Source organism: Neofelis nebulosa, chromosome 14 (genome assembly GCF_028018385.1).
Source record: "Neofelis nebulosa isolate mNeoNeb1 chromosome 14, mNeoNeb1.pri, whole genome shotgun sequence".
NCBI classification, from domain to species: domain Eukaryota; kingdom Metazoa; phylum Chordata; class Mammalia; order Carnivora; family Felidae; genus Neofelis; species Neofelis nebulosa.
In genome coordinates, this window is record NC_080795.1 from 28376938 (window position 1) to 28449026 (window position 72089).

The 72089-nt window shown below is 39.7% G+C and overlaps 2 protein-coding genes across 2 annotated transcripts; both read left to right on the plus strand.

Moving 5' to 3' along the window:
- The first annotated feature begins 212 nt into the window (after positions 1 to 212).
- Positions 213 to 1916, plus strand: PGD (phosphogluconate dehydrogenase). Its single transcript, XM_058699587.1, is given in 10 exon segments — positions 213 to 458; positions 461 to 728; positions 730 to 813; positions 815 to 838; positions 840 to 921; positions 923 to 1016; positions 1019 to 1183; positions 1186 to 1248; positions 1251 to 1412; positions 1415 to 1916. Coding segments are annotated over 10 exon segments (1584 nt in total). The 5' UTR covers positions 213 to 265; the 3' UTR covers positions 1864 to 1916.
- A 10015-nt stretch (positions 1917 to 11931) lies between these two features.
- Positions 11932 to 58846, plus strand: STMN2 (stathmin 2). The gene is made up of 5 exons (XM_058699914.1): positions 11932 to 12157; positions 37827 to 37922; positions 40051 to 40223; positions 50344 to 50535; positions 57482 to 58846. Exons 1-5 carry the CDS (start codon positions 12139 to 12141, stop codon positions 57539 to 57541), a joined length of 540 nt encoding a protein of 179 aa, XP_058555897.1. The 5' UTR covers positions 11932 to 12138; the 3' UTR covers positions 57542 to 58846.
- The last annotated feature ends 13243 nt before the right edge of the window (positions 58847 to 72089 follow it).

Genomic DNA, 72089 nt, shown 5'->3' on the forward strand with positions numbered 1-72089 from the left:
GGTGAAATTGAAGCTTTCTTTGCTAAAAGTCTAACATTCTAATTTTTGAGGGGGAAAACTTACCCCCGCCTTAACAGGTGAAATGCTTAGGAAGTTATACAAGATTCTTCTTTTACTTTTTTAAAATGTTTCTTTATTTATTTTGAGAGAGAGCGCACATGCATGTAAGTGGGGCAGGGCAGAGGGTGAGGGAGAGAGAATCCCAAGCAGGCTCCACGCTTAGCATGAAGTCTGACATGGGGCTCGATCTCACAACTGAGAGATCATGACCTGGGCCAAAATCAAGAGTTGGGTCCTTAACCAACTGAGCCACGAAGGCACTCCCAATACTCTTCCTTCAAAACAAAACTCATTGGCGGCAGCGGGACTCAGCTTTGGCCTCTTGCCACTTCCTCTCAGCTCCATTGATACCTTCACCATGGTCCCAGCTGGTAGTGCACTGATTGGAACGGCTGTCATGAGCAGAACTTAGTTTTGAACATGAATAACCATGGCTTTGTGGTGTGTACTTTTAACAGAAAAGTCTCCAAAGTTGGTAATGTCTTGACCAATGGGGCAAAGGCAACCAAAGTGGTTGATGCTCACTCCAGGCTGAAGAAGTACAGGCCGGTCATACTGTTTGTGATGGCTGGTTAAGCTGTTGATGATTTCATTGAAAAATTAGTACCATTGTTAGACGCTGGTGACATCATCATTGATGGAGGAACTTCTGGATACAGGGATACCACAGTGTTGAGACCTCAAGGCCAAGAGTATCTTGTTTGTGGAGAGTAGAGTTAACGGTGGAGAGGAAGGGGCCCAGGATGGCCAAGAGGGACAAAAAAGGCTGGCCACACATCATTTTGTGACTGGGTGGGAGATGAGGGAGCAGGACACTTTGTGCAGATGGTGCAGACTGGAATAGAGAACGGGGAAATGCAAACTCATCCATAAGGCTTACCGCTTGATGAAAGATGTTCCAGGCATGGAGCACAATGAGATGGCAAAGGCATTTGAGGAATGGAATAAGACAGAGCTAGGATTGAAATCACAGCCAATATTCTTAAGTTCCAAGACAGCAATGGCAAACACCTGCTGCTGACGATCAAGGACAATGAGAGGCAGAAGGGCACAGGAAAGTGGACCACCATCTCAGCCTTGGAGTACCATGGTCCTGTCACCCTCCTTGCAGAAGCAATTTTTCTTGATGTTTATCATCTCTGAAGGATGAGAGGATTTAAGTTAGCAAAAAGCTGAAGGGTCCCCAAAGATCCAGTTTGAAGGTGGTAAGAAATCATTCCTGGAGGACATTCAGAAGGCCCTCCATGCTTCCACGATCATCTTATGTGCATAAGGCTTCATGCTGCTAAGACAAACAGCCACGGAATTTGGCTGCACCCTCAACTATGGTGGCGTCACCCTGACATGGAGGGGGTCTGCACCATTAGGACTGTGTTCCTAGGAAAGATAAAAGATGTATTTGATCAAAACCCATAACTTCAGAATCTACTACTAGATGACTTTTTTAACTCAGCTGTTAAAAACTACCAGGACTCCTGGCAGCAGGCAGTCAGCACTGGTGTCCAGGCAGGTATTCCCGTGCCCTGCTTCACCACTGCCTTTTCCTTCTATGATGGGTACAGACACAAGATGCCACCTGCCAACCTTATCCAGGCCCAGTGGGGTTACTTTGGGGCTCACACTTATGAACTCTTAGCCAAACCTGGGCAGTTTAATCACACTAATTGGACAAGCCATGGTGGCAGCATGGCATCATCTTCATACAGTCCCCAATCAGACTGGTTACCCGCCACAATGCCACAGACTGGGACATTCCACTTACCACACAGCACTGCTCACACAGCCCTCTGCCCTATTTTCTGATCAGACCTCTTAAAATAAAGTCTCATAAGAGACTCCTGAAGGAGCCAACCTGAGTTTACTTGTAACATAGATCTGTGAGAACCACCTTGCCCTTTGCCCTTGCTTCTTAAGACCAACCAGGAGCTGAGGCACTTGGGTGGCTCAGTCGGTTGAGTGTCTGACTTGGGCTCAGGTCATGATCTCATGGTTCATGAGTTCAAGCCCTGTGTTTGGCTGTGTGTTGACAGCTCAGAGCCTGGAGCCTGCTTCAGATTCTGTGTCTCCCTCTGTCTCTGCCCCTCCCCATTTGTGTTCTGTCTCTGTCTCTCAAGTATAAATAAATGTTAAATTTTTTGTATTTATATTGAAAAAAAAAAAAGACCAACCAGGAGTTGACCGTGTGCGAGGTAATGTGAATCAGCTCCGGGAAACAGTTTTCCAAGTATCCCCTGTGGTTAGGGAGTCAGTGGCAGTTTCACTTGATAGAAGCACACATAGATGGGTGCAGTTTCTGTGGAATTTGCTCAAATTGAAGCGGAATTCCTTTGTTTCCCTACTTAATAAAAGATCCATTGTAAAAAACAAAAACAAAAACAAAAACAGACACTCATTGGCCTATTAGCATAAATGCTCTGAGGAGGTAAGAAGAATTAATAATATTTTTAAGTTTTTTACATTTTTATTCTTAAAAAATCCATAGTTACAGGAAAGTCCCAAGAACAGTTAACTCCTATGTGCCCTTCATCTGTATTCACTAATTGTTAACATTCCCACATTTGCTTTATATGTCTCTCCTTTCTCTGTCTTTACATATATTATATATATTCATAAAAATAATAAAATGATTATTATTACTAATGCTGAACCATTTAAAAGTTGATTACAGATATTATGACCTTTCTTTTTATGTTTTTAATTGTTGACCCTATATTTTTAAATGCTCTTATGTTTCTCTTTTAGGAATAGGCATATTTTCTTACAAAACCTCATTCCAGTGATCAAATTCAGAAAAATCAATATTGGTACAGTGTCACAATATAATACACTACTCATCTCCTATACATCATTCTTGATCTAGAATCCATTCCGGAATCACCAGTTGCAATCACTGATTGTCATGTCTCTTTACTTTATCTGTCACAGTTTCTCATCTGTCTTTACCTTTATGAGATTGATATTTTTTAAGCATACAAGCAAGTTGTTTTATGGACTCTCCATCAGTATGGGCTTTTTGATGTTTTGTTATAATTAATTTTTAGATGTTTGGCAGGAGAACCAAGTAACTGATGCTGTTTGTAGTGTACCACATCTAGAGACACATGATGGTCATTTATCACTATTGCTAGTGATGTTAACTTCAATTGCTTGGCTCAGTTGGCTTCCACAAGATTTCAAGGTTCCATCATCAATATTTCCTTTGTAATTAATAAGTAATCTGTGAGGAAATACTCTAAGACAGTTTAATTATCTCTTCCTCATCAAACTTTCACCTAGTCATTTCAGCATTTAATGATTATTGCCTAAGTCAGTGATCATTATGGCACTTGCAGAATGATGATTTTTTTCCAACTCTATCTTTCCTCCTACATTTATTATATAATATTCCATGATAAAAGAAGAGCTTTTCCTTTTCTCCCATGTATTTACTTATCATAAATACATAATTAATTATTATTTGATTTAATGTGTTCTTTTTTTGAAAGAGAGAGAGCACACACAAATGGGGATGGGACAGAGGGAGAGGGAGAGAGAGAATCTTAAGTAGGTTCCATGGCAGCGCAGAGCCCAATGCAAGGCTCAGTCTTACGATTGTGATAGTTGAAATCAAGAGTTTCTTGGGGCTCCTGGGTGGCTCAGTCGGTTGAGCATCCGACCTCGGCTCAGGTCATGATCTCACAGTCTGTGAGTTCGAGCCCCGGTCAGGCTCCGTGCTGACAGCTCAGAGCCTGGATCCTGTTTCGGATTCTGTGTCTCCCTCTCTCTCTGACCCTCCCCCGTTCATGCTCTGTCTCTCTCTGTCTCAAAAATAAATAAACGTTTAAAAAAATTTAAAAAAAAGAGTTGCTTAACCAACTGAGCCACCCAGAAGCCCCTTTGCTGCTATATTTGTATTGATAGTTAGATTGTCCCAAATTTGCCATTGAGATCCCTTCAAGCTGGCTCCTGTGTCCTTTTTACAATGCCCATTAGTTTTTAGAGCTTCCTTTTTTTTTTTTTTTTTTTATTAAATAAGGTCCTTCAGACTTATATTGAATTTTCTGTGTCCCAGCCCTGGAATCAGGCAAGTCTCTAATCTACTGAGAAACCATCACATGGTTTGTTTAATGTTTATTTATTTTTTAGAGAGAGACAGAAAGAGTATGAGCAGGAGAGGGTCAGAGAGAAAAGGAGACACAGAATCTGAAGCAGGTTCCAGGCTCTGAGCTGTCAGCACAGAATCCAATGGGGCTTGAACCCATGATGTGAGATTATGACCTGAGCCAAAGTTGGACGCTTAACCAACTGAGCCACCCAGGCACCCCTTATGTGGTTTGTTTAAATCTACCTAGAGTGTTTGTTCTGTACAATAATATCAATAAGTTTATGTCTCCTCAACATATGCTCTCAAGGAATCTTTTTCCTACATTTATGTTTTCTCATGCTGACTACATGAAAATGTGGTATATACTTTGACAAGATCATCCTGCCCTAGCTGTTTTTAGTGGAGAATGGTATTTCAAAACCAAACTCTGGGTGTTAACTGCTCATTATACCAGTGTGTAATTGTTTCTTAGCTCAATCAGCAGATAAAACTAAGAAGCATAGACTTTTATTATAGATATGGTGTATTTTAAACCATGAATTAGGAAATGCGTATATATTTCTATACTATGAATTTTTAGACATCTAATTCCAATCTAATACCACAATATTCTTTATTTTTTTAATTTATTTTTATTTATTTTGAGAGAGATAGTGAGAGCAAGCAGGGAAGGGGCAGAGAGAGAAGAGGGAGACCGAATATCAAGCAGGCTCTGCATTGTCAGTACTGAGCCCAATTCAGGGCTCAAACTCAAGAACTGTGAGATCATGATCTGAGCTGAAATTAAGAGTCAGCCACCACCCAGGTGCCCCTAATACCACAATATTCTTTTCTACCTTTCCAAATTCTATATTTGTATCTCTCTTCTGCCACAGAGACAAACCTGACTCCCAATAATAAGATTATATTGACTCAGTTCTCAATCCTACTGTATATACAAAATGGTTCCAGAATTTCCACACCCAGTACTATACAAACGAGAACAATTTTGAAATGTTCAAGGAACAGGATTTGGTTTTTTGGATTCGCAGTTGTTTTGGGTTGTGGGGGTGGGGGAGTTTGTAGTTTTGTTGTCTTTAAATTAAGGGTATATAATCAAAGCACTGTGTTTAAAAGTTATGAACTAAGAGTATTTAAAATTAGAACAATTAATATTTACAGAAGAATTTGATCCTCCTTATCTTAAAGTTCTTCCCTAACCTTAATTATGATATAATGTACATCACAAAATCCCCATAAATTCTCACGTTTTTACTAAGTTATCCTTATTACATCTTGATCTTGACAGGTATTTTCAAAACCTAGTATCATCTACAATCATACCCAACAGGTGCAAACTGTACTTCCTAAAGAGATACCTGTGCACACACCCCTATGTAATACACAACTGGTAGATTGGTTATATGGGGAAAGACACCGATGAAAATCAGTTTTAGAACTGTATTGAAAACAGGGTCATTCAAGTGTTTCTAACCACTAATGCTGTTCTTAAATTCCAGAACACATAATCCATGGATTTATACTTTCCAATGCAAATGTACCAAGGATTTTTACAACCTAAATATCCATTCCCATTGGAGATCTAATTCAGAAGCAGGATATTTACAGAAATAAAAAAGACAACTGCCACAGACCATTGCCATGGCTGCCAACATTGCCAATTGTGGAATTTTATATCTGGTCCAGATCCTCCTACAAAGTATTAACCCAAACACATCTAATGCATACGTCTCAATCGAACTCTAGGCCTCCCACAATTACTGCTGTTACATATATACCCAGGGCCTCACAATCACCTATATGACGTCAAAAATGGGAAGGGACATGTCACTAACGATGCAAATTATAAGTCAACTGTTTTGTCACAAATCAGTTCAGAACCATCACGTGATTTGTTTAAAGCTACCAAAAATGTTTGTTCTTCACAATTAGACTAATTACTACTAGGCAGAAACTGGTACCGACTGATTATCTTTACAGTACACACCCAAGGGACTATTTTTCCTATATAATTAGATGGGCCTTCCATGCTAATGACATCAACATATGACGTATACTTTGAGAAAATCATACTGCTTTCCTAAGGATTCAAGACAAATCCCTCTGCATCTCATATTTGTGGTGAGAAACCTGGCAAGGTAACTTATCAAAAAAGATCCAAGATACCAGGTACCATGAAAATGTCGTCCTCAGACTGAAATGTGTGATCCACAATTTATAACTGACTATAACTGAATGACAAATAAAAGAGCTTAAGCACTCAACCCACAAAAAAATTGTTGGCTAGACTAGTTCCAGCTAATAAAATTGTCCCTGACTATTTACAGGCCAACCAAATCCTGAATCAATACAATAACTAATGCCCAGGGAAACACTTGAAGAAAAGTGGAATCGTTAATTTGGGGGAGAAGGAAGGGGTTGGAATGGTACATAGATTTTAGGGTTGGCCAAATTTATCCATGAGACTTATACTCCTGGTTGGTTCTAGGCCAATTAAAAATTAGATACAAAGTGGGATTGCAAATATTTCTTTTAATATTATGACTGTCCTCATACATCTTCCCTTTTCTACTGAATCATATTGCTTAAAAGCTATTCCATTGCCACTATGCCAGAGTGACAACTAGCTGATGCTACCACTGTCAAAACAACTGAAGTCACTACAACTCACTTAGCCCACTTTGACCAAAAGGAGGACAGTATTATGATAAGCAAGAAATAGTACAGTCATCGTTTCACTAAGGAGGGGTGTTCAGCGAAGTCCAGGCAACAGTTCAGCAATAGTCATGCCCAGAAATAAAACACATCATTTTCAGAGTTTTCAGAAAGAGTTTTCAGAAAACTCATAAATAACTACAGTTACCTTCCCTGAGAAATGCCAGTTTGCTTCAAAGAAAATGTTCCCCCTGATAAGTTTTAACTAATAGTTAAATACACATTTGAGCTCAAAGCTAATGTTACTGTCAAATTGAATTTTTGATGAAACAGCTTTTTAAAAATATTACTTAGATCTATTAATTCAATTTCATTTGATAATAAAGCAGAACAGGGGTGGGGTAAGTTCAGAGGGTCAGAGAACGAGTTAATAAATGATTAATGGAAAAATATCCCTGGAAGGCAGTATAATAAAATGCTTTTGCTTTTTTCTTCCCTAATTCCTCCTCTTCATCCTCCCCTGCCTCCTCCTCCTTCTCCTCCTCCTCCTCCCCCTCCTCCTCCTCCCCCTCCTCCTGGCTGTGATTTAAAATAAACAAAGTTCTTGGGCAACTAATGTTAATTGTATGTATAGTACTGTGCTCCTTGTGGGGCTTCTGTTTAAAAAATAAAATAAAATGGGGCCTATGGGATAAATACAGTGAGTCATACTTCTCCTAGATTTCTCCTCCAGGCATTTCGGTATTATCTCCATTGTGTTCCCACTTGAGTGTTGTAAGCTAAAATGCTGAGTGGAATCCCAAGGGGAATCAACTTCCCAGCTTCGGTGGTGTCCAACTAATGTTCTCCTTGAACTCAAGTTGTAAATCAACTCACAGAGAGAAGGAAAGAGTCATAGTAGTTGCTGCCAAGAGAGCAAACAGTTTTCGAACACTACCAATTTAATGTAAAGATTCAACTTATTAAATTTATATTGTCCCTTTTATGATTAGAGCAAGTTCGTTCCCAAAAAAGTTCAATTATAAAACCATCAATAGGACTTACTCATCTCAATAGGTCATTTTGTTTCCAGGTAAATTATACTAATTATTAATATGTACAAGTCCCATTTGTACATAAAGAAAACCTTAGGTACAAAAAAAAGGAGATAATAATTAACTAAACATCCTTCATATTTAAATAACTGATCTAAGAGGAAATAATAAGATATGTTCATTCATCATTTCAGAAAACAAATCTAAAACACTGGAAAATTCCTGAACTATATAGATTTCATTATTAATAAGGAATACTCCCCTTTCTCAGGATGACTTCCTTTTAATGAAACCATATTAGATAGTGCTATTGAAGGGCACCTGATTCTTTTGATTCTTTTTTAATCTATAAAAGTTTAAATATAGCAAAATAGTCAAAATGTTAGTCAATTAACTATTTTTTCATCTTACTATTTTAGATGCATTACTAAATATCTTCAGTTATAACTGCATTCCCAACTACCTAAAAAGAAATTTTATGGTTTCCCCTGCTGGTCCCCCAAACTTCCTTTGTAATCAACTAATGTCAGATCAAAACGATTAACTCAACTCTAACAATATTTTTTGTATCTCACTAGCTTTTAATAATTACTTTAGAATTCCTTCCCAGACACTTGATTATTAATAGCAGAAAGTCATATGACTACATTAGATTACATCAGCTAAACCTCCAAAGCAACTGTTCCTCTCCACTTTGGAAAGAAATCAACACCTCAGGCTTCCTCACAGAGATAAAACACAATACACTGTAACCCACAGTAATTAAAATCTCTGTTAGCACATCTTTCATTTCCACAGCTTCCTCTTACTACTGTTAAAGATTTTAAAAAATTGACAAAGGTTTTATCCACCTCTGTCCTTTAGGGAATGGGGAAGAATATAAATAAACAGTAGTAAACAGCTAAGTAACTGCTCCTGACAGGAGCTATGCAAAGAAATGTGGTTGAAAGCATCACTATGGCTTCACCATGGCTTCAATCATTTTGAATTATTTTCAACCGTATTTTATTATTGTCACTGTTAATTCACAAGTATTTGTGGACTTTCAACTGTGTGAATCATGAAGCCAAGCACTATAAAGGATATAAAGATATACACTATTCAGTCCATACCCTTAAAAAGTTTAAATGTATTGGAAATGGTAAACATAGTAGCTATAATTTATTAAGTATCCATAGTGATTTAGGCAGTTTATACATGATAACCCTACAGTCTACCCCAAATCCTGGAATACAGGCCTTACGTCACATTGTAGAAATTTAGTACTTATTCCTTAATTTGGGTATCCACCCATCCTTATCAAAATCATTTGTTTCAGGGAAAGCTGATTTTTATCTCCAGGCTTCTGGGGCCTATTCTATCTCTGTAGTTAGATGAGTCAAAAATCCTCTTTTTTTTTTTTTTTTTAATCAGAGCAACTTGATTGTTTTTTCTATACTTTGCAACCAAAAGCAGTCTAACTGATACCCAGGATATTTATCCTCCAAAATAAATATAATTTTCTTAAAGAGGTGAAGGTTACACTTTCTTTCATTGTGCATTAAAAAATTTAAACATTAAGGAGAAGGTTGGTGGTTTCATAATATAAAAGCCCGAAATTTCACTAAATAAATATTTGTTGGGTGAATAAATTGGCTGAACAAGTGAATGAATAATGAATAAACTATTGAATATAAAATAATTCTCTATTCCTATTTGCCCCTACCCTCCCAGGCCAATATCCATGATTCAAATTGTTATGTTAGAAGAAAAGAAAGAACAATAATTGATTATAAGTCAGCTTTTTTAATTTATTTAGGGTTGTTTTTTTTTAGCCAGTTGATGATAGCCTGCTATCTCTGTATACTATAGTAAATCATACTAACCTACCCTCTTCCCTGCTTGACATTACTTAAAAATCACACAAAGGCGAGGTTAGGTGGCTAGCACCCAAAGAGTCAGAAATAGAAAAGAGTCACACATCTGACACTTGCCCCTATGTATACTGACCTCCTTCTCACATTTCTATCCATCAGTAAGTCATGTTCCCCAAAGGATGAGAGATTAGACAATAGAATGTGTGCGAGTTTTGTTCTGTTTTGTTTTGTTTTGTTTTGTTTGATCAAAGTGCAGAAAAAGATCTCACTCAACTGCCAGTGGTAGTTGTTACAGACATTAATGTCGTGACTTAGGGATCCTGTTCTCCAAGGAAGCTAGAGAATATGTAAACATGATACATAACCTGAGGGGAAAAGGTGTGGTGGGGAGAAGAGGAGTACCATAAAGATTTGAGTCACACAGACCGGCTGAAGATCTCTCATCTCATTACTGGTAACTACTCCACTGAGAAGGAATTAGCTCTCACATTTAAAGTGGGAAATGACCATAGAAAGGGAGAAAATGGCTATATATTTCCAGACCCTGCCAACTTCCATACTGCTCTCTTGCTGTGTCATAGTCACAGACCTGTACAATGACAGGAAAAATAATTTCTAATCTTCCTGTTCAAGAAGTAATTTTATTGATCTCCACTTTATCTTTTATTTTTCCTATGATTCAGCAGGTCAGAATTGCTCTAGTTCCAATAGTTTTCTATCACTCAGCAGATGTCCATGGGGTTTAAATGTCTTACAAGTTAATAGGAGGTGAAGAAATTTATTTCAGCACCAAGGAGAGTGCCTGTTATTTTCAAATAGTTTTATGTTTAAAACTGCATATTATTCATGAGCCTAGAATTTTTGATATATGACTTAATAGAAAGCTGCTAAGAAATTATTTCATTCATTAGAATAATCCCAATCATTTCTATAAAATTAAAAATTTGCCAGGATTCTGTATGTATTCATGATCTCAACAATGTGCTATTCTTTTAGCTATCAACTGCAATGGAATTGGCGATTCTTTCCCTTTTTTCAAATGTCAAAAACCACAGTTTCCTGAATGGATCTAGACTAGAGGAAGGCTCAGAGAAATCACAGAGGTGTTAAATTAAAATCTCTATGAGAACAAGGTCTAAAATCTTTTTCACTGTTGTGTCCTCAAAGCTTGGCACGTGATAAACGCTCAATGAATATTTATGTGAGTCTTCCGAGAAAGAACGAATTAATGAATGACACTCATTAAGTCAATAAGAATGAATTGATGAATGCCTTCTCTCTAGTCAAAGGTCGCTATTTGCACCTGATCTCACAGATCCTCACATACCACATCGCTCAGCCTGAAACTTTAACACATCTTTCTTTGACCTGTATCAATTGGGTCTGCAGATCTCTGAAAAATCATCCCCCAGATCACACCTTTCATTGCCACTAAGCTTTCAGCATGAAGGTTTCTTCTTTGAAACCTGAAAGAGTCACTGGGGTTTCAATCCAGAGATGCAATTCTACATCTCCAAGGTAGAATGGCATTACCCATCTATGGTCCTCCAATACCCAAGCCAATCAGTCAACCTGGTTCTGCCATGTAACCAGATGGAGAGGTCACAGACACTGGAAGCTGACTCTCCCCTTCCTCCTTGAGGTACCCAGGTGGACCATAACTATTTGTCCCTATTCCTAAGTAGCCCAGACAGCCCCTTCCTTCTGTGCCAAGAGTAGAAAACACCAGGCCTCACTCTGCCCAGAGACCTTCAAGAGTCCGAGACATCTGAGTCCCACTGTGCTGAGAGACAAAAGTCAATAATGCAGTTCTGTTTCAAGTTGCTACCATAGCCAGACATGGGGTCACTCTGGGGGACTAGAAACTACCAAAACAGGGTCAAAGGTGAAAGAGAAAACATGAACAAGTAAAACCACAACGTTTAAACAGATGTTTTCACTAGTCGGCATGCTGCGAAGACTTTTCAGCTTTAAATCCCTTCACCTTTTTCATGTCTATTTGTGAGATAAAACAAGTGTGAGCAAAGTCAATCCTCTTGGCTCCCAGGTAGGCACAGCCCAGTTCTTAGCTCCTAGGAGGCTTCTGGGCTAAGGCTCCACTCTACTTGGACTGTACTATCAGGCCCCCAAAACGGGGGGGAGCTGCTAGGGAAGGACTGATTTCCATTTCAAACTGCATTCTGGTACTTTGTACTCCAGCACCATTGGTCGATCAATATTTAATGCTTGGAGATTCTGACTCTGCGGGAGTCATGTCAGGGGACCTTGGGAGCCAATCTGCTTGAGCTTCTGAGTGATAATTATTCATGGGCTCCTGCCTCTTGCTCTTTCTCTCGCACGGTCCCACTCTGCAGACTCAGTGCCTTATTCAGTCTTCTCTCTCGCTCTCTCCGCTGCTGTAGCTGGACCCTTCGCCTTCTCCACCGCTCAGCATCTGCACATCCCTACAATGGCTAAAACAGCAATGGGTAAGGCATCGCGCCTCGTTCTCCCTCGGCTCGACCTGGAGCCCACCTCTCACCTTCTCTCTTAGAGTTTTGAAGGCATTCAGAGATATTTTATAGAGAAAAAGACGTTAAGGGTAAAACAGGAACCGGGAAGGACGAAGGCAGTTCTGGGGGTTTGGGAAGGGCAAAGAGGGTGTCTATGGAAATCTAAAACTAAAATTTTCTTTTGAAAGGTAGAAGCAGGTAAGTTGCCCTCCCATGGGTAGAGAATTTATTCTGTTTCCATGTTTAAAATTAGGGCTCAATCGTGGGGGGTGGGGGGAGCTACCTTTACTGTTTGCCTTAAATGGGGTTAAGGGACATTTTGGAAAGTGCTTTGTAACATCCTTTATTTCTTCTCTAGTTAAAAAAAGAAAATGGGGAAGAGGAGGGCAAGGTGAGGGAAAGAAAAAACAGAATGCGAAGTCAAATCGGTCCCTTCTAGGCTGTTTGAAAGATGGGTGGAGACTGGGGGGGGGGGGGGGGAACGGGTGGAGAACGGGGCAAATTTTATGGTATTGTCTCGTCGGAGAAACCGCTAGTCCTGGGGCGCGGTGCGGGGAGGTTAGGGCGGGGGTGGGGGTGCTACGCTCCTTTGTTTTAGGGAAAGGGAGGGGAAGGAGAGAGGAAGTCGGGGAGGGCTTGGAGGGCGCGGGTGGGCAGCTGCAGGGGCGGGGAAGCGCGCGGTGGGGAGGGGTGGAGGGACAGCGGTTTCGAAGGCACTGGGGTGGGGTTTCTTTGTGTGAGGACGAGCGGTCCCAGGGGGAGGCACCTGCAGCGCTGGGCGCACAATGCGGACGGCCCCACCCTGTGCGAAGCCGCGCCGGCGCCCTCACTCCTCCCCGCTGCGGGGTGCAGCAGCATCAGCCGAAAGAGGGCCGGGTGGGGAACGCAGCGCGACGCCCAGGAGCCCAGCCCAGGAGGGACAGCAGGGCCACGCCCCGCGCTTCGCGCTCCTGACTCCCAGCCTCGATTTCCGAAACAGACCCGACCATTGCCCCAGCCTTCCCGACCCTGGCCTCATTGTTCCGTTTTACAGAGAGAGGAGGGAAAAAGTGGGTTAACATTTTTCTTTTCAAAACCACATAGGGTGGCTAGACATTGACGCCGATGAAGGCTTCTTTGAACTCATTGATCATTTTGGGTAAAAGCTTCGGGAACCTAGGTGTGTGTAGATATAATCATAATACAGATCCAAGAAAGGCCAACTTCTTAAATTGAGCCACGCGAAATACCCGTCTTGTAGGTCAAACAGGGCCGAAAAATGGCAATTTTCATAGGCTCAACCTGTATCAGGGAAACAGTCCAGACACAGAGATCCCCCACCGGTCGTGCGCCTCTAGTGTCCCACGGTTCTGGCGCTCGGTGGCCCCGGGGGTGGACAGGCAGGGAGGCACCCGAGGTCTGGTGGCTGCTGGAAGCACCCCTCCCCCGGGACTCGGTGCTGGTTGCGGAGAAGGGAAAAAGCGATGGACAGGGCTCTCTCTGCACAGCTCCGCCCTGCCCCACCCTTTCCGTGGTGCTGGGAAGACCTCGGGCTCCGAGGCTCGGCAAGGAAACGGAGCTGGGGAAAGGCTGTTGAACGGTCTGCAGTCCTAGAGCCCCTTTTTGCAGCCCCGCAGTCCAGAACAGCCCAGACACCCCTCGAGATGCGCAGACACCCGGCTTTGCTCTGGGTCCTGGCGCCGAGCCCCTCCCAGCCCAGAGCCTGCAGAAAAGCTGGCTCGAGCCCCGCCCGGCCACACAAAGGCGCGGCCCCACCCCAGCCGGCCGCAAGACCGCAGAGGTGACCCCTGCCCAGGGGTGCGGGAAGGGTTTTTCTCTTCTCGCTCTCCCCTAGCCCTCGGAGCTCAGGCACCTTCCCCTAGCTGAAACCCTCGGCCCACGCGCGGTTCTTTATTATTTCCCGGGACGAAGACCCTTTGGAGACTCTCTCTAAGGAGGACCCTCACTAATCCAGCGGGGCGCGGCTCGGCCCCACCCCTCCCAGCTGCGACCTAGACCAGTCAGCCGCTGGCCGGATGGGGGCGCACTGGGCGAGCCGGCGCGTGGAGCGGTGCCAGCCCTGCAGAGCCCAGCGCCGCGCCCTGTACTCCCCTCCCCCGAGCTGGGCGCTCGCCCCCGCGGGTGCAGCCCGGGAGACCGGTTTCTGCGCAGTGTCCTGAGCTACCCCCGCTTCGCACAGTTCGCGGTTCACCCGCAAGTCCAGAAAGGTTCTCAGAATGAGGGACAGGGGCGATCTCGCTCTGCGCTCTGCACCCCCACCAAGAGGTTTCTGCTGCAGGAGGGCGGCTACAAACTCATCATTATCAATATTACTTTAAATCATTATCATTATAATATTATTATTTCATGACTCAACGGCCTTATGTGTTCAAAAGGTTCAAGTGATTGAATTTGATTAAGGATTATTAACCTTTGTTGCACTCACTTTTCTTCCTTCTACTCCTCCCTGCCTTCTCCCCCACCCCTTAAAAAAAGAATTTTTTGTCCTGTTGTTCATTTTACATTATAAAGCGAATGTATTTTCAATCCCTGTCCGGATCACGTATGTTCATGTGGGTCGGATATTACATGCAGGTGCTTACTAAGAGTAGGATTTGTGTGCCAAAGATTGCTGGAAAATTCTCCGCACATAATTGTTACTGCAATGGGTAAAATTATACATTTATAATTAAGAGGTTATGATTTTCACTGTATATTCCATAAGGTTATATCTATCAATATATAAATACAGGTTATGCAAAAAATTTTAACTGTTTTTTTTCTTTTTTTTTTTTTTGAAACTGATCTTCCAATTGCTGATTCTTGATACAGTCTCAATTCTGCACAGAAACCTGGATCTTGAAATGGTAGCCACTATCCCATTAATAAAAATCCCACCCATAATATGACAATGCAAGGGTCCTTTCTGCCATGAATAAGCTCTATTTGCAAAACATGAAAAGAAGTACAACCTCCGCAATATTAAAATAACGGATTTTGACATCGTTTCAGTTGCAAAGCATAATCAATTAATCACCAGGGCGGGTGCTTTTTCCTGATTCATTAAACAATTATTCAGCATGATTGTACTAGGTGCATATAGAATTCCCCATTATCTTCACCGATGAAGTGGGCGCCTTCTAAATGGATATATAAATAACCAGAAGTGGAAAAATGAGGATTTGGTCAGGATTTCAAGATAAAACTAAAAAAGAAACAGCAGTAGCTTATCAATTAATGATATATGTGATTAATACCTGCTGAGTAAGCTGAGCCTGCAATAAGCATTATGTGACCCAGCATATTCCTAACACACATGGCTAGAATGATGGTACAAATTAATATAGCTGGTGCTATTTGTCTACACATGTTAAAATTCTCTGAAAGTGCATTTTGAAATAATGAATAATTAAGATTGAATGGGTTTTAACATTAAAATCTGGAACTTTGTTCAGTCACAATTCGCAATGGTTTTGTGAAGTAATTTGTAGTAAACGATTCCATCCTAAGGGGGAGGGGAGTATTTTTATTGTTAGAACAATTGCCTCTGCTCTTAATCATTAACATTTTTAGCAGGATTTTATCTGTTGCACTAAAAACACGTTTGCTTACTTTGGGGATTTTTTTAATTATTAATGGATAGATTCTGGAATAAGCATTCAATCGTGTGGCCCAGTATGTCTTCTATCAAATAACCGGTTCTCTGTGATGAAAAGGCTGCAAGAGGTTACATTTTACCCAGATTCAAGAGTGCCCTTCAGCCATTTCAGAGTGCCAGAAAGCTGATTCACACAATAAGATAGTTTTCCTCCCTGTAATTTAGGATCGAAATAGTTATTTAATTCTGTGAATATCTAGTAGTTGCTATCATCCGGAATTTTAAGTTAAATCTGTATAGTTAAAAATGAAATGGGAGATGAATCGATTACATATTTAACTGAGCATTTTTCTCATTAATGAATCCAGACCATCTTTAGGAAAATTCCTGATTTATCGATCACCACTGTTTTTTACTCCAACTGAACAGAACTGACTTATATGCCCTATTCCCCTGCAATAGCTCCTTGCTCACAAGCCTGGATGAAGCTGGCCCAAAGCTACTTGCTTTGGGTGTGGCTGCTCCCAAGCTGCTGATACCTAATTCCAGCTCACATCAATTTCCTATTGGTTCTTGGGAAAATACACACTATTCTGTTGTCTCAGGGTCTGTGACCTTATATGAAAATGCAAGACATCTGTCAAACAAGAAGAAAAGACCAAATCAGAGAACTGAGGCTAGTTCTCTTTCCTACTTCTCTCAATTGGAAAACCTTGGAGTCCACATTACCTTTCACCCCACTAGAGGGCAATCAAGTTCTCTTAAGAAATAGATGATTGATTTTTTTTTTTTTTTTTTTTTTTAGTGTTTATTTTTGAGAGAGACAGAGGCACCGGACAAGCAGGGGAGGGGCAGAGAGAGAGGGAGACACAATACCTAAGGAGACTCCTGGCTCTGAGCTGTCAGCACGGAGCCTGACACAGGATGTGAACTCACAAATGGTGAGATCATGACCTGAGCAGAAGTCGGATGCCTTACCAACTGAGCCACCCAGGCACCCCTGATTTTTTTTAACCCAGTTTCAAATGCTATTTAATAAAATCTTTTTTTTTTTAATCTGGAACATTCAGTTGCTTGTTCAATAAATTAATGGCATACTTTACCCTAGTGGATGAAAAGAGTTTGTTCACCTTTTCAAGGAGACTTACTTGGAAGTAGGTGTAGACCCTGGTTAGTTATTCTGTTACGATTTTACTTTCTAGTTTCATTACCTTGCTGTTACATCACTTATGTTACTTTTGGGAGTTTGTAGTGGATGAATGGTAGAAAATAGTCAGTGGTAATAGCAAAATTATTTAAGAAGAGAATGTTTTAATGTTTGAATAAAGGAATAAATTAAACAAAAACATTATTTACTTATTCATTTGTTTAAAATGCGCTCCAGATGTTGTGGACACACCTGAATGTCAATGTCCACCTTCAGGGAGCCTGCAGGCTAGCAGTTAAAAGGTAGACACAAAGTGATATCTGAGGAGAGGTACCAAAAACAAGCATAAACTAATTTTTAGGATCATCAAAAGTGGATTTTTTTTCATGTTTGCATTGGCAGGGATTTTTTTTTCTCTTATGTTTCATGAAACTATAATCCATCTGTAAAATATTTAATAGTTTCATATTACTGTGTTCTGCTAATTTTAATCTGCATATGAATTACCTGTGATTTGCATTAAAATGCAAATTCTGATCCAGAAGGTCTCACTGAGGCCAGACATTCTGCATTCCTAACAAACTACCAGATGATGCTGATTCTAACCACCAAACATATCAGATTTAGAAGTAGAGAACTGTGATATACATGTTCCTCCCACAATAAGCTTTGATATTAGGTCTTAATATTTTCAAATGCATGGCAATCCTTACAAAATATTTCGTTTCCAAACTCATTCTTTTAGGGATTGTATACCTCTGGGAGTTATGTGTTCTCTGTCATCACCTTCTCTTAATTGGATTTTTAAAAATATATTCATATTGTAGCACTCAGCAGAAGACCTTCAAGAGAAAGGTGGAAAATGAGAATTTGGCTCTGTGTGTGTATCTAACACAAAATGAATATGGCTTGTGGCACAGTTGGGAAGATGATAAATCAATATTGCTAGCTTACTATTATTGGCAAAACAATGTGCAGAACAAGAAGTTCAACACACAACCTTTTAGTTATGGGATAATCTAAAAGTCTGTAACCCGTTTGCCATATAGCTAATTTGCTACAAATACTCCACATATTGTAGAAATTAAAACAGAAGATGGAACAGTACTAAAATTGCTTTTCAACATATCCCATACTTATTACTTACCCAATTGAATTTCTTTCTGGATAGCACATGAGAAAATTATTAATAATTTAGTGAGTGTGGGTGCATAATTGGAAACAGATTACACATGTGTTTTCTCCTTACTTAAGCCAATAAAGGGCTTCCATTATTAGATACTATTCAAGAAAGTCAACCCAGAGGAAAAAAAATGGTCTTTGAAGAATACTATCAAAAATACCATATGTCAGTCCTCCCATGCAGTGGGTGGCTGACCATGCAAACATTACCACATTTCTGGAAATGCAACCTGAAAAATTATACTACATAAAATATCTCCAATTAGAAATACAACATTTCCCAAATAGGGCACTAAAAGCATAGTCCCAAATAGAACTGGCCACAAAGTTGGTAGGATATACTGTTAGTCAACACAAAGTCGGATTAAGCCTCAAGGTTATCCCTTCCTTTGTTGTTGTTGTTGTTGTTGTTGTTGTTGTTGCTGCTGTTCATTGACAGGTTTTTCTCTGCCATTGTTTTCTTTCAAGATTCATTTTTCTGGCGTAGACCTAAACCTTATAGAGTGTCTATGAGAAATGACTTTTATTTATTGATTTGACCCTTATGTAGCATATATAACAGGCTAGGAACTAAGCACTTTGCACATATTAGTGATGTTAATCATCCAATAATCCTAAAAAGTAGGTACTTTCACAGATGAGGAAACCGAGGCACAGACAGATAAAGTGATTTTCACCCAAGGTCACACAGTTAGATACAGAATTTGAGCCTGGGCCATCTGGTCCCAGAATCTGTCCTTTTAACCAGTACTAGCCACTCTTATATGCTCTGTGGCAGAAGTGTTCCCACCATGGAGGTCAAACCTGTGAAACCTCCATTTTGTCTAACAATCCTGAGATTATCCTTTGCTAGCACAGACACACTTTGAAGAGGAAATACACTCAACCTGATGATTACCTTTAAGACCTGACCCGGGATTCATTAAGAATAATTGCCATGACTTAGGCTTTGAGGGAAAAAAAGCTCTGAGGGGGTATAATGTATGGAACACATGGCTGTCTGAAGGCTCAGCTAAGAAATCAGCAGGGACTTTGGGTGTGGACACACCAGGATGACCAGGTCTGGGGGGGAAACAAACAAACAAAAATCTTGACTTAATGTAATCAATATCATCATGGCTATCGCATTTTAAAATGGGCCCTTACCTCCTTCCATAAACACCAGATATTTAACTTCAATATTTTGTTTTATGAAATAAATCTAGAACTAAAGGAGATATACAACCCAGGCATCCACAGTTACTATAATCATTAGATGTTCTTCAAGACTCTTCATCTTATTACGTCAAAAGCAAGCAAGCAGGAGGAAGACTCTGAACCCCTTGTGAAACATTGCTAATTATCTTTTAATAAAGGAATCAGGTCCTGTCATTTGTCAAGGAGACATTTGCAGTAGTAAAACCTGTGTTTATATAACCCATTTTTATTAACCATGATTAAAGATAACATTTTGTGTACATTTGTTCTCACAAAACACTTTTATGTGAATATAAAGGTTAATTAATGCATTTCAGCAATCATTTTGCTAGTCATCTGGAAATATAGCTTCTCTAGGAATTGTACTTAAGAGAAGCAGCCATACCTTAGACTATAAAACCATAACAAAAATTTTAAGAAATTTTCTCACTTGCTGGGCCCCTGGGTAGCTCAGTCAGTTGGGCATCTGACTTCAGCTCAGGTCATGATCTCACATCACAGCTCATGGGCTCTAGCCCCGCGTCAGGCTCTGCGCTGACAGCTCAGAGCCTGGAGCCTGCTTTGGATTCTGTGTCTCCCAATCGCTCTACCCCTCCCCCACTCATGCTCTGTCTCTCTCTGTCTCAAAAATAAACATTTTTTTTAAAAAAATTTTTTAAAGATTTTTCACACTTGCAATTTTGTTGGCCTCCAGATTAAAATATTTAATATTTGGAAAAATTACAAAATTCAAAAAGTTTGACCAGAAGTAGATAATTTCTGTGTAGTACCTTAAAATAATATTGTCTGGGACTGATTTTTTTCACCAAAATCATAAAGCAATGCCTGTAAAAGTGCTTATTTAACAGTTATTCTTTTAGAATAATTGTACTTTCGATGTCAGAGTTTGTACATCATCCACAGCACAAGTAATTATGTAATTACAAACAATAGATCATCAGAATAAAAAAAACAATAGATCATCAGAATATGAATCTGTTAGTCTTTCAGTTTTTCAGTGGTAAGTCTTTATATCAGGATAAAAAGACATGGATGAAATTTATCTAAACCTAGTTCCACAAATACTCACACAAGAGAGCATTTTAAACTTTAAATTTTTATTAGCACTCTACTCCCTCTTTAGGGATTTTTTTTTTCCTATAAACTGCAGCCACAGTTTGATTTCCATTCAGCAAAACCACTCACAGTAAACCTAATGATAATCTTCTAGTTCAGGCTTCCTAGTAGATAGAAGCCTAATGCACATGACAAAGCTCAACTTACAAGATATTGACTGTTGCAACACTGAGACCCGAAAATTTTATCAAAACGTTACTTGCTAGTGACTCTACTTGCTAGAGTCACTTCCAGACTCTCACAGGGAGGGGCGCTAAGCTAGTCAGGCAGTTGAGCTGACCCTAGAGTTTCTGAAGCCTTCTTGGGAACTCTGCTTCCAGACATGTTGTCTTTATGACTGCAAAGTTCTTTTTTATTCCCAATACCAATATCTACTGTGTTATTTAAACCTTGGCAGCTTTATCTGAGAAGTGCCAGTTAGCATCCTTCTCATTATCCTCATTCAAACACGTGAAAAATTATGAGTCAATTCTAGTCTTTTGATGCACAGATTACATGATCCAAGACTCCTGTCACTTGAAAATCCTCATTCTACTTCAGATTCACTTTTTCCTTTTATATTAAAACAACAACAACAACAAAAGAGCAGACAAACACAGAAGATTGAAAATGTAAAGTGTTCAAAAGAAAAGTTAGATAGCATGATCTATGTTGGACCTTGTAGTTCTTAGAAAATATTTACTTGCTGTATCCTTTTTAATCTTCATATAGTCCCTATGAAATGGGAATAGTATACATGTTGCTCTGTTTAAAATGAATAAATTTAAGCTCAAAAGAATTTACCAGGTCTAGTTCATATGTGTAAGCTTCAGGCCATATACATATACATTTTATATATAAAATATAAATGTATATATATATTATTATATATATGTAAAATGTGTATATATATGATTATAATGGTGTAATATGTAACATATATTATGTGTAATATATATCATATAATTTAATATGTGTGATATATATTACATATTATATATAATATATTATTATAATGATTTTTTGATAAAAAATAAAACTAATAAAGTTTAGCACTTAGTCCTGTAAGCCCTATAATCAAATATGTCCTGTAATCAAAGATGCATATGTGAGGGAAGTCACACACTAAACATATTTGTCTTTAGTCCAATGTCGTTAATAGTTAATGGCAAGATTTACGAAAGTAAAATAGATTCAAGCACCAATTCTCTGAAGCCTATGCCAAGTATTGTGAGAATAGAAATGAACATGATTCTCATGCTTGGGGAATTTAGTCTTTTGAAGAAGACAAGATTCTGTACTTACAAAAAAGTTGAATACCAATAGTAGTAACTTAAACCATCACTGGAAGCCTCCACCACTTTTAAGTTTATTTACTTTGAGAGAGAGAGAGAGAGTGCGAGTATAAGCAGAGGAGGCAACAGAGAGAGAGAGAGAAAGAATCCCAAGCAGGCTCCACTGTCAGCTCAGAGCCCAATGTGGGGCTCGAACTCTTGAGCCATGAGCTCAAGACCTGAGCTGAAATCAAGAGTCCCAACGCTCAACCTACTGAGCCACCCAGCTGCCCCTGGAAGTCTCCACCACTTTAATAATTTTGTTATACTGCCCTACAATTATTACAAGACAGTACATAATTATACACAAAGAACATCAGTTAGGAAGTACTGTGATCTACCCAAAGGACAAAATTAAAATATTTAACTAATCTCCTCTATCAACCAGACCAGCCAGGAAACCCCTTAGTTAAAACGCTCCTCAAATTTTACTGAGCATCAGCAGCACTTGGGAACTTTAGATCCCACCCCCAGAAGTTCTGATTCTGTGGGTCTGAGGTGGGTCTCCTTAATTTGCATTTCTTTTTTTTTTTAATTTTTTTTTCAACGTTTTTTATTTTTATTTTTGGGACAGAGAGAGACAGAGCATGAACGGGGGAGGGGCAGAGAGAGAGAGGGAGACACAGAATCGGAAGCAGGCTCCAGGCTCTGAGCCATCAGCCCAGAGCCTGACGCGGGGCTTGAACTCACGGACTGCGAGATCGTGACCTGGCTGAAGTCGGACGCTTAACCGACTGCACTGCGCCACCCAGGCGCCCCTTAATTTGCATTTCTAACAAGCTTCCGGGTGGTGCTGATGCTTCTGGTCCAGAACCACACTTGGATTAAACCTAATGTCAGTGACCAGTGAGGTACCTGGAGCAGTGGGGGAAGAAGCATGGCCCTCTGGTGTGAGCTCCCTCCTCTGACCAGCTCAGCACAGTGGACTCAAAAGAATAGAGGACTTAAGCCCCAACAGCTCCACCCGTCTCCACATGCTGCTGGTGCTGCATTGCAGGAAGAGGCCTGGAGCAGGATCCTGATGCCCTGAGCTCTAGTCTTTACTCTCTCAGCTAACCAACTTTGGTCAGGTCACTTTTTCTCTCTCTGCCTCTACTGCAGCATCTGTAAAGTGGCAACATACTGCCTTGTCTGTTTCAGAGGGTCCTTTTCAGAACCAAGGAAGCAAACGTGAAAGTGATTAATACCTGTCAAGTACACTGTAAATATAACCCATTGCATTTTTTTTTTGTCATTAAATAGAATGAGTGGATATTTTACTCGTCAAGATACCAATGCACATTTAGAATGAGTAACGAGGAAACGAGGATTGACGAAACTGAGCCTTTTGTTTTTTGAAAAATACTTTCTAAATAATAAATTGAAATAAAATGTTGAGTGATTTGCTTGGACAGCAGTATCGGATATTTTGAGGGGTTTGTGCTTAGGTTTCCATCCAAGATTCTTCTTTAGAATTCTTAAGTGAGCATTGGCTGAGAAGCAACAACTAAGTCACCTGAAGTTTAATTTATTACAGTCCCCAACCCAAGAGAACGGTGGTAAGTAGTGACCCAAGATGGTACCCTCAAGCTAAGAGGGCTGCTGGGCAAAGCAGGGGTGCCCCTGCAAAGAGAAATAGAAAATGTGAGAGGGTTGACAAGGAAAAGGTAACACTTAGTACAGATTTTTCTGCTGGTTCCATGATTGCCCCTTGCCAGCACCACCTTGACCTTCTCTACCCTCTGAGTCTAAGTCTTCCCTCTTGAGCAACTATACAAGCAGGCCCACCTTAGACAAAGCAACCCAAGCCCAAATGTTCAGGTGTGCTGAAAGCTTGGTTTAAAGCTGCCTCCAAAAGTTAAAAACAAAAAGGAAAAGCTCTGTGTAATAGGAAAAAGCAACTTGTCGTGGAACTTAAAAGAGTGCAAAATGCTATGAAAATTTAAAACAGTAATATAAATTCCCCCTTCACCGCCCCCCCCCCCCGCCCCAAAAAAAGCTTAGGTCAAGAATGTTGCTGTTATGTGTAAGAGTGCATTCTGGCAGATTAGAAGTGGATTGCGTATTAGATGGACATAGTTTTGAACCCTGCCCCACTCGTCATTATCAGATACTCCTTGTGCAAATTATCATTTCTATACCACAGTTTTCTCAGTTATGAATGGGGAAAATAATACCACTTAAATCACATGGTCGTTGTGAGGATTAACTCATCAATTGAATATCAAGCACTTTTAATAAAAAAAATTAATCTCCATCCAAGACTCCCTGAACAGATGATGGAAATATTAAATAAAAACAATCATTTAAAGTAAACATCTAAATTCTTGGACTTTGTAAATTTCCACATGTAGTAACAAATCTACTAGAAATTACTTGGAATTTAAGAAATGATCACTACTCAGTAATTCTTTGTGACAGAGGGAGAGCTGATATATTTATGATGCAGCTGCCAGTATAGTATATCGTCAAAGCAAATCCGTTCTGGGGAATATGCCAGAATTAAAAGTACACTTCTCTTGCATTTATTTCTCATTTTATGTTTCACTGTCCTATTTCATATCTCATCCTACTTCAAATACATACAAAATATCAAAAAAATTGACCCTTCTTGCCTGCCCAGTAAGGTTCATCTACATAAGATGTCACATTCCATAGAAATAAAAACTGATTCCAGAAACATTAAGATGTAAAAGTCTACACTGAGGTCTCTTAAAGGGCAGGAAAGCGGGGGATTATATGACATAACACACACACACACCAGACACACAGAGTCTCTTGTCCTTACATTCTTATTAAACCATCAATTTCATCTGAACCCCATCACTCCCCATCACTGAGCTGTTGCAAAATCCTTCACACCAGATTCTCTAGTCTTCTCCCTACCTGGCACTCTCCTGACCTACTACTGCCATTTCCAACACCCTTCTTCCAATTAGACCTTTTCTTTCAGAGATAACTCCAGGAGCTTTTCTCTCTGGATCAATTTAGTCTCCCTCTTCTCCTTCCATTAGTAGATAAGTACAACAAAGACACTAGAGCCAAACAATATGAACATAGTATTCCTTAGATGACTGTGGTGGTACAAGGCTATGAATACGTAGAGTTTCATATTATTCTTCAATCATTCATGACAGTAACACCTTTTCAGTCAGTAGTGTTTCAGGTACCAGTCATTATAAATGTAGAGGATGTTAGCAGAATGTAATGACTAGAATAAAGAAACTAAGAAATCAAATTAACATTCGTTGGGTTTCTGACTTTACAAAGGCTTAGTTAATAATTGACTACCAATCTAAAAGATCATTTTAAATATTTTATCTCTAAAACTTAATATAAATGTGTGGTATATAAACTTGCAACTGTATTTACGACATAACTGAGAATATGGTAGAAATATGTGCTTACATTTATAAGTGCTACATAGGTCTTCTTCAAACTAGATTCTGTTGATTATAGCAATCTCCATTTCTCCATACTTTCTCACAAACATAGAATAATGACAAAGGAGGAGCTTTACCTGAAAGCATTAAAATAACATAAGTCCTTACAAGCTCATAATACAATGTACAAGTTCATTGCACAGGGTAGGAAAGTTCAGTTTTAAAGAAAATGGAGGCATTTCTTCATTTAAAAAGAAAAAAAAAATTCTAGCTAGGTTCTGAAATACCTAGCCAAAACACAAGGTGGAGAGAAAAGAACTGCGTCTCTCCTATCAACCAAAAACTTGGCTTGGCTTGGAAAAAAAGAAAAAAGTTTTGTAGTAGAACAAATAAAAGAAAACAAAACTCAATATTTAGGATGAAATTTTTTTCCAAGTGGAAGAAATACTGAATTAGGGAGCTTTGAAAGCATAAGATTTCAAATTTTGAAATTTTTCTTAAAATGAAACCTTAAAATGGTATTCCCAGTTGCAGTCTGTATTGGTCACAAATTGCAGTATATGTTACAACATATCCTAGAGAAGAAATGCAGAAAAGTGTAACTTGAGGAGAACACTGGACTTTGTGCCCTGCCTGCCTGGCCAAATGAAAGCTCACCCATCTAAATACAAAGGGAAGATGTCGCTCATGAAAAATAAACAACAAATAACGAATAACCCTGAAGTTTTTCTATCCAGAAAACTGCATGTTTTATCACTTCTGATAAATTTTAGAAGTGAGTGGGGAATATGTAATATATAGAGTAGTCAGCTAAGAAGTCAAGTAGGATTTCTCAGAATTGCTTCTGGGAAAGGATTTGTACTCCTTGAAACAAGTAACAGTAGGTTTCTCAAGTCAACCTCCAGTCCAGCTTTTCTTGATCTTTCCTTCCTGTGAACTCTTCGAACAGATTTCCTATCTCCTAGTATATGGCCATTTATCACCAAATAGCACCTTCTGCTATCATCTACCTTGTCATTTATTGTTCCCTTACCATGCATGAGCCACCCACGCGTCACATGTCCTCCCTGTGCTCTTTTTCCTCAATTTTTATGGCAACCCTCAAGCAGGTTTCATTATCCCCACCTGACAAGGAAGGAAAGCAGAAGCCAAGGAAGTTAAGTGACTTGCTCTGTAGTGCAAACATTCAGGGCAGATCTAGGTTTCAAATCTAGCGCTCACTTCACTGCACTCTGGCTTCCTCATCATGAGCTGTTCTTACTTTGTTTTGCTGCAGACACTTCTTTGTCTTAGGTCGAACTATATTGAGGGCTGTTTTTTAGTACACAGTTATGTTTCACTCACTTTGTCTCCCCTGTAATCACCTCTGTGGCTGACAATAATAATACTACTGTTGTCTAACATGCGTTGAATACTTTGTCAGGTTCTGTGACTATGCCGAACACTTTACAAAGGGTATTATCATTCCCATTTCCACAGGTGAGAAAGGGAGAGAGAAAAAGTCACACACAGCCAATAGGTGGTGGGTCAGGATTTAAGACAAATCAGTCCAATCCCAGAGTTCACCTGGTTAACCACTGTGTCTCTCCTGGACATCGTAGGACCTCTGTGTTCGTTGACTCGATGACATAAGAATGAACTAAGAGAAGCTGGCAGAATTGTACCAAATAAGGATCCACAACATCTCCCTATAGCCAAGCCCAGTAAAGCTTCAAAAGGTCACTCAAAGAATAAAGATTAATTTGCAGAAGACTCATCTTCACTAACAATATCATATCAGTACAGCATTTCAGTTTCTTAACACATACCTAATTCAATCCTCACAAAAATATCCTGTCTCCATTTTGTGGATAAATAAACTTCTGTTCAGGTTCAATAAATTGTCTAAGGTTGAAAAGATCCTGAGCTAGAGCATAAGTCTTCGGCTCCTATTCATATTCTTCCCATGGGGGAGGTGGGGGGGAAGCAACACAGCATATAAATGTAGAGGAAACATTGACCTCTTTTTCTCCTTGAATAGAGAGAGTTGATTACCTGCTATTGTGAAGGATAAAGCTGGTGGAGCTTTCTTAAATTCTGCCAGGAAACTACACAGTTATGGTTGTACCTCTCACTAGTGCCATTTTGAAACTATCCACATAGCTATAGCTAGGGCTGTAGGGAGAGAAGCAACCAACTTCAAGTACGCAGAAACACCAGTCTGTAGCAGAAAATGAAGCTAATGAATTTAGTGGGGAGAACAGTTGAGCTCAATGTGGCTCTGACATCTGGGCTCTTAACTCCCACTCTGTACCTGGTTTCAATGGGAAAACCAGCTGGGCCACTGACTGATTCAAGTATCTTTTGCAGCTGATGAACAGCCCCATCCTGTTCAGCAACCCATGGATAAGTGTTTACAGCCCATCTTCTAACAGTTATACGTACTCCTACATGTGGGGGGAAATACAGAAAACATTAAATGACAAGTGTTTACAGCCCACCTTCTAACAGCTATACGTACTCCTACATGTGGGGGGAAATACAGAAAATGTTAAATGATAAGTGTTTACAGCCCACCTTCTAACAGCTATACGTACTCCTACATGTGGGGGGAAATACAGAAAACGTTAAATGATAAGTGTTTACAGCCCACCTTCTAACAGCTGTATGTACTCCTACATGGTGGGGGGGGGGGAGGTGGAATACAGAAAACATTAAATGAGACACCTTCCCTCATCCTCAAAAAAATTTAAATATAGTTGGTAAGAAATAATTAGCAGCAAACAAATAGGCAAATAAGGGCCAACCTGTGTGAAACAAGACAGGAGAATGATTGTCTTTGAAAGAAGAAACTCAAAGGCCGTAGAGATGGAAACCATTATGCTTGATTCACTTCTGTTTTTAGGAAGGTACAAACCCAGCCTTACGGAATTGCATGAGTCACAACTGTTGTAGACAGTTCTGAATTGGCACCACATCCTAGGACACAGATCTGTCCTGCTGTATTATTACTTGGCAAGTGTTTTGAAGATGTGAGCAACAATCCCAACCACAAGTCTACTCTTTTATGAATAATGTTCAGGCAGAATAAGTCTATAGAAAATAAACCATCGAATAAAATCAACATGATGCCTTTGCATATTATGTATGACCATGCTGTGATTTTCAAAATAACATCAGCAACTTATGCCAAAATCCAATCCACATTTGTCTATACAGACCAAACACTTGATTCCCTTTTCACCTTCAGTTTTTTAGTATTTATCACCAAATCATGTGGTATTTTCTGCCATAAATAAATACAATGCATAAGTTATTCCAATCTCATTCAATCAGTATAGCAACATGTAATCTTCTTCACATCTTAAGATGAGTGTTACGAATTCAAAAGGAGTTCTAGCTGGTATCCAAAAAGTTTACCTTGTGTGCGCCATTTATTCTGGCTAATGTTATACATATTGAAAGCCAAACTAAATCTTACATGTAGTATGTGGAAAAGTGAAATTTTCCCTAATGGTTTGACTGTTTGAAACTTAAAACATGAATTGCTTTATGAAGCATGTTCTATGTTATACTATTTTATGTAATATAAATGTTTATTATGAAATGCCAAAATTTGAAAAATTTTGCAAAGTAGAAATATCAAGAGTAAGTTTTCCTTTTCTTTAAAATGTAATACCTTAAAATAATCTGTTTAAAAAACATCAGTACAGAAAATGCTTACTGCAGAAAATGCAAAAAAAAAAAAAAGATGAATCTGTATGTAATGAGAAAGTTACTCTATTTAAAGACAAAATTTGCTAAATTCGTAGAATCCAAAAATTCCAGAGCTTGGAGCTATTAATTGTAGATGCGGAAAAGGTCCAAATTGCTTAAAGGACTTGCTCAAGGTCTTAAAAAACCTGAAGTTCTAAGATCATAAAGGCCCTGTGATGCAGTCACCATGTCAGTGCTTATTTTCCTAGCTCTCACATGGGATTAGTTCAGACTTGTGTCACTACACAAGATCATAGTTTCACTTGAAAGAGTCTCAATCCATTTCATAATTTTTTAGAGTAAAAGGACAATCCATTGTTCCTGACAATTTTGTAACTGGAAGGAACTCCAGAAGTAATAACAGTACACCTATTGCGACAAGTACCATACATCCCAAGAACTTTGTGTCCGTACCTGAGGCTGTCGTCTTCACATGAAGTGAAATTTGCTTCCCAAGAGAAGCTAAATTGTGTGGCCATCTTTGAAGGGCTGTTCCCAAGTGCTCTGAAAGAGGGGATTAAAGATTTCCCAAGTCTGGGGTGAGGGGCAAGGGTTAGAGGGGAGAACTAGGAACTGCCACAATGCAAAATAAATGCTTTTTAAAGAAAGACACTTATTTTTTTGTAAAGTCTACCATCACTTCCATTTATGACACCCCTTTCCCACCTCTGTTTTCCATTCTGTCCCTGCCACCAACATTGCCCCACCATCTCTCACCCCCACAGGGGACCTTCAAAGAAATAAAGGTTATTAGATCTGGTTTCTTCACCTATAAAATGAGAAAAACATTAAATGATTTAGGAGCACGTGGTGGCTCAGTCAGTTAAGCATCCAACTCTTGATATTTGCTCAGGCCATGAGCTTAACAGTTGTGAGATCAATCCCTGCATCAGGCTCTGTACTGACATGGAGCCTGCTTGGAATTCTCTCTCCCTCTTTCTCTGCCCTTCAGTTATGTTCTCTCTCTCTCTCTCTCTCTCTCTCTCTCTCTCTCTCTCTCCCCCTCCCTCCCTCCCTCAAAAACAAACAAAAGTGATTAGATGATTTCGATGATTTCAAGGCTTCCTTCCAGTTCTAAAATTCTGTGGCTGGTGACTCCAATTGCATTAGACTAAGTTGTCTTTTACATTTTAATCCTGTTTGTAGCAGTGGTGACACAAACTGACTGTTCATTGCAGAGGCGTCAGACACCTATGTACTTGCTTTGTATGTTGCTTTACGTGCCCTGCAGAAAATTATTACTAATTCAAGTTCTAGTATACAATCTGATGAATCCTATTTCAGAAAGTGAGTCTTTACATGGCAGAGCTTGAGGAAGTAGCATTTAATTTCCAAAACGAAAAATCCATTTTCATCACACAGCTAGATTAACCTGAACGGTTTCTTCCATGCTATTTGGCTGCCTTGAAAACGGGTACTGAAGATCATCAGGCTGTGGAAACTGTAACATTAAGATGCTTCGTTTTCATCTCAAAGGCTCTGTTACTCTCACAAATTCCCAGAGGCACCCAAGAATAATATCACTATAATAATTTTTTTAATATCAGGTAGTTCTAAACCTGATGCACATACTGTGCATTTTACAAAATTTCATTAAATGAGACCCTGGAATTCTCATTACATTTTTGGAAGCAAGCAAAACGACTGCTCTTCCTACATGAGATTTTTGTGGACTTTGCCTGAAATGGTTACTTTCTGTTAGTTATTTATGTGCCATTCATTTCCTACGAAACATTTAGGAATACTAGTATGAAGTATAGATTGTATACTATCCAGATAAGGATTCTATCCAGCGAAACCTTAAGAAATATTATGTGGCAATAACACCAAGCTAAAATAACTTTTATTCTCAGTTGATGCTGGTAACTATTCTAAGTACTATGTATTTTGTAAGACATACTCAGAAATAAAACAGCAATAGGGAGCTTTTCAAATGCAGAGAAACTTCACACTATTCCAAGAAAGTACAAGTTTACATAGAAACTCTTCAAGAAATACGCTTTCATCTTTTAGCAAGTTTTCAGACTGAGAGAAGAATTAAATCAAGATTAATTTATAGGGCTTGTCACACAAATTGCTGTTGAGTCTCTGCTTAATCCTACTGTGTTTTCATACAGTGTTTTATATAAATTAATGTATTCCAATATATGAAGATGAACAACCCCGTCTTGTGACTGATATATAGGATTTCCTTTGAATTCATTTTCTGTGTCCTCAGTTATGTAAACCACTGGTCCATTCAAGGGGAAAGCCAACTGGCCCATTAACAGAGGTAAAGTCATCTGAATCTTATATGACAGGTTTTATTTTTTGCAGTTGTGATAACAGATTTGCATTTTTCCATTTCTGAAAGTTCTTGCTTTCACTGAGAACATAAGTAATTTACTTTATTTGTAGTTTTGTACCACTTTATTCAATGCAAAGACACAAGTCATGGACTTCATTCTAAATCCATATGAAATAGAAGCAAGAACTTCTTTTTCTGGAGAAAGGTCACACATTACAACAAAGTGAAGAAGGAAGCCAACATCCTTATCATTGATAACCAAAACATTTTTTATTCTAGAAATTGAGCCCACAAATGCAATAATTAGTCTGCGTAGGCACTGTGATCTTTGCTGAATTAGAAATGAATGAAAATGTTTTTCTAGTCTTCCACCAAAAATATTAAGAAGTAATGGGGAGTGATTTAAACTACTTAGGTGCCACATTAAGCAATTATGGAGACACAATTCAGGTCATGGCAGCCTCAAATGACAGCTGCATCCGGCTCAGGAGACTACAGGGCAGGGAAGAGTCATTCCTATGTGAGAACTGTACTTAGCCAGATGGACCAACTCTCCTGAGTGTCTGAGATGGCTTTCTGTCATTTAAGTGCCAATCAATCGAGCTATCATTTTAAGCTTATTCATATAACCTGGCCATGTTGAGGGCTTAAAAAATATGTCCTTTAGTACTCAAAATTAGCTTGGTAAGAAAGTCTTGAAATATAAACAGAATAAAGTGCTTTCATTACTCCTATAAACCAGTGTAGTTTTATCTCCATGTAGGACTATAAGAATTTCTTTCATTAGAGAGAGAGAAAAAAAAGGACCAAACCCTGCACGATAAGTAGGATTCTTATTAAACTCAGCCAGAGCTGTAACTGGAATGAGGGTAAGGTAAGGTCTCAGACTGGTACAATTTACTGCTCTTATTACAGTCTTGATCACAAGGACTGATTCATGTCATCCAATTTCTTTTCCTTGTCACAATTGTTTTGCCAAGAATCGACTGAATTGAAATTTAAGAACCTCCTATGTTTCTGTACAGCCCAGTGATGGGTTGTACAGCTTTGACCTTAAATGTCCCCTAATTTGATTTGATACCTATTCCTGCAGAAAAAGTATGCTGTATCAGCTGATCAAACATTAATCTTTCAAACCCTCCTTGGTCATTATATCTTAGGAAGCCATAATTTGGGGGGTGGGGGAGAGGTGGGTAGAATAAATATAGACTGAATCCAGTTCTGTACTAAGCCAATTAGCATTACATCATCATAGCAGAAATATCTAGAACATTAACTCATATCAGTGATCTTCTGGGATGTTAAAATAGATCTTCAAAAATGTAAGATTTATTTTTTCATTTAAATGTTGAATCTTAAATTACATTTTCATCAACCATATTCATCAACCTTTTTTTAAGGTCCAAATTCAAGCTAATGTACTATACAAGTGTTTTAAATAAAATCCTTTTAGTCTGTTTCATCTTTCAAGAAGCAAATCACAGTGGTAGAGTTCCCAAAAGTATTTCTAAATGGGATGACAGATTTGACTTTTAAAAAATAATCTGACCTCAGTCTCTAGGATCCCAAAGCAATCGAACTACCAAATGCAATACACACACACACACACACACACACACACGCACACACACACACACACACACACGATATGGTCAAAATCAAGTTAAAAGGAGGATGAAGAGTTTAATTTATGACCTGGAAAAGAAAGGTACCAGAAACAGAGCTGGAAGATTACTGATTCTGATCTATGTAAAGACTATATATTTAAAAGAGTAGGGAAATAATTATATATGTGTGTTTGTCTATTTCATATTTTACTAAATAAATATAACCTCTCTGCTGCTTTAATCTAATCTAATCCAAGATCTAATCTGACCATGAAATCTCTAGTATTGATCATATTGTTCTCCTTGATGCTTTTTGTTCCTCAAAGGAAAAAATACTCTTCAGATTCACATACACACATACACAAAGGAAAAAGAAAAAAATAGAGAAAACTTGGTAGTCGTCTGCCAAAATAAATCACTCTTAAAATATTCAATAACTGAATCATGGGAATCTACTCCCAAAGCCAAGAGCACACTATATACACTGTATGTTAGCTTACTTGACAATAAATTATATTTAAAAAAATATTCAATAACTGATTCAAAGGAGCTTTTTCCTTAAAATACCTAGGTAACTACCACTTGGTCCACTTGCCTCATTAGCTGTGATACGAATGTTAAAGATATATTCAGTCGTATAAGAATATATACACTCAGAGATCCTTTTGAGAAACTGTTCCTGAGTTTTCTAGCCATCTCTGCACCAATATTTACTATCCAAGCAAAACACACAAGTGAGAAAAAGTTATATTTTCTTTCTGTAAATCTCTATCCTGAATTTATAGTCATGGAGTCAATAAGTCACACGTGGGAGTTAAAGAATAAATGCCAAAGAAAAATGGGAAGAGAAAAAGATCTTGGATTCTTTATTTTAAAAGTGGGTAGTAGTAATATACATCATTTTCTTGTTAAGCACAATTTGTAGATGGCCAAGGTGTGTGTAATGCGTCTGAACAAATTGTTGGAGGAAGTAAAGAGCATTAAAAGCAGGACACATAGAGTCAGACAGACCTACATTCAAACTGAACTCCACGCTTTATGATCAGTTGGATGTTGGGCAAGTTACTCCACTTCTCTGCATCTTTTTCTTTCATCTGTAAGTCTAGTCTAATTATAATACCTTCTCATAGCATTATTCAGATGATTGAATGAGAAAATTCATGCAAATATCTTAGCCCAGAGCCTGATATATTGTTTGTGCTCAATAAACAGCAGCTGTTACCATTATTCACAGTTCCTTGTAGCCATTTGGAAGAATGGAAAATAATGTTCAAAAATCATTAGGCCACATGGATATTGCAATAGAACCGTTATACATCATATGGGTTACATTTTAAATGAATTCACTAGACAAATGAGCAAACTTGCACACATTAATAGTTAATAGCAAATGCGACCAACTATGAGAAAAATTATATGGAATTACCTGTTGCCTCCCACATCCTTACAAACATGCTTACAATTCTACTTCGTGTTGGGATGTAGTGAAAAATTAATATATGCCGAGTTCCAAACACTGATGAACGGACCTATCAATTTAAAGTATGAAATATCAATAGTGAAATGTTATTAGCACATTTCTAATAGCCTTCGCATTTGCTTGGGATTTTTCATTGTTGGTAAAAGACGGTTATCCAAATTACATATATTTCAACCCACACTCTATATTCTGCTAGGCCAACTCATTTTACTGGGCTCGGTTTTAGTGACACTTGGAAAGCTTCCCTGACCACCCAACCACAAGGATTTCTTGCTGTCTTCCCCCTACCCTTGGTTCCAAATACAGTTATTATTTACTGTCCATTCTTCTTTCCTAAAGTCTCTTGGATCTTCCCTTTCTTTTTCCGTTGCCATTTCCTACTGTTTTCTTAAGCCACGCCACCTTTCCTGCTGAACTTCTTTCAGTTGTGTCTTAAGTGTATCCCTTGGTAACAGATCTTTCCTGTATAAAATGCCTAGATAAATCTAGTAAGAGGCTTTCATCAGGTCACCCTCCCTTTCAAAATGTTCAATGGCTCCCTATTGCTAAGATCATTGCGATGGCCAAATTCTAAGAGTGAAAGAAGAGATTTTTAATGGCTTCAACCAGGACTTCCAGCTAACTCACTCATTTTCATCTCCGTGCCTCTCAAACTTCCCCACAAAAAAATATTCCTAAGAGTGGACTCAAACCTGATGCTTGAGCTTAAATTTTTTTTAAGTAACTTGTTTAAAATTCATGATATTCTGACGTTCTAGTTAAAAAATATAACTGTGTCTCTCAAAAATAAATAAACATTTTTAAAAAAATAAAAACAATAACTTTCTTTTTTTTTAAACAATTGCTTTCTGTTCCATCCAGACCTGTGCTGTGAAATTTTTCATAGATAAGTAAAATGTAGCATTTGCCCTTTAAGAACCTATAGTTCTATAAACAAAAATTACACATCAAAAAGTAGTAATGAATGACCCTAGACAATATAGAATCACATAAAACGGTATATAATCAAGTACAGCCAACTAAAGGCAATAGGAGATCAATGTGGGTAGCACCCCCGCCCCCCCCAAACGAGGGAAACGCTGGGAGGGAAGATCTGAATTGGGATTGAAATTTTGGCAAGAATTTAGATGAGAGGAGAGGATTAGGAAGGGAAATGCCACCTGGGGGAAAGTTTGGGAAACTGCACCCAGTGAAGAGGAAACTTCTGCCTTTACTGCAGAGCAACAGTCAAGAGTTGTTTGGGTTGTGGCTGCAACTGGTTTTAAGCAGCTCCCTAGGATTCAGAGCAACTATATGAGTGAGAATCTATGCAATGGCTGCTACTGGGTAGGTTCATGCCATGTAGAGTAAAGAATAAATCCAAACCAGCAATAAATACAATGTAAAGGGGCGCCTGGGTGGCTCAGTCTGTTAAGCATCCCACTCTTGATTTTGGCTCAGGTCATGATCTCTGGGTTCATGAGATTGAGCCTCACATCAGGCTCAGCACAGAGCCTGTTTGGGATTCTCTTTCCCTCTGTCTCTGTCCCTCCCCTGCTCACTCTCTCTGTCTCTCTCAAAATAAAAGAACTTATGTAAAGAGTCTCTTAAGTAATCACCCACAAAGGTCAATGGGGTTTTGTCCCCAGACCATGTAGCAGAGGAAAGAAGAAAACTTTTTATCAATCATGGTTATCATACATTACACATAGGGCTTTAAAGTATTATCCCCTGACAACTTTTATATCCCCTGCCTTTATTAAATTATCAAGCTTAACAGAGCAGTGGCTTTACTGAAAATTATTGAATTTTGTTCACAAGAAACTGAAGACAGAATTGAGGAGTATTTTTTTTCAGTGGGAATTCCTATTCTCCTATAGCTTTAATCAGTTACTACTTTATGAGAAGGAAAATCTTTTATTTTATTTTTATTCTTGGGTTGGCCCTCCCTAATAAAGTTGGTATCTTTAACATATGCTCCTAATATGAGCTTAATTTTGCAAATTACTCTCAATGCCATATTGCTTTATCTTACAAAAAGGCACAGCCTATAAAAACTTGCTGGTTTTGGGTTTTATTCTTCATGGAATTGAATGTATTAAATCATCAAATGTTTCTATCCAAAAGAAACTGTGAGGTACACTGAGCATCCATGTAAAGACTGCTTGGACCTTCATAAGTGACATAATTTCATTAACTAGATAGACAAAAAAGATGAAGAAATATAGTTTTTGCCTTCTAAAATTCCAAAGGCATCTGATAAAGTCTCTCAGAGTGGGTGTCAGGACTGTTATGGAAAAGGGCAAATTGTGTTGCTTATTTTAAAGGAAATCAGCTAAATAAGGAGGGAAATTCTCTTAAAGAGACCCTCTGGATGTGGTAGGTTGAACCATATACACAGTATGACAATATTTGATCTTTGCATATGGTTCAAAGATGTGCGAATATTTGCAGCCCTCTTGGCACATTGAATCTCCTCCCAAAAAGAGAGGTCGAAAAAGGCATCTTGGCAAACTTGACATTGATTCATTTCCTGCATTTTTATCTGGAGGCCGCATATGACTTTATCCTCTGTGGGCCAGTGTTATTTGCAAAATTGTTGATGGGGTGGGTGGACAGTTCACTAAATGATCTTTTGGACCCTTCTAATGTAACATTCTGTAGTTCTAAAGCATCTGGGTGTTGAATCTCTTTCCTCTTAGCCAACAAAAGATGTACTTGTCAATAATGCCCAAATTAACCTTCTGGGAATTCCCATCTCCCCAAGGTACTCGCCCTCCCTTGGGTTGCTGTAATGATCAGAAGCCCCTCCCACGAGGTGAACGTTACCTTATGAGACTCAACATGTTAGACCATCGCCCTTTGTTTATACATTTTCACAAGTTAGTGCACAGTATACCTTCATTTTTCTTTCATTTTCTTAACTTATTGATAATCAACAATAGTGAGAAGTCCCCACCTCCTTATCCCCATCTGGTTGTGGTTCATCCTGGGAGGGAAGGAGGAAGGGAATCACTCGCTGAATTCCTGCACCTGCTTGGCAAGGTGGGTGCCCAAGCTGGGTTATACAGAGGAAAGGGGAGCCTCATCAGATCTCAGATCTAGGTTTATGGTGTGTGTGGAAAGAAGTTGCTACAAGAAAGTGCACTTGGGGATGAAGAGAAAGCAGCAACACGGGTCCTTGGAGGATGTATCTGCTTAATAACCCTCCTGATGGGTTCTCTGCCTATCCCCAGCTGAATACGTGGCCACTGAGGCCGAAGCAGCAAAGGACACCTCCTGAGTCATACTTGTATATACAGTAGACCTGCCTACATTTGTGCTAGAACAGACCTATCTCTCTGCTAACTTTGTCTGTTTTTGCTACTTCCATGGCTTTTCTGTCTCTCCTCCCTGTCCTGCTGAATCTCAATTCCTTCTACTTTCCTTTCTTTCTCTAACTTCCTTTCTCTCACTTTATAGTTAACCCACCATAACATGTAATTTATGCCCTCTGGAATAAGGAATACACACTTGAAAGTCCCATTTCAGTCTTTATTTTTGCAGAGTGGGGTCCCTGGCAATATTCATTCTGCAAGAGGCTGTAATATTATTTGGGTTAAAAGAAGCATTAAGAGGCAATTCAGGAAATGAAAGACACTAATCTTGAGCCTCTCGTTGTAGCCTACAAGGAAAAAATGAAGGAACTGTCCATGCTGTCACTGATCTGCTCTTGCTTTTACCCGGAACCTCGCAACATCAACATCTACACCTACGATGGTGAGTTCCCTGCAACAGAAATGCTCCTGCTAACAAGATCATTTGGAAAAGCTTAGATACCTTTGTTTCTCTCTCACAGCTCCTGGTATAATTATATCGATATTTTGTAGATCTCACTATTGACTTGTTGTGTCTAGCTATTAGGTCTCATTGATTGCCTATTGCTTGAAACAGCTTGAGGGGCTTTTTTTTTTTTTAAGTAAACTCTACCCGCAACATGGGGCTCAAACTCACAACCTGGAGATCAAGGGTCACACGCTGCACTAACTCAGTCAGCCAGACACCCCTGAAACAGTTTGAATTTGATGCTAACACCAGCACATTAATGTCTCTTAAGACACATGACTAGATTGTTAGCAGCATAGCAACACCCACAGCATGTTCAAAGCTTTTCTTTGCAAATAATATAATATGCTGAGCTTTAGTGAGGCCAGATCATAATTTGCAAGAAAATGCTTTATACTAAGGAAATTTCAAGAGTAAAAATCAACAACCACCACCGTTTTCCCCTTATCACTGTCTTCATAAAGTGTGCGTATTTTGTGCATGCATGTCCACAAGCTGACAAGTTTCCATGATAAATGTGACCTAGGACTAAGGCCCCAGATAACGAGAATTTTAAAAGAAAAGCCTAAAGCATTGGCATGACTACGAACTTCATTTGTAGTGCAACATTTTCAGTTTGATTTATCCAAATTCATTCTATTTAGTGCGGTTTTCCTCCTGGCTCTGCCACTATCTGCCTGACCGCAGGCAAGTTACTTTGATTTTTCTGAGGTTTACTTGTCTCTAGTATTTTCCTCCCGCAGTTGTTGTAGGGCTTAAGTGGTCAAATTCAAGTCAGATGCTTAGGTGCCAAGCCTGACCTCTGGTAAGCACTCAAAAATAGTAGCTATCACGACCAAACAATATCATCCTCACTTAGTTCAGTCAATTTCATCAAATGGTTTGATACCGTTATGTGTGTAGCAGATGGAGCTGAGGTATATTTTACTACCTGTGGACTGATCATTTTTCTTTTCCATATGTGGAAACATACACTGAAGATAAGCTGAAGGCATCTGTAGCAGTTAACCCCTTCTGTGCCTTTACAGCCTGTTCTAGGACTCGGGCTTTTTCCTCCCAAAGTTATTCTATCACAGCACACATGTCATAAATGCAATCATCAACATAACAATTAGCAATTTCATAAGGAGATGTCCTTCATGTGAAAAGGTTTCAGTTGCCAACCAAAACTTTCATTAGAACGCAAGCCCAGTGTCTGCTTTGTGTAAGTTCATTGAGCCAACAAATAAACCAGGGAGATTCTTACTCTGCTGGACACCAGTGACCAGTAATCCAGCCATGTTTATTCTAAGATTCTCACTACGTGTTGTCACAGAGGCTCCAAAGATAAGTACAGAACAGGCCTGTCCTTGGAGGAACTTAAAGCCTGGAAGAAGAGACATACGTACAATATACAAATAATCAGTAAGCAGAACACAGTGTGGTTAAGTGTGCTAAACCAGAGGTTACACGAAGTGCACCAGTAAGACAGGAAAGACAGTGACAATGACAATTTCTGCAGCTTTAGGGATTGAAGCCGGGGGAAGTAGAAAGTCAGAAGTTATGTATAAGTTGAGTTTTAGAAGCTAAATAGGTAATTCAACATTGTTCGTGCACTGCGTCCTAGAGAATTTCAAATTTCCAATAAATCTTTGTTAACCTTTTTCTTCATCATTTAGCCTGAAAAATGCTCCAGCCATGGTAATTTTCAAAAAATAAATCTAAATCTGTACCACTTTATTTTCATGTGAAGTTCATGTTTATTCAAGAGAAAAATAAAGTTTAGCTTAAAATCAATTCAGGCTATTTTTTCCTAAGTATGCCTACCATTATTCAACTCCCTATGGACGTTGTTGAATTTCTCAACACTAAATATTTATTCTGTTAAAATATATCTGTCCTTATACTAATGAAAGAAGTCTAATATGTTCAGAACAATGTAGAGCAAATAATCCCATGCAGCATTTTGCTATTTGCCAGAATAAGAACGCTACTTTCAATTGCCTGAATTCAAATTACTTAAATAAACACATGCTTCACACTCTGTATGTATGTTAACATTCTCAAATAATTCATCTCTCAGATATGGAAGTGAAGCAAATCAACAAACGTGCCTCTGGCCAGGCTTTTGAGCTGATCCTAAAACCACCATCTCCTATCTCAGAAGCCCCACGAACTTTAGCTTCTCCAAAGAAGAAAGACCTGTCTCTGGAGGAGATCCAGAAAAAACTGGAGGCTGCAGAGGAAAGAAGAAAGGTAACTTTTTCCATACATTTTTAAATTCTGTTTTTACTCATTTCCTTCCCTTCCCTCCTCTTTTCCCTCCCTCCCTCCATCTCCTCTCCACACACTCCCCCTCCACGCACACACATGCTGGCAGAGGTTCCAGGAGACAACCACCTCTACACCTGCAACATCCCCAACACGTGTAGGTCTTCAACAGACACAGAGCCAGGCTAGTTCAAGTAAACATTGCTGCTTTTAGGCTAGTTAAAGCCAAAGCCCTTAGACACTAAAAGTGCCTTTCTCCCTCTCCTGGATCCCTTATCATAAAATCTCCCTGCTGTAGTACACAGTGCATAACTGAGAAAGCACAGCCTTAAGTAACTTTACTCCAGTGTTTGGAGGTGGGGAGGGGTGCAGGAGTGGTGATTCCTCCTTCTCAGGGTCTGTGTCCTTTCCCCACTGGAACACATGGTTTTCCTTGAAACTATAGACCACCAGATCTTCTGAAATATTTCTTCCCAGATGCTGTTCACCCAGGAATAGGGGCCCCGAGCTTGACCCTGTCCTCCTAAAGGCCTCACTTCCTGCCCTTAAAGTTTGTGCTTCTAAGATCAGGACCCTCTCCGGGATCAATTAGTATCCTCCTCTACTCAGTTCCAAACCTTGATGGCATCTTTTTCCCTTTTTTCCATTAGCCCTTCTTTGTATTAGAGCACTTTTCTTTTTCCAAATCTCCAATTTTTCACAATCAGGTGACCAAGAAGCCAAAGGTACTAAAAATGAAGGGGCACTCAGAAATCCCAAGGACTCTGCACGTAAAGATAGAAGTTATGTCTAAACACATGTGTACCATGTGATTATTAGAGTTCATCCCATCAAGATGCTCTTAATCAACCCAAATGGAATTATTTTTAGGAAATTCATTCCTACATTGTATTTTCCATTGACTTTATCATCATTTCTTTTTAGAAGCATGTAGTCACTAAAAATATGCTCCATGCATAGTCTTATTTGAATGGACAGTCCGCATTTATAATAATGTATAACTTTATTAATATATTGCCTATAAAAAGTTAGCCAATACATCCAACACCTCTATGTTGGATAGTTACAAAGAAAACAAAGATAGTCTTTCTCCTAAAAACTGAATTCTCTAACAGTCAAAGCGGGACAAAACCAAACACATGTATGTGTATGTACAGATAACAGATACAGTATGTGTATCTTCAGATCAGGAAGAAAGAGCCAAAGATTAGAAGTCCTCAGGTTACATTTTCTGAACTAAAAATTACGTTCTGTTCTGACCTTTGTAGTTGAAAAATCTTCCTGTGTCAGAAAACATCCTAATCACATTTTCAGTTTTCACTGAAGAGTGAGGTTCTCCAAGCATCTGACAAGTATTTCTTTACATGTATATTTATTGTAGTTGGTCAATTACTGTTGTCATAGAGGTGGATTTTAAAAGGAGGAAACTGAGCTACTAACTCAAATCTGTGTACCGGAAGTTGCTTTAACAAATGTTGTTACTTAGAGCTTTCTTCTCATAGTAAAGCTAACTTAACTTGCATTTACGATCCATCAAGACTTTGCTGCCAACAGCTCTAAGTAAGTAACTCCAGCAGTGACAGTGGGTTGCACCAAAGCAGCTCAAGTCCTCTTAGAGGTAATGGGCACCAGGTACAGATCCTAGGTTGCCACATAGAGATGCCGTGACCTGATTAGAATAGGAAGTCAGTGACTGAGCTGCAACTGAAACTTTGAGATCATGGTTCAGAAGGCTGCTGGTGTTTCTAAGGTAATGTATTTGATTTGAAGGATATTATTAAAAGGAAAAGAACGACACAGAGATTATCAAAATTAACTCGCTGTTCTCACAAAACTCCCTGAGTTAGCTAATGACTGATTCCAGTAAAATTCCTACACCCTGGCAATGATAAATTATCAACAATTACACGTTTATATAAGTGAATGGAACTAGAAACCAGCCACATGGCTAAAAGACATTTACAAATATTGTCTAACATTATGACACTAGGAAAAATGTTTTTTGAAACCCTTAAAATCAGTATTCCTTCACATGTCTGGTGTTACTCGTTAAAATTTTCAAGGCAAAAATCATTATATAGATTATGTCCTTGTAGTAGGGTTTTAATTAGAAGAAAATATAATTAACAGAAAGTGCCAACTTACAAAAATCATTAATTGATTTTATTCTGTTGGGTTGTGCTGACTTAATAAGTGCTCATTAGAAGAACTGTTAATTCTCGTCAAAGAGCCTCCAGCCAGTGCATATATCTCAGTGATTACCTTAGTGAGGACATGCATGTAACCAAAACTCAATTCAACTAGCTAGAATACAAAGTGGGTATGTGACTAAAAAGTCTAGGAATGGTTACAGCTTCAAAAACAGCTGGATCCAGATCAAGCAATAAGGTCAGAAAACCTTCTTTTTATATCTGTCATCTGTCTCTTGCTGCATCTAATTGGTTTCAATACCAAGAAAGTTTAGTTTTCAACCATCAGTCCCCATTTCTTTTCCTCACAAATTAGCAACTCCTGCAGAAAGAGGGCTTTTCCTTCCCAACAGTTCTTTTTTTTTTTAATGTTTATTTTTGAGAGAGACAGAGCACAAGTGGGGGAGGGGTAGAGAGAGAAAGGAGACAGAATCTGAAACAGTCTCCAGGCTCTGAGCTGTCAGCCCAGAGCCCAATGCGGGGCTTGAACCCATGAACCACGGGATCATGACCTGAGCCGAAGCAGATGCTTAACCGACTGAGCCACCCAGGCGCCCCTCAGTAGTTCTTTTTTTTATGTGTATTTATTTATTTTGAAAGAGAGAGAGAGGGAGAGAGAATGCATGGGAGAGGGGCAGAGAGAGAGAGAGAGAGAGAGAGAATCCTAAGAAGGCCCCATGCTGTCAACTCAGAGCCAGTCACAGGGCTCCATCTCATGAACTGGGAAACATGAAATCAAGACCTGAATCTAAATCAAGAGTTGGAAGCATAACCGACTGAGCCATCCAGGCGCTCCCCGAATAGGTAAGATCTCTGCAGAGAAATGTGGACGTATAGACCCCTAAAAGCAAATTGAGATGTTCTCATCCAGAGAAGGGGAAATAGAATTTAGATAAGCAAAATTGCAGATGTCCACAATTTTATCTGTAAACGTTTAGTGTTAGTATAACAATTATAGTAACTATTTAGCTCATAACCGTACAATCGGTTAGCTTGTAGCCCTGCCAACATGGATAAAAAATAAATGTCTGCAGCTATATAGAATAGTGCTGCCCGATAGAAATACAATGTGAGCACATGTGCATTTTCAGTTTTTCTAGCAGTTGCGTTTTTAAAAGTAAAAAGAAACGTGAAAGAGACATAGGTAACTAGTAGCTACTGAGTTGGACAGCACAGAGACAGATGATTAGACCAGAAAAATTTTAGGGAACCGTGGAGGAATTTTAGGCCTTTACATTTTCAAATTGGTACCAGATAATTATTCAATTTCAACTTTACTATGTTTTAAAATAGTTCCTAATAATAGATGTTCAGCCAAGCCCGGTGATCAGCAACATTTTGCCCTGGATCCATTTCCTTTCTCACAGTTACAAGTTTTTAAAGATTCTGCCTATCAAACATACTATTAATATTAATAGTAGTATAATAATAGTATAATAGTATGAATATATTAAATAGTATTAATAAATTCCTTTGTCGTGGTTACAATCAAAGGAATCTATAAGTGCCAGTTAATATTTTTACTATCATAAAAATAAGCATATTCTCACTAAATTAACTTAATTCTAACTCAAAGTAAATGTAAAAATAGACATAGCCATACAAGCAAAATAAGATTTCTGATAGGTTTTAAAACATAAAAAAGTTTATGAGCTTCTCTCGCCTCCATTGGTACCATTGAAAGGCCTGCTTCTGGGAGTTTAGGGACCACATCTGAGAACCCGTGACCCAGGCTGTGTTGCCTGTGTGAGTCCTTCTGGATTTACAGCTGGAGGACTGCCACGGAGTCATTTCCACGTGGGCCCAAACTCACTTTGTGACAAATGTTTTGGCAGTGTCCCCAGTCCCTCACTCCATCTGTTGACACTATCGCAGCACTGACCATCTGGTTACTGGGTTGGACAACCCTCCCTCAGGCTTCTTTGAACCAGAATTAATGCCCCTTTGATTTGCTGGTAGAAGAAATTTGTTATACAAGAAATAGCCCTTTTTCCTGCTTTTTCTGCTCTCTTTGATTATCTCTGGGAATCAGCTTTCACCTCCATGAGACTATATTATATCGTGAGGTCAGCTTGTAGCTCACATTTTGAAATCAAAATTTCCATACCACAACTGGCCCACAAGGGTGAAGCAATATAAAGACTTTAGTCAGCCAGCCAGCCAGTCTGCCATTTATTCATTCAACAAACATTTAGCAAGTAACAGCAGACCTAAGCTAACCATTTCCCAATTGGCCCAGGACAACTCCTGTTTATTCCTTTTTTTGATATCATCATTATCATTTCAATGTCATAAGTGCCCAGTTTGGACAATAAATTATATGGTCATCTAAGCCAAGCAATAGTTTCTAAGAGCATCTTTAAAGCACAGTGGTTAAGAACATGCTTAAGGCAATATCCGTAATCAAAGTCTGGCTCTATCACATAATAGCTGTGTGACCTTGGACAAGTGACTAACCTGTCCATCTATGTCTTATTTTACCCATCTGTAAAATGAGCCTAATGATAGGACCTGGGTCATGGAGTTATTGACCATGGGTCAATGAGAATTAAAAGACCTATCCTACATGAAGCCTCAGGCAAGTACTGTGAGAGACAACCAGCTATTATTAAGCAAAACACAGCTGGTTCCTGCCTGCAGAAACTATAGTCCAGCAAACTCAGAATCATATAGAGAAAAGAAGTTTCTTGCTAAAAAAGATACTGAAATGTTACCATACATTTCTTGAACATTTTTAAACGTTATACAATATTGTTTATCAAGTTACAAAGGAGAAACAGTTTGACAGGTGACAGGTATATAAATGGGTCTGCCCAACTAACAGTGGCTTGAAAAAAATAAGTATTATGAAAAAAGATGGCAATTTAAGAATTTTAATGACATTAATAAAATCTCACCCTAAAACAGGTTGAATTGAGAAGAGTACTACACAAACAGTACTCACAGTTCAGTGAGATAATTGACAATCTGACGATATTGGTACAATCAACTGCAAAGTCCCTGAACCTCTGAAAGAAAGATGCATTGCTTATTTTTTTTTGAGAGAGAGAGCATGCAAGTAGGGGAGGGTCCGGGTGGGGGGTGAGGGGGTGGGAGAGAGAGAATCCCAAGCAGGCTCTGCACTGTCAGCATGGAGCCTAATGTGGGGCTCAGACTCACAAAGCCATTAATTACATCATGACATGAGCTGAAGTTGGACACTTAACCCACTGAGCCACCCAGGCACCCCTGCATTGCTTTTTTTTTTTTTAAATAAAATGGTGTAAACTGGGCCATGATTAGTCACCAAACCTGATAGACTTAACTTTCTTGTTTGTTGGCATCTCACATTATAGATGGTAATTACTGTCACATCCAGGAAAAGAAGGGGTGGTTTGTACAGCAACGATTATAAACTCAAGTGCTGGCTTATTTGTGATTCAACATTCGGGAGGCATCTGCTCCTTGGAGGATGTGACACTTGGTCCACAGAACCCTCACATGTGTCATGTGTTGTCCCTCAGTGAAGAGCACCCCCGTGGTTCTTTTCCTAAGAGTTAACCACAGTAAACGCATTCCAGGCTTTAGCACAAGAGCTCATTCTAAAGGGCTTGGGTTTTAATCATTTAAAATGTTTTATTATGCTTCTCACTTCAACACACAGTGAATATTGCACACTTTTGTTTTGCACAATTATATTCAATTATCATATTTTTTAATGTTTGTTTATTTTGAGAGAGAGCACAAGCAGGGAAGGGGCAGAGAAGGGGGGGCGGGGAAGAGAAAATACCAATCAGGCTCTGTGCTGCCAATGCTGAGCTCCACTCAGGGCTCGATCTCACCAACTGTGAGATGCTTAACGACAGAGCCATCCAAGTGACCCTCAATTATCATATTTTAACAAGACATTATTTATGACTCTAACTGGGTTGCTAATGGTTTTTCACTGTTAACAGTAAAGCCAATAATTAGAGACACATCCTTTAAAGATACTTAGGTACTCAGAGATCTAGTGTTTGATAAATGGTTCTAGTTAGTGGCAAGTAATATATCCAGATGATGAAAGGGGACAATAAAATAAAGGGTTAAAAATGTGTTCACTCCAGAAAGAAATGGAACACTAGTACTAACTAAAATATAGTCTTAAATCTCATAAGAGTACATAAAATAAAATTGAGTTTTATATATCACTTAACTCAAATTTATCTTCCATTTCATTTGTATAGTAATTAAACTCTTATACTCAGTAATATAAGGCACAGTAATGAACCTCTCTGGAAAATGTTAAAGTGTTCCTAAATGTACAATAACTCTTGTCCCTGTCTCATTATTTTTCCCTTCACGTACCTCTCATGTAATCATTTCGGTGATGCTGAGTTCAGTGTATGCTTAGAAAAAGTGGGCACCAATTCTGCGCCTCCATTATTACAATAGCAGGGTGGAGAAGGTTCCCTGGTCTCCCAGAATGTCATGTTGGATGTCTTAGCTCTATAAATAGTTTGTCTTGACATTTGCATTGTATCAGCTGATCGTTATCATGCCCTAATTTTCCATTTCAGTATTTCAGTGACCTTCTATGTTAGGTACATGCCATTCAGAGATGGTCCTCTGTGGTCAGATCCTTTGCCCTTAAACAATTTATTTTTAACAGCTTTCAGCAAATCCTACCTTTTAAGCCAGTCAAGATTCTTTTCTGCTAATCTGCCCAAGCGAGGAAGAAAATAAAATCACCTCTTCAACCATGTGGTGAGAACGTTTACCAAAATGAAGGGAAATGCTTCCACTTTTGTCTAAAACATATTTTTATTCTGGATCCTCACGCATGTTATGTTTCAGGGCAGTTTTCTGAACTAAATGCTTATTTGCTCACTGAAGCGTAACCAGTTTTCTTCCTTGAGGCTGTGACCAGGAGATTAAAAGGTGTATTGATGAGAGAATCAGTCTCTCCCCAGGAATAAAGTCAGAGAAGTTGTAGGCAGTGACATCTGGATGCTAGGGTGTGAAAGAAGGAAAAGGGAGTAGTGCTGTCTTCAGCGGTGGAGACCTTAAGAACTGAGGTAAAGGCCCCGAGACTATTAGCTCCACAGAAGAGTTTGTCTAAGAGTTGAGTGCCTGTGAGGAAAAACCAAAATAGGTGCCAAAAGTATCTTCTCAGTGTGGGATCCTTTCCGTAATCGATGTATTTTTTTTAACGGATGTGGCTTTAAATATTTGAAACATAGATGATCAATAGGTCCCAAAAATGTATCAGTGGAGAGGAGGGTGGATGCAACATTCCCTCAGTAGAGGAAAAGGCACCACAGAAATGAGCAGCCCCGAAGGGGGCTGGCCCAGTTTGGCGGGTCTCCGTCACCTATCAGCAGCCTCATGTGAGAACGCTCTGTACTGCCTTCTGTTTCTGTTTCACCCCATTAATTGTGCTAAAGAAATACACTTGACACCTGTGCTGGGTAATCTCATTTAGCCCCAATGGCTGCAAAAGTACTAACGCCATTAATTGAGGCACCTCAAACAGAGCCAAATACTGCGCCCAGTAAAGCAATAGGCCTGTCTCTCCATTACTGGTAACGGGGCCGGTGGGAATGTTTGTTCACGCAAGCCAAATGTGCCCCACCAAGGCAAGACACTTGAAAAGGTATGTGCTGCGATATTGCCCTTTTAGTCCCCAGGGTTTCCCTTCTCGATTCCCTTCCTCTGCTGTCTCCTGTCTTTAAGTCTCTCACAAAAGAAAATTAAGAATGCAAATATGAACCGTAAGTTAAAATACAATTTTAAAAGTGCCTCAGTAAATTTGAGCCTCTGAAAATTAAAAATTACTCAGTTGCTCATTGATAACCATCCTTGGTAACTTTCTCTGTGAGCTGATATAGTAAAGAACGGCAGGCATATGGCCCTTTGCCATGAAGTCCATCAGAGAGAAGCTTTTACACACACACACACCTTTAGTCAGTCTGTCTCTCACATTGAAGTCAGTGGTCCTAGTAGCAGTAAAGAAGCAAATCAATGTAGGATGCTTTACCAATAGTCCCACCTAGAGGCAGAAGGATGAACCAGCTAGAAAATATTTTTTCAGGTTTTTTCCAGAAAGGTGCCGTTTGATTTTGAATTTATTCCGTGTTAACATTTCCCGTTGTTTTTCATATTGGGTTTTACCGTAAGCTATAACAAAGCAAGTATGTGATGTAGTCTCCTAAGGATGTCAGTGAAACCATTTGGGGACTATAACAAGATGCGGGGCTAGTTCCCCAAATTTTCTAATCTCCCATGAGTCACGAGACCTATTCCTGATAAACTTCAGGATAAACATAGCAGCAAAGAGTCCCAAGGCTGTCTGATTTTCCCCTTCCTATCTGAAGAGAAGTTTCTTCTCCGTCAAGCCTCATACTGCATGCATACCAAGATCTCGCCTGTGAGACCCCATGATGGCTATCAACTAAATGTTTTCCTATTAATGCTTTTAACATTAACATTAATTAATCAATATTTGACAAGCCATGAAACACATTTTTAAGCTGCCATTGTTTAGGTGTTCAGAGTTACAGTTACTCCTGCAAAGACTCACCTCAGAGCACCAGCCAGTCCTAAGGAATTACCCAGGAACAATGCCTGTGTAATAATTTAGTCTTCAACCTGGATAGTTCAGCATTGAGTAAGACTTCTCTTAGCTGCATACTGTGAAAGAAACAATGAATGTGGGAAGAAGTTAAATAGCACATCCAGGTCACCAACACAGGCCTGACACCAGAGGCCATGCCAGTGCATTTTCCAAAAGGTACCCTGAATAGCCTGCATTAGAATCACAGGGGATACTTATCAAACATATAGATTCCTGGGGGTGCCTGGTGGCTCAGTCAGTTAAGCATCCAACTCTTGATTTCACCTCAGGTGGTTCATGAGTTCAAGCCCCGCATGGGGCTCTATGCTGACAGTTCAGAGCCTGCCTGGGATTCTCTTCTTCTCGCTCTGCCTCTCTCCCCATCCTCTCTCTCTCTCAAAATAAGTAAATAAACTTCATATATTACATACATATATATATTATCTATGGGTCTTAACCTGGGTCTTAACCAAAGAACCACAGAATCAGAACTTTGGGGAGTGGATACCAGGCCTCTGCATTTTTATCAACCACTTCAGTGATTGTTAATATACACTGTACAGAGTCATACAGCCTCCTGATGCTGCAGGGAAACTACAGTGCACAAAATGTGGGGGGATGCCAGGTGGGGTGCAACTGCCTCTGGCGTTTCTACTCTAATCACTAAGTAACCACAGGGTTTCAAAGATTACCCAGGTGACCTTGGCATGTTCAAGAGGGGGCCAGAACAAGGACTTTCTGTTTTCTGTGGCCAAGTGGATATTACCTTTACACCATTCACACGTCTCCAAAGAAAATTTGGGTAATGAAAGTAAAACAGGCAAGTGAGGAGAGGTGCGTGTGGAATAAAACGAGAAAGTACATTTGGAGATTTGATTGGCTAAAGTTGAAAAGCTCAGGACTTAGCCTACAGCTGATGAAAAATGGAGCAGGGGAAAGAGGTGAACTTGTCCCAATCCTCCCATATTTTCCTTAGGCTTCAATGGACACTGCTATCCAATGATTAATTATAGCATTCCCGGTTGCATAAATGCTTAGCATCAGTGCTTAGCTTGTTTTATTCTAAAAAACAAAACAAAACAAAAACTCCTCAATGAGGGTTAAATGCTTCTTCTAAGACGGTGTGTCCAAAAAATCCCCAGCTGAAAATTCAGCTAGCCACATTCAGTAGAAAACTCAAAGCCATGTAGATGAGTACTGAATTGACAATAGTGCTTAAGGCTAGAACAAGTGTTCATTGGAACACTCAAATCGGTGGACCCACTCTCTCAAATCAGTGGACCATTATTCTGCCAGGTTTGCTTTTGGGTGATTATAAAATGGATATGTTTTTCTTCCCCAGTCTCAGGAGGCCCAGGTGCTGAAACAATTGGCAGAGAAGAGGGAACATGAGCGAGAAGTCCTTCAGAAGGCTTTGGAGGAGAACAACAACTTCAGCAAAATGGCGGAGGAAAAGCTGATCCTGAAAATGGAACAAATTAAAGAAAACCGTGAGGCTAATCTAGCTGCTATTATTGAACGTCTGCAGGAAAAGGTAATCCCGACAAAGTTCTGGGCATAAGCATGCATTCATACGCCACACAGCTGGGTGAAGTTCCAAATGCCCGGGCACCAGGGACTTAGTCAAAACTTGTTTCAAGTACAGAGACAGCTAACGCCTTGGACAGGTTCTTCCATTGTAGCACTGACTCTGTGGGCACTGCGACATGGGAGAGGAATGGGAATCCAATGTTAAAGCTAGAATTTGGTGAAATGTTTTAGTAGTGAATGGATTCAGGGAAGCTGATTCATGCTTTTCAAATATATAAAAGACTTGCACAAACTTTAAGAACCAATCCATTAGAAAAATATTAAATTGGAAATATGAAACACGCCATAAAAATATATCATATTAATAAGTAACAATAATATATAACAAAATAATACATTCAATATTTACTTTACTACTTCATTGAGTGTAATATTGAATATATAAATAATAACTTGGGGGGTGCCTTGGTGGCTTAGTCGGTTGAGTGTCCGACTTCAGCTCAGGTCACGATCTCACGGTCTGTGAGTTCGAGCCCCGCGTCGGGCTCTGGGCTGATGGCCCAGAGCCTGGAGCCTGCTTCCAATTCTGTGTCTCCCTCTCTCTCTGCTCCTCCCCCGTTCATGCTCTGTCTCTCTCTGTCTCAAAAATAAATAAACGTTAAAAAAAATTTTTTTTAAATAAATAGATAAATAAAAATAAATAATAACTTGGAAAAATATATTCAAGAAATGACAGACTACCTAGGAAAAATGGAAAGCCCATTCTGTCTATGTAGGAGAATCTACATGGGAAACCAGGGTATAGTAACATTCATGGAACCAAAAGGAATGGAAGCTAGTAAGGGATGTTTATTTCCTCACGTTCTGATATCCTGGTGTCTTTCTCCTCACCAACCCTGAAATATACCCATTCCCATCAATCAGGATGAGAAGAGCAGGAGATCCTCTGAAAAGTATTCTCTCTTTCCTGTTGTTGACGTTATGCTATCTATCCATCACCACCACCACCACCCAGAAAAGTTTCCTTTGAAAATGTGTAGTATAGATATGAATAGTGTAGCTTTTTCCATCTCCAGAAATTGGATTAAGCATTAAGAAATATGATTTTTGAGAAACAATGCCTCAGTCCTTTTCTGAGCCGTTGCCCTCTGCACCAGCACTGAGTACTATTACATGTTGGCACTGGAGACACAGACGGAAGTAGGACTGTCCCTGTCATCAGAGCACTAAGAGTTTAGAGAAGATCAGCCTCCTGTTTTCTGAGTATTTCTTAGGAAGACCCAGGGATCAGGCAACTCTGTTCTGAAGTTCTGATGACTCTGTTTTTACTCTCATTCTCTGATGACAAATATCAATCCAGAACCAAAGGAAATCAGGCACAAAACATAAATATGCATATATATATATATATATACATATATATAAAGTATATAATATATGCATATATACATAATTTCATGGAGATTTTCATGGGCATCTGTGCTTTTGAGGGATTTTTTAAAGCATTGCCTAGGGAAGGGCCTATGGGCTCTGACACAGCAGTAGGACACTGAGGCTCTCAGAGGTATGTGGAGAAAGTACTAGATGACCTGGTCAGGAGCAGAGAACCACTGAATGCCTTGGTCAGAACCTTAAAGTTAAAATTTAATTTATGCATATAAGCTGGTGCTTCCATCCTCTCAGAACAATGTCATGTGTTTCACCCAAGTGCATCAGGTCAGGATTTCAAGGAGGCAGTTCAGCTCTCTGCATGTTACACATGTTGGTACCATAGCAAGTGCTTTGCTGAGATGCAGGAGAGCAAAGTTCCATTGGGCAAAATTTATCTGCCTCACCTTGAACCATTCAGTCTTCCTCCATTTGCCCTCAGTTCACACATTTCTGTACAACCAAGGAGATTCCTGCTGACTGGTGCTCATACCATGGATAGCAGAAGACCACCGTATGTTCTGTTTGGGATAATTATGACTCAACCATCTCATATCCTAGGCCCTAAAAAAAAAAAAAATTAATGAAGTTGCTAGAAATGGGGCATGCTGATCACATTCCAGGCTTTTCAATTAGACCGTAGTATCTAGTGCAAGATTTATATCACTGACAACCAGGAGCATTATTGTTTTTGAAGTTACACATATGCAAATATATAGCATATCCCTCTTGATTTCAACTATAAAGTGGTACATAAAATTTGCATGTTTTAACTAGTATTTCCAGAGGTGTTGGATTTTAATAGGTAGTTTCTTTTTCTCTGTGTATTTCTCTTCGCCCACTCCCCAGCCCAGCACCTTTTAGCACTCTTTCCCATTCTCACCCAGATTTAGTCTCCACCTCCATTCAGACACACTGGCATACAGACATGCAACTTGTCCTAGAAATAATCAACCTGTGGACGGCTTAACATCCTGACATCAAGCTGCAAACTCTCCCAGTGAGACGCAGGCGTCTATATTTTTTAAAACCCTCCAGGTGATTCCAATATTTGGCCAGGTTTGAGAACTAGGGGTTTATAGCCTATTCTGATTTAAATCCCAACTGACAGTATTCTATCCCACGCTGGATAATGCAGCCCAGATCATTTTTAGGACCACATTCCCCTTGGAATTTCACAGCCACAGAGATGCTTTTCAAATCTAATGGGACCTTTGGCCGGTGTCCTCCAAGATTCATTATCATCTCCATAAAGTGGAGGTACTCCTTGGGGAGTACCAAATTTACTTCCTTTTGATGTATTTTAAATATGTTTTCTTTTTCCTAAATAAGACAGAGCAAGGTCTTTATCATGACCAATATCTAGCCTTTCATTTGAATGAAATTACAGCAGTAAGATTAAATTAAAAAGAGAATCAATAATAATACTAATGCTGAAAATGCATGAAACTGCTAACATATATAAGCTGTTCTGGAATCCGATGCATCAAAAGATGATTACTACTGAAAATGACACCGATTAATCAGTTAATCATTCAGTGCGTATTCGTGGAGCACCTACTATGTGCTTAGACACCTGGAATAATATCAAAGAGCATTTACCAACCGTCTTTTTCCCTATGCAGATAATATAAAACCAGCAACAAATAGCATAGCACCAAAAATTAGAGAATAAAACAACACATAATATGGACCAATATAGATAGTTAATACAAAAGCACTGAAAAATGTTAGTAAAAATGAAATCCATGTCAAGGCTAGCACACTAAATTCTCACCACTGTGACAGGCCTCACTTCACTGAGCCTGTCAATTAGCCAGACGACGTGATACAGTTCCACAGAGCCATGGTGTCCACGGTTTCCTCAGTGTCATTCACTGACAAATTCCCACAAACTTCTTGGAGATCCAGCCATGTTAGCTCAGTCTTTAGCTAAAACGGAAAGCCTAAAGCAAAAACAATCTCAGTTGCACTTTAGAATCCACTGAAGTGCTCTTTAAACTAAGAGATTTTGATTTAATTGTCTGGGGTGGCACCCAGAGATCAGTATTACTTCTAAAGTTTACCAGTAGATGCTAATAGCAGGAGTTGAGAACCACTGAGCTAAAGACTTCTTAAATACACTTTGTTATATTGTCGTAAATTATATTAAAGTATTTTTATCTTCGTTCCATAGAAGTGTTCTTTTTTCCTTCAGAAAAGAATGTTACGCTTTTTTTTTCAATGTCTGTTTTCATAGCACCTCGTCTCAACACCCCAGCTTATTATAAAGGAAAGAATCAAATGTGGAGAAAGGTGTGAAAGAAGGAATGCATCTGCCACCGAGAATTACACTAGGCTGATCTGTTTATGTCACTCACATCGAAATTACAACTACCCAACAGTCTTCAAATTGAGTGACATAAATAGTCATACCCAGGACTCAAAAGTATAGTCTGTGGACAATGATTGACACTCTGGTGAAGTTTAAAATGTTCTTGTTCATGGAATAATATAATAGAAAGAGACACACTGAGACAGAGACTGAGATGGAGACAGAGACAGAGAGACAGAGACAGAGATAGAAAAACACCTTTTCCTGCCATGCGAAAGGATTAAAGAGACACTTTCTTCTTCCCCCAACATGTCCTTTCTCCTCTAACGCATTCAACAGTATCTAGCAGAAAATTCACTGCCTGGCCCATCAGGAACCCTGAGTAACAGCAGCTCTGTCATCAGACCCAACCAGGATCTGTAGTGGGTAGTTTTTAAAAACCAGTTAAAGCAGGTATAATCATTTTCACAATATTGCATACATTCATAATACATCTAACTTTAACATCAAGCATTTAAAGGTACAGCCAATTACCAATCTTTTCATGTAGGCCAAGACCATTTTGAGAGATGGATCAGTTAATTGGGGTACCATGTCCCCCTTTTCCCCATTATCCACCGATATCATATTAGCTATGATTTACAGTTTCAATTTCTTTAAAATTGGGTAAGGGCTAAAGATATCTGCAAAATAATATGAATATAGGACCTTAACAACTTTTCTTTTTTACAAATTTCCCCTGGCTTTTATACTTGATCCAATATCTGATCATACTGCCCTTTCTCAGGTATTTCCAAAGCTTTTCCTCCACCCACACTAGCTTCTATTACTGTATCTTTAATTAAATTATGTAATTAAATTCTCAACTAGCTAGCCGAACAGGGTGGAAATATCATTGACTACAAGTAAGCATGTAACTCAGCCAGTGAGAGGAAAAGTATGTGGAAATAATAGGGAAGAGCCTACTAGCCTCATAAGCAACCCAACATTTAGGTGATACCAGGATGATGGCGGGAATGGAGAGTGTTGGTTAACCTACCAGATCAGTTAAGAGGACTTCTAGTGAACCTCGTTGAATTCTCCACTTAATTCAAATTGTGTCACATCTTCTTGCCTTTATAGCTCTACCCCACGATTCACTAGCCAAGGCCAAGACCGCCCAGATCATAATATTGTAACAAATACCAAAGGAGCTTCCCATGGTGTTCAGGAGTAAGAGAAGCAAAAAAACACAGACAACCTTGACAGCTACTTTACCTAGCGAACCACAAAGGACGGTACTTAGTCAGTAAGAGATGTTTTAGTATATTGATCATCTCACCTCTAACAATATAGAAAAGTTGGTGCAAAAACATTGTAGTCATTATTTCAGTGACAATAGCATTCCATAATATGATACAGCTTAAAATAATAAAAATATTTTGAGGGAATAAGATTCTGTGGCTCTTTTCTGAAGAGGTGATTTTGATGTTATATAACTCCTTAGATACAGATTTCAACCATTATTAATTTTCATCTGTCATAAACTTTTCTTCTCCTCTGACTTTTGTTTGGGGGGAGGGGTCATTCTTGCTCATGAATGCAATTTATGTAACTATTTACTATTGAACCTGTCTGAGGAATGAATAATGAAAGGAAAAGAGGACGTAAAACTAGCTGTTCTTGATTGCTCCGTGTAGGCCAGCCATTTTGCATGTACTACTGCATTTAATCCAAACAACAACCCTGAAAGGAGATACTGTTATTGTCTCCATTTCATATCTAAGGAATTTGTCCTTAGAGAGATTTAGTCAAGATCACAAAGCTAAGTAGACGACAGAGTTTAGCTCTGAACCCCTGTCTTTTTCATTCCACCCCTTATACTAACCTTTATACTAAGCTGAAGCTGCAATTCGTTGACGATCATCAAACACCACACAGTAAGCAGGCTTAGCAGTACCATTGGAAGTTTACGCTCCAATGACCACTACCATCTCGATATATGAAAACATTCTTTCCTGGCACTCACAGCTCACTCCTGACCCCTCTTTTGTATTGCAAGTGCGTAGCCATTTGTAAAAAGAATTTCTGATGATATTGACCGCAATCCTCATCTTGCATTTAAATCGACTCATGCAACAGAATTCCACAGATGGAGCTGATATTCTAGGTCATCTAGTTCAGATCCCTTGTTTGTATTTGATATCTAGTGAGGCAAAGGAGACCTTAAAAGGTAAAAAGTATACATATAATTAAATTAAAAAAAAAAAAAAAGGAAAGAAGAAAAAGAAAGACCTCATATTTCTTGGCTTCCAGTACAGAAATCTCTCTAATCACATCTTCTTAGGGAAACGGAATGTTTCCTAAAACCATCTTTCATACATTTTTGCATACCAAGGGAGTAGTTACATACAATGCTAAAATATGATCTATTACACTTCCCTTATATTGATGGGAGGAAGGAAGGTAAGACTGGAAAGGTCACTGGGACTCAAGTTTTGAAAGGCTCTGACTAATAGGTTAAGCATTTAAGAAGCATATAAAGGGGCGCCTGGGTGGCGCAGTCGGTTAAGCGTCCGACTTCAGCCAGGTCACGATCTCGCGGTCCGTGAGTTCGAGCCCCGCGTCAGGCTCTGGGCTGATGGCTCGGAGCCTGGAGCCTGTTTCCGATTCTGTGTCTCCCTCTCTCTCTGCCCCTCCCCCGTTCATGCTCTGTCTCTCTCTGTCCCAAAAATAAATAAAACAAAAAAAAAACAAAAAAAAAAAAAAAAAAAAGCATATAAAAAGTCTTCTTCCTGTGTCTAATCCTCTCAAAGCGTCCACTGATAATTGTAAAGCCCTTAAAATATTCAGGAAGAGGAAAAACACCATTAAAAATAGTGTAAACAACAGTAGGATGTTCTATTGCCATTTTCTGGATTTATATAGCGATCATAATATTCTGGATTTCCTTGATCATATGACCTTTTTAATAGTTTTACTCAAATACAGTATTAAGGGTTTTTTTAGGCGCTGTAAGTCTTACAAGATCTTCTGTTATGTTATACTTACTGGGTCCCTTGTTGTCCTTTCTCGTGAAGTGAAGAGAATTCCTAATGATAGACATCAAACAACTGGGTGACTTCCAACGAGGCATGTATTGTGTAAAGAAGTAGGCAAGCCTTTCCGGTTCTCTGTGGAGCAGACAACCAGGCTCTGTGACATTACTTCTCCCTTTGGTGTCTTCCAGGAGAGGCATGCCGCGGAGGTGCGCAGGAACAAGGAACTCCAGGTTGAACTGTCTGGCTGAAACGATGGAGGGTATGGCACGCCCCACCATTAGTAAACCCCCCTGCCTATATTATAATGGATCATGCGATATCAGTATGGGAAATGTATGACATGGTTTAAAAAGAACTCATTATAAAAAACAAAAACAAAAAAACAGAATCAAAAATTAAAAAAAAATCAATGCGGTCTCTTTGCAGAATGTTTTGCTTGATGTTTAAAAAATACCTTGGATCTTATTTTGTAAATACTTACATTTTTGTTAAAAAATACAAGTATTGCATTATGCAAGTTATTTCATAATCTTACATGTCCTGTAACAGGCTTTTGATGTTGTGTCTTTCCACTCAAATGAATTTGCTAGGTCTGTTCTTTTTGAAGCCCTCATGTCGAACTCCATTCCCTGCCCTTTTCATTCCAACAGAAAAATGAGGTCAGTAGACAGTCTATGGTGCTAGAAACCCACCATTGCCTAATGACCTAGATGGCTTTGTAATCTCTGAACTTGACTAAGACCACACCTAGGTTACAGGTTTTATGACTCCACACGAACCTCCACATTTGTTCACTCATAATCTACTAACTGCCTAGAAACTACAAAACCAGGCTAAGAAAAAAAAAAAAAAAACACCAATCATAGCATTTACTTCTGCTTCTCCTGGATTATGTGCTACAAATGTGCTTTGGCTTTAGAAAGGGATGGATGAGAAGACAGAGCTGAGATCAACCTGGGTAGAAGCAGAAAGTTAAACCCTTTAAAAGCGCTGAACGCAGATTCGAATCCAAATGGTTCAAGCAGCCATGAAATCGCTCTTCATGAAGTGGGCTTAATTCTCTAGTTTAAGTTCTTTTGATGGAATGAATTAATTAATGTGTCAGGTGGCTTATTTGTGGATGCCATGATTGATGATGTTCATTTTAAGCTCTTACCTATAGTACAAGTACATGATGCTACTGAATATTTTTCCACTTGGAAACTGTGAGCTGGTTGTTGCATTGAAACACACATACAAACGAGATCAAAAACACTGCGGACTTTCACTCAAGCTGGTCTTTCTTCCCCAGTGTGAGGCAATCCTGCCTATTAAAAAAAAAAATTACTCCATCTGTGAGGGCTGATACAGCTAAGGGGGCTAGGCAGGGCATTTGTGCCAACTAAGAATCACCAGACACCCACCATAAGTACCTATCGCAGTTTTGAAGTCGTTTCTCCCCCAAATCCCAACTCCTGAAGGTTGCTGCCTGCATATTTACTCTTCATTAGTGCTATTTTCCTGTATGTCATTGTGAGCAAGCTGTGATTAATAAAGAATTGGAGTTCTGTGAACTAATAAAGGTTCAGTCTGTTCTCTTGCCCCTTCATGTATCTGACCTGGAGTTCAGATTTTAAAAGGGTGGCCAATGGATTAGACAATCTCATAAGCAAAGAGACAATGATTAGAGTTTGAAGGAAACCAGTGCCCTGCTGATTCACTTCCCTTCTGGGGCAGCAGGCAGCATCTCTTTTCTCTCTGCTTCTGACAGGCCAACGCAGCAGGAGAGGTCTTCAATCTGTTCCCCTTGAAAACATTCAGGACTGCAGGAGATACCACAGGTTGAGACTGACGATTCTGAGAACGAGACCCCCTTTCAAAGCACTTGGAAGGTTCCTGGCACCACCTCGTGCTCTCCCATGTGGCCACAGAACACCTTCACCAGCCTGTTAAAATGAGATCTCCCTGCCATAGTGCTGAATTTTGCACCACCAGTAAGCATACTGCACACATGGACACAGCAGGGTCCTGTCGATGACCCAGATGGATCTTACAGGACCAAAGGAACCCCATCCAGCTTTAGCAGAAAATCACAAATAATGGAAACCACGCAGATTTATGAATAAGTAAACTGGGCTATAGTCCGTAGGAGCACTAGTGAGCCAGGTTTGAGGACGAGGCCACCTTGTCCCTATCTTTGTGGGAATCTAACACTGCAACGATCAATACACATGTTTGCAAGCCTGAACGCCATGATCTTCCTTTGGGAAGTCAGTTGGAGCTTCTGATTAGCATAAACCAATCTTCATTTTCGTACTGATTTCTATACAACTTAGTTTGTAATGTTTTCGTAAAACATTATTTGAAGGGTTTCCATGGGACCAGACCCTGTGACTGAGCCCCGGAAACACGAAAATGAATGACCACAAGAAGCTCACAATCTACTTATGAGCCAATGGGGATATTTTGGTGTGTCCCTGCAGCATACTGAGGGGAAGCATAAAATTTCTGTGAAGCTTTCTGAAATAACTAGAAATAGTTGACAAACATCTCACACTACTTTGTGGGTCCCTACATTGGAACTGTTGACCAATCCAACTGAAAACCCCAAAGGTGGAGAAACTAAGACCCAGAGAGACAGAAGATAAGTGACTTTGCTCCAGGTCACAGTTCCCACTTAGCGTGATTTCTCTCCTTATTGGTAGCTCATCAGCAGACCACCCTCAAATCTTACCACACCAGCAAGGATGTGTTATGTCTATAAAGTTCCCCTAGACTAATGTATTGCAATATTGGCATGCTTCATAGTCATTTGGAGGACTTGCTAAAAACAGATTGCTGAGCTGCAACCCCAGAATTTCTGATTTCTGAGGTCTGTGGAAGCCTGAGAATGTGCATTTCCATCATGTTCTCAAGTGGCACTGGCATTGCTTGCCTGCAACCTCACTTGAGAGGCCCCGCTGCAAAATGAAATCGATACACATGTGTGGATTCTTGGTGATGGCCACAGTGGTGGTATTGTTTCATTCAGGGCATATTCCATGGGAGTGGGGCGTGAAAAGAAACTCATTCATTCAATATTATTCAAAAAAGTGGAACCCGAAGGAATCCAAGAAGAAGGAAAAAATGAACTAGACCTTGCAAGTTCATAAAAGAATAGAAAGCGTCTAAGAGACAGATGAGGTCAAGGAACCAAAACCGTTGTCTCTCTCACAACATCTTATTTCAGTAAGGCTTAAAACGCCTCAGATGCTCCTGACCCTTTAAGAGTTGAACTAAGAGATCTTTGCAGAGATGATGTCATTTTGCAAGTTATCCACAGTTTGGCAGTCTTGTTCCACTTATAATTTTTTTTACAGAGAGTCCGGTATCCTCGGGGCTATGTTTAAATTGAATATATGACTTTAAAATGCACTCTGAAGAAAATTCACAGAAGCTCATCGGTTTACAGATTTACCCTCCTCTCCTATTTCTTCTATACCCAAAATATACGGAACAACTGACGGTGACAAATTCTGTTTTCTCTGGAGGCAAGCACCAGCCTTTATAACATTTCTCAGGAGATAACATATGTAAGAGTGTGCTGACAGTCATACTCTGCCACATCCACCCCCATCCCACTGAGGGAGAGAAGAAGGAGGAGATATGGCGCCCGTGATTTTACAAACCAAATAACCGATCATCTCGCGTTCTCAGCCCTGAATGAGACAATTAGCCTTGACTTCTAATCAGGCCATTTGCTGAAAATTCCTAAGGCAAACACACAGCCCCAAACAAAACTGAGATTCCCAAACTCTTCCCCCAAATTACCATAGAGTCATCTTGGATCCTTCACTGCCCCCACCACCCACTTCCGGTTAATCATCAAGTATCATCAGTTTGACCCCCAAATTGCCCCTCATTTCTTGCTTCTTTTCTATTTCCATAATCACTCCCCTACTTTGGGTTTCATTAGACTCTTACAACAACCAACGTATCTCCTTCACTCTAATCTGCAGGCCCCTCTCCACTCTGACCACATCTCTCCAGTCCTCTACCACCTCGTCCCCCTTAGCAGCAGACTAAAATCTACACTCCTCTGCATGGCGGTAAAGTGCCTCACTAGCCCCCTCATTTCTCAAGAACATTGCTCCCCTTGGACACCAAACTATTCACTCTAACAAGAACCTTCTGGTCTCTATGCACATGCTGTACTCTCTGTTTAGAATTATGGTCACTACAAATTAGTTAGGAGATGCGAGACCAGACTGTGATGAAACCTACAAAATCTAAGTGGGGCTATTAAATCACAGAGGCTTATTTTCTGCTCCTGATACATGTCCAGCATGGGTCACTGTGGACTCTGTCCTTCCTCACTCTGCGCTAAAGGCCAAGGAACTGCCTTTATCTGAGATACTTCTGGCCACTGTGGAAAAGGGAAAGTGGGAAGCCGGCCAATTGTGCACTGGCCCAGAAGCAGCAGACATCACATTTCTTTGGACAAAGCAAGTGATATGATCACATTTAACTCCAAATGGGCAGGAAAATACAATCTCAACATAAGCTCTAAAGGAGGAAAGCCATAAATATTTAATGAACAGCACCAGTGACTGCCACCCTACTCGTCACAAAACATTCAGTCACCCTCCTTCCCACATGTAAAGTACACTCACACTGTCCCTAAGATAAAATCTCCAGGTCCATTTGATCACAGCAGCAAGCTCAACATCCAGGGTCTCTGGGTAATGCACAGTACTCTCTCTGACAGATGTGGACATGAGTCCTCTTGACCAGAGACAAGTTAATGAAGGTGACAAGTTATTTTCCCCAATATAATCAATACACAATGATGAAACATTTCTTGCTTCTGTCTCTATTCTGATTGCCAGAGAGGAATTCTCCCATCTGTGGCTCTAGGCTCTGTCTTCTAAGGAGATGTGCCTGTTCCTTCATTACCCTTGGCCACATCTTACAGGGTATAGAGAATATGCCTTCCTTGGAATCCGAGGAAGAGTTCCTCGGCTAACTTGCTGCCCATCATGTGGTTCCAAGAGATGCTAAGTCTTTACTGATCTAAAATTGGTCCATATCTTGGCAAGAAATGGATAATACATTATTATAAATGGGTAGATGAAGAGAAATTAATGAAGATTCTATCAGACAGAATAGAATGGTATGGACAGATTAAAAGAAACCAGCTGAAGATGGTAAAGCTCTTGGGGCACCTGGGTGGCTCAGTCGGTTAAGTGTCCGACCTCTGCTTAGGTCATGATCTCACGGTTCGCAGGTTCAAGCCCCACGTCGGGCTCTGGTGCTGACAGCTCAGAGCCTGGAGCCTGCTTCCGATTCTGTGTCTCCCCCTCTCTCTGCCCCTCCCCCATTCACACTCTGTCTCTCACTCTCTCAAAAATAAATAAACACTTAAAAAATGTTTAAAAAGATGGTAAAGCACTGAAGGTGTACCAATAGAGAGAAATAATTTCCTCCTATGACGTGAAGACCCAGGAGACAGCTGTACCTGTAGAAGAAGTCTGCCTAATCTGGGGGCTATGACCTTCTGGAGATGAATTCAGCCTCTAACAAATGCAATCTGGCAAGGAGGCATTGGGGAATAAGTGTCTCAACAGTAAGTGTCTCCACTCTCACCTTTCAATCTCTAGCCAAGACCCCTCATTGGCCAAATGCCACCATAAACCAGAGGGCAAAAGAGCCCAGACGATGCCTGCATAGAAGTCAGCCTCCGGGGCTGAGCAAGAAGAGGAAAGGTAGAGAGAGACCCTGGAGGGGCAAACAGAGAATGTGGCCACCAGCAGTACAGGCCACAGACTGGTTTAGTGAACAGCACTAATGACAGTTATGGTGCCTTGTCACTTATTTGTCATTAGCACTGTTCACTAAATGTTTCTGCGTCTTTCCTTTCGAGATAGCTCTCTCCTCACACCTGGAATCAGGTAAGGTTTTGTGACTTACTTTGGTCAGTGAGATGTGAGCAGAAGTAATGCGTGTCCCTGAGGGTGGAAGCTTTAAGAGCACATTCATGATTCACCTTCCTGTTTTCCCTCCACCTCTGTGACCTGGAATAAAGATGAAGTACAGCACAGTTCCCATCTGTTAGAGACATATAGCATGAGTGAGATCAACCCTTTTTGTTTTAAGCCTCTGAATTTTGGAGTTGTTTGTCATTCATCAATAAGTATTCATGGATTGAAACTCTTCACCATCACACAGGTCTCTTATCATCCTCAGTCCAAAATTGAATGTTCCAATAGCTTCTGAGTGGCTTCCATATCTTCAATTCATCTAAATGCTAAGTTCCAAGGAATCCAGTTAAAGCCAGGATATTGGGAGGGAGGCCTGATCTAAACACATGAACTCTTTATCTCAGATACTAAAAGGCAAATTAATTTTTTTCATTGGTTTGTTATGATGGCAATTATTGTCACCCACATCGCTTTAAAGGGTAAAAGAGCAAAGAAATAACAAAAGAAAACTCAAGCATACAAAGTGTTCACATGTGTACTTCTGTCAACTACCTCTAAACGTTATCATTTCCTAACACACCAATTCCCGTGACTGAGGTTCAGTAGAGCCTTTTGTGTATTAAAGGGAGACGCAAGGTGTATTAACATTTCATGTAAATCCGTGGGTACTTTGGGCAAGTCCTTTCTCCTTGTGATAAATATGTTACCTCATACCCTGAATACCAGTTAGATAAATGTGTCAGTTCAGTTCTGTAAGCTATACGACAGATACTAAGCTAGACCACATGTTAGTACACAGTGACGTACACAATCATGAATATGATCCCCTCTCTCTCGTTTTTGAGTCAAATCCAACTCTTCTTTCTTCCTTACCCCCTAATAATCCATCTTGTACCAAGGGGCAAGGATGTGGTGGATATTTTAGAGGCCAAATCCAAATCCAACAGGGCCTCTCTAACTTTCAGGCTAGCATTAAGCACTCAGGTCTTTGAAGAAAAAAAAAAATGCTATCTTTTACCCTTTTCCAATCCTAGTGTCATAGTTTTTCTTATCCATCTCAGTCAAGCTTCCAGAAGCTGTTTCTCTTCCTTCACTTCCCATGCACCCTTTAGCCTACCACCATCTGCCTTCTGTTCTCACCTGTCCAGGAAAACTACACTCTACTACTCTATCTATGGTCTCTTTGGTGCTAAACCAAATAGATACTCTTAGGCTGGCCAAATACTGCTAGGGTCAGCCCCACATCTTACCTTCCCTACGAGCTTTCCTTATACCCTTCACACCCCACTAGGCTGGCAAGACACCTCTTATGTGTTCCCAAAGCACGAGCACAAAAATATTGTGGTGGTCAAGGGCATGGTCTCTGGGGTTTAAGGTTCCTAGCCCTCTGATCCTGGGCAAGTTGCTTATCTCCTTTAAATTTCCTCACATGTAAGTTCGGGATAGTATAATACTAAATGCCTATGGCTGATTGAATGACTGTTCTCAATTTGTCACTCTCTCCATGTGTCCTTGCCATTTGCCATGTGACTTGCAGGACCTCCAACTAGAGGAGGCAGAGTATATTTTCCCACCCCACTGATGTTTGGTTTGACTATGTGTCATACTTTGGCCAATGGAATAATAATAAATTTGACATGAGTAAATTCTCTAAATGTGCAGAGGCTTGCTACCTTACATTCCTATTAATCTGTCATGAAAACATGTCACAGAGGAACTGCTATAACAACAGTGGAGACACATGAGGAGACCTAAGTCCGATCAAGAAGTCATGGCCAGCTGACTGACAACCTAAAATACACACACACACACACACACACACACACACATATATACAAGAGAAGTATTTGTTGTCATGAGCCACTGAGGTTTGAAATGGCTTATAACACATTATTATGAGATGATTAACACAATGTCCGAGAACATTGCTGAGAAGAGTAAATGAGCTAATATAAAAGATCTCCACACAGCACATAGTACATAGTAAATATTAAATAATTAGTCATTAGTAACCTATATCATACTGCATTATAATTTGTTTGCTTAGCTCCTTTAACCATAAGCTCCTCTAAGACGGAGTTTCTAATTTATTGTTGAATCCTTAGTATTTAGCAAGTGTTACACACACACACACACACACACACACACACGTGCACACACACACACACACACACACATTTCTGGTGAGTTAGTAAGTCAATGAACAAAATGAATTTATGAATCCAAATGACAAAAATATTTATGCAGTGCCTGGTGTATAGAGACATTTTAATAAATATTAGTTCCCACCTCTTTCCTCCTATTATAGTCTGATAGTGTCTGCTTGGTTTTTATTTGAGCTTGAAATTAAGCTTTATATCATACAAAGGACCATTTTAGATGATCAGAAAAACAAACTTCTGTGATGAATGAAAAAACTTCCTTACATCTAACCACAAGGAAAATCAGAAAAAAAAAATCACTTGGGGGCAACCCTTTGACCATAACTTTAACACCAAAACTTTCAGCCACACACCATCAAACCAACGCTGGTCCCAACAGACCACACCACCGGGGCTGCTGATTCTGCTCACAAGTTATGCCATTTCAGGCAGCTCCTAGTACAGGTCCCTGAAGCCAGAAGCTCCCATTTGTTCCTGAGGAAAGGGAGTCTAGCTGATCTAAACTCTCTTCAGAAATGGGAAGGTATAGCATCAGCATAGTTCTTAGGGTTTGGCAACAAATAAATCCCTCACATTTATGTCCTGAACACCGGATGTGCTTTGTCTCCTTCAAACCACAAATTCCCTCTGTGAACGTCTTTCCCAATAGAGACCTCTCTCCCCTGAGTACACTTCTTCTCTGCAGGTGTCTCAAGGAAACATGGTAAGTATCTACCTTGCTCTTGTTTGCCACTTCTAGATCATTCTACTTCCTCTCTAAAACACCCAGTCTTGAAGCTCATGTCACCCTACTGTTCAACCTCTTCTCTTCATTGTTGGCATTCACTGCCAACCTCCAGGTCATACTCCTTCGTTTCTCTACGATTTTTAGTTCCTGGATCACTGTAACTCTCTTGAACTCTACTTCTGTCCCAATGATTGGCAATTTTAATATTCACACAGTTGAAGCTTCCACGGTCTGCTTTGGGTTGCTTGGCCTCCCCTTCTTGAGTGATCATGCTCCTCCACTTTTCCTGAGTCACTCAGCCTCATGGTTATTCCCTAGGCCTTATCATTATCAATAATCCCAATCCCTCCCTTATCTCTACTCCTTGCATCTCGCTCTTTGACCACCACCTCCCGTCTTTCCAGTTGAAGCTCTTTAATACCTTGACTCCTCTCCTCAACCACACTGGGACTCCAGTCCCTTGATCATACATAACTTTTCACGTGCCTTTCCCTCCTCAGTCATCACTTCCCCCTTATCAGCCTATTTTCCAAGGGCAATCATTGCCACCTCTCTCTTATATATCCCTACAACCCCCTCCTTTGATGTGTCGTGCTTAGTTGGCCCAACCCATAACCCCAGGTAAATTAACTCTCCTATGGTCCATGCTTGTACCCATCCAGATGAACAGAGCTGCAGAAACCACACAACTATTCTGACTTGTCTTTCTTTAAATTCATGAACATGAACTTCAGCTGGGCCTTTAATTTTCCCCAGCAATCATACTTTATTTCCCTGGTTTTATCTTTATGTTCTCTCAAACCTCCTCAAACTTCCAACATGGCTTCCCCTGTGTTCACACTTAGCTGATGATTCTCCTGCCTATTCACTGAGCAAATGAAGTAATCACAATATAATATCCATCCACTCCCAACAACACATTTATCTGCCTACCACACTTATGTTCTGCTTTCCTGGCCATTACCACAGATGAGCTGTCCAAAGCCAGGCCTTCCATTTGTGCACTAGAGCACATCTCCTCTAACCAGCTCAGATATATTGTTTCAGGAAGTCTCTCCTCTCCCTCTTATTTCATCATTTTTTTTCTACAATGTCAGCATACAAACATGCTAATATCTTTAAAAAATCTTAAAATTTTTTCTATTCTGGGACACCTGGGTGGCTCAATCGGTTAAGCGTCCAACTGTTCAGTTCAGCTCAGGTCATGATCTCACAGTTTGTGGGCTCAAGCCCCATGTCAGGCTCTGTGCTGACAGTGCGGCGCCTGCTTAGGACTCTCTCTGTCTCCCTCTCTCTGCCCTGCCGTCCACTCACACATGTGCTCTCTCTCAAAAATAAATAAACATTAAAAAAAAATTTCCCAACAGCTACTAACATATTTCTCTGCTTCATTTTGCAGCAAAATTCCCCTCACTATCATTTCTCTCCCTTTCTTCTCTCATGATCCCTCTCCAAAAAGGCTTTACCTCATTCTACTGTACCTACACTATTCTTGTCAGAACCGACTAAGTGCTAAGCAGAGTGAATGACAAAAGACTATACCCATACAAATGCTGAAATTTTGAAACATCCTATCATTTATATTATCAAGGGAGGTAAAAACAATGTACCTACAAAGGAATAAAAATCAAATTGCCTCTGACCTCCTGTTGGCAACCCTGAATGCTAAAAGCTAATGGAATGATATTTTTAAAGTCTTGAGGAAATAATATAGGATTCTATATTCATCAAGTAATCAATCAAATGTGAAGGCAAAGTAAAGATATTTTCGGACATATAAAAACCCATAAGAATCTTTGTTCATTTCTGAAAAAAAAATTACTCAAGGATATACTCTGTTGATATAAGAAGCCAGTAAGATTTATGGATATTCTGGGGCACCTGGGAGGCTCAGTTGGTTAAACATCTGACTTCAGTTCAGGTCATGATCTCACGGTTTGTTCAAAGCCAGTGTTGGGCTCTGTGCTGACAGCTCAGAGCCTGGAGCCTGCTTCGGATTCTGTGTCTCCTTCTTTCCCTGCCCATCCCCTGCCCCACTGCCTTATACTCCATCTCTCTCTCTCCCTCTTTCAAAAATAAATAAAACATTTAAAAATTAAAAAAAATATTTATAAGTATTCTAATTATTGTCAAAGAATATACTAAATATCATCAAATGTCATTCAGCATCATTCTTGTTCCCTCTGTACTATTCCCAGAGACTAGAAACTAGTCCCGGAGAGTAGAGACATTTCCTTTGCCAGCAGTGTTCTTGATACTCTATAGATCCTGACATGTGCTTACATCAGATTCGGAAGGTGGAAGAGGAGGACAAGGAATTTGTTCCCCTCTGGAAGTAACAGTGAATGTGTGAGCTTCTGTAAACATGATCTTTTGTAGCAGTCACATACCCGTGACAGTGCCTCACTTCAACACAACTGTGACCATGGACATTGACCTTTTCCTGCCATCTCCTGGCTCCTGGGTGGCAACAGCCAGTTTGTGATTTTCTGGAAAACACAGCTAAAGGCCTTTCGACTTTCATTCTTGCAGGACTTGCAAAGTTCTGGTAGACACCGAATTGCCTTAAATCTCTTTCCTTTTGACATAACTAGAGTGGTTTCTGACTGAATTTTGGCCAATAATGGCCCGTATTGAAAGTAATAACAATTAGGAAGTAAGTAAACAAATAATAAAGTAATAATAATTAGGAATTTTTAAAAAATGTTATCCAAAAAGTATTATTCATAAAGAGAAACTGTCTGGATTTCAAGTTCAAATTAAGTTTCTTTTCAAACCTCTTATCAGGCTCCTCCCATGCAGTCTCATCACTTAAGAATTTAGTAAATTTAAGAATACAGGAAGCCTTAGTAAAAAAAAATAGATTGTTTCTTAAAATTTTACAAAATCTAGAATACTTACAAAGTGTGGTGCTAGATTCTTAAATTTTCATGTCCTCCAGAAACTGCAGTAAATTCTAGAAAGTTTTTGCCATGCAGTGAAACTCACTTCGAGTTTTACTTTGAGTAATATATTGGTTAAGAGACCCAGGAATCTCAATTGGTCTCTGCAAAGAGAAAAACGTGTAAGGAAAATTACTGCAAAACGGATTTTGCCGTATTTATCAATTTAGGCTAAATTCCTACTGTATGATAAGCAGGAAGATAATTTTCACAGCCCCACATCAGGAACAAAGCTTACGCACTTTGAAGTAAGAATCAAATTTTAGGAGTGATACTCAGAGGTCAGGGGGGTTTTTTTGTTTTTTTTTTTTTTTTGGCCTGCAATCATTTTACAGATGAAACCTTATGAAATGTAGGTCAAATCCAAGTATATCAGTGGTGTAGGTCTTTGCGTGGCGCCCACAATCAAGACACTACAGGGTGAGCAGTGCAACACCAGACAGAACAAAAATAGGACTTGATTAATGCAACGAAGGAACACTGAAGAAATGGCAGGATCTGTAGGATTTCACTGCAACAACCCCAGCTCACTTTTTTCTGGGGCGACTAGTCCTAAGGTTCATTGATTCATTCAGCAAAGAGTCACTGGGGATCTACCATGCAGTTCACGCAGTCTGAGCAAAAATGTCACCTTCTTTCTCAGTCCTTTGCTCTCTCTTCTACACACAAACATACGGCCATTCTTTTCACTTATCTTCCACTTGCTCCAATCACCCTCATGACTGCTCTCATTTCACTTCTGTTCTTACTGATTCATGTTTGCGTTTGACTTTTATGGAGTGCTTCTTGAACACCAGGCCCAGCATGGAAGAGCACCTGATCCTCGGCTCAGAGGCCAGCCTTATGGTGATCTGCTGAAGAGACAAATGTAGCTATCTCGTGTTCTCGCAGTGGCTGCCGGTCACCCACTGGAGAGTCTCAGCCATGGCACCTTCCGACATTACTGACCGTTGCAGCCCAAACTCTCCATGCGCCTTCCAAGGCCCGTGGTCTTGGTCATGCTATTCGCTCTGCTTGCTTGCCTACCACCCTGTGCAGCTCAGGCATCCGATGTTCCATTTCCCGAACATACCTCCATCCTCTCCCTTCTCCCTAAATTGGCTGGCTTTCCTCTCTGTTTCTATAAGCTTGTGTGTTTGCTTCTATCAACAATTATCACATTACAAGTTAAATGATTTAACTTATCTGTTCATTCAAACATTATTGACAATGCCAAATGCATGGCTAGGTCCTAAGTAGACAACAGTGAGCAAACCAGAAATGATGCCTGCTTTCACAGAGCTTAGATGATTGTGAGAAGAAATCGACAACAATTAAATATAAACAAACACACACATGCATGTTTGGGAAAATGACCATGAAAATGATAAGATTCATGCTCTGTGAGAATAAAGGGATAGATAAGATAAAGTTGTCCAAAGATTTCTGTTGGTAGCGAATCCTGGCACGTAGTAGGTACTCAACAAATGTTTCCTTGACTATCAAACTGAGCAAGTAAGACTTCAGTAGAATTATAAAAGTGCACGTGACAGTTATGGTGGTTTAAATAACATGGTAGAAAAGGAAGGACAGTAAGAAAGAAGGTGTGTGTGTCTGTGTGAGAGGGGCACGGAGAGTGGGGCAGAGGGAGAGAGAGAGAGAGAGAGAGAGGGAGGGAGAGAGGTGCTCAGGTATCTCAGACTAGAATGTGTTGCATTCAGATTTTCCATTTCTGGAGGAAATACCAGATCACTTTGGACCACCAGGGGGCAATGTCTGATCACACGTAAGGGCAACTCTTGCCTCAGGCAATCTTTGTGTTCTGGAGACACTCCCTCCTGCTCCATCTGTTAAAAAATAAAGGACTTGAACATAACTGCTATTTATTTTTTTACATTACTAATGAAATACACATTCCTCGAAGATAATAAATACTGTAATTAGATTAAAATGTATTAAAATGGAAAAAAAGAGGCGTTTCATATTCATAATTCTATAATTATCCTTATCTAACGGAACAAATCTCCACTTCCTAATCATTTATAATTTTCATCACTCAACTACAGGTCACAGCAGGTATTAATATTGGGTGAAAGGAGTTTTCCGGTTTCTACTCTGCATTTATGCTGTTCAAGCACTTCCAACCGCTGCTTCCTTCATATTGAATAGTCTTGTTTAGCCTCATCATAACTCATTGAGATAGATGAGAGGCAATTATCATTTTTGCTTGGCACATAAGTAGACACAGAGGAGTTCTCGGCTGGTTGGGGCAGAATAGAAAATGGCCACCCAAGTTTGACAGGCTGCCCAGAACTCACTCAGCTCACCACCAGCCAGAATGAACAAGCCCTGGAGCACTGCCATTTCCTGGCAAAAGTCAACGACCAGGTGGTTTCAAGAGTGTGTTATTTGAGACACCTAGAGATGTTATTCCTGTCACAGCACATCAGGACGTGTATAAAGAGCTTAGAGCCCTTGCTTGGCCCAAAGTAGGTTGTTCCCAGAGGCCTCGGCAACATCTTCACTAGGAACCTTTGATGGGAGAGGCCAGATACTGCTCCAGGAAATAAAACAGCCACAAAAGTTGGAAGGAAATAATCCAGACTTTGCTACCTGATTATTCGATGAATGGGCATTCATCAAACAGTATTGCAAAAGTCACTGTGCAGTTAGCAATGCATGAAAATTGTCCTTACCCTAAAGGAACTTAAATCTAATTATGAGAGCATCGCATAGATGCATGAAAACATTTGTTAATAATAATATAAAACAGACCTACGTGGCAGAGCTCATCAGAGGTTGTTAATAGATATTTGTTGATTGCCTACTAAGTTCCAAACATGACTGAGATGCAAGAGTATATATAAAAGGTACTCTGCTTGCCTTTGCAGACTTTACTCTCTAGTTGTAAAGAGATGGGTTATTCTGTTTATTAATCTATTCAATAAATATTAATGAACCACCTACAACATATGAAGCATAATGCTAAACAAGAGGGATATGAATAACCCACAATCCCACCGGCAAGGAACTCAGTCTGCTAAGGG

Bases quoted from the DNA above. Each gene is read 5' to 3' on its own strand.
- STMN2 (XM_058699914.1), top strand. The intron at 37,923-40,050 runs GTGAGTTCCCTG...TTCATCTCTCAG, and splicing joins CAACATCTACACCTACGATG to ATATGGAAGTGAAGCAAATC. The intron at 40,224-50,343 runs GTAACTTTTTCC...TTTCTTCCCCAG, and splicing joins CTGCAGAGGAAAGAAGAAAG to TCTCAGGAGGCCCAGGTGCT.